At 55.6% G+C, this 71,393-nt stretch overlaps 2 protein-coding genes across 5 annotated transcripts; one reads left to right on the forward strand and one right to left on the reverse strand.

Moving 5' to 3' along the window:
- Positions 1-677: 677 nt before the first annotated feature.
- Positions 678-30,862, forward strand: FipoQ (F-box/LRR-repeat protein FipoQ). Of its 4 annotated transcripts, none has more exons than XM_037232547.1 (11): positions 678-731; positions 3,560-3,764; positions 20,004-20,203; positions 21,922-22,078; positions 23,589-23,706; positions 24,097-24,257; positions 25,374-25,479; positions 26,655-26,781; positions 27,577-27,819; positions 28,259-28,468; positions 28,771-30,862. In XM_037232547.1, exons 2-11 carry the CDS (start codon positions 3,564-3,566, stop codon positions 28,904-28,906), a joined length of 1,659 nt encoding a protein of 552 aa, XP_037088442.1. In that variant the 5' UTR covers positions 678-731; positions 3,560-3,563; the 3' UTR covers positions 28,907-30,862. The 4 variants fall into 4 exon arrangements, with proteins under 4 accessions (XP_037088442.1, XP_037088441.1, XP_037088443.1 ...); XM_037232546.1 differs by lacking the exon at positions 678-731 and adding an exon at positions 756-811 and having other exon boundaries at positions 28,771-28,906; XM_037232548.1 differs by lacking the exons at positions 678-731; positions 3,560-3,764 and adding exons at positions 10,008-10,223; positions 10,330-10,383 and having other exon boundaries at positions 28,771-28,906.
- On the reverse strand, positions 30,552-54,888 carry LOC119109000 (phospholipase DDHD2-like). Its single transcript, XM_037232545.1, is given in 15 exon segments — positions 30,552-30,590; positions 31,040-31,292; positions 31,634-31,740; positions 32,878-33,059; positions 33,835-34,029; positions 34,720-34,837; positions 34,993-35,217; positions 35,512-35,676; positions 36,118-36,222; positions 36,224-36,363; positions 37,015-37,174; positions 37,493-37,636; positions 38,076-38,266; positions 39,448-39,598; positions 54,735-54,888. Coding segments are annotated over 15 exon segments (2,265 nt in total). The 5' UTR covers positions 54,825-54,888.
- Between the last annotated feature and the right edge of the window lie 16,505 nt (positions 54,889-71,393).

Here is a 71,393-nt window from a genome sequence, read left to right on the forward strand (position 1 = left end):
ATGAGTGACGTGTGGCGACCGCTGTGGATGCGGGAGTGGTGATGAGTGACGTGTGGCGACCGCTGTGGATGCGGGAGTGGTGATGAGTGACGTGTGGCGACCGGTGTGGGTGCGGGAGTGGTGATGAGTGACGTGTAGTGACCGGCGTGAGTGTCGTAGGGGTGTTTGTGTCAACCCGGCCGATCCTTACGCACCGACAACACAGCAGTTCTTTCAGAGCTGCCCTAACCTGAGAGACAAGCTCAAATACTCCATTACACATGATAGATGATCTGCTACACACCGACACGAAATGTTTGGCTCTAACATTGCTAGCACTGAGGTGCTGTGAATACACAATGGAAACTCTCCAACGCAGGGCAGGACACGTTTCGTGATCACGTGCCGGCTCATCGACCCTCCGCAGCTACCGCTCCGTCACCGGCTATCTCTTGCCTACCGTTTCGGTCATCTCCACACCGAGTGTGGACACCGCTCCGCGCGACGGCCAGATCCGATGACATTAGGGCGGCCCGTCATCGCGTCGGATTCGCCGCGAACGGTCGGTGTGACGCAGCCGGGATGCCCGATCAGCGCGCATACGGGGGCCGGACGGTCGCGTGCATGCCATTCCTGCGGCGGCGGTGGGGCGGGCGGCGCCGAAATAAGACGGGCCGCTGTCACAACAGCCGGGGAGAGGGTGGCCAGAGCTGAGCGGTGGAGCAGGGAGGACGCACGGATCGAGGCCACAGGTGAGGCGACACCGGGGCCAGAACAGGACCTGGACCGCGCTGCAGGCGACACCGTGGTCCAGACAGGACCAGGACCACAGGTGAGACACCGGGGCCAGAGCAGGACCTGGACCGCAGGTGAGGCGACACCGGGGCCAGGGCAGGACCTGAACCGCAGGTGAGACACCGGGGCCAGAACAGGACCTGAACCGCGCTGCAGGCGACATCGGGGTCCGGACAGGACCTGAACCAGAGGTGAGACGATGACGATGCCGAGTCAGTGGAGGAGGAGCTGAAGTGTGGAAGGCGCACGAAACGGCTTGTCAGATGATTGGACTTGGACATAGAGCCCAGGGAAAGCACCGTGACCGGCTCAAGTGACGGCAACGCCAGGAGAGTGTGGTGACCGTTGTCGGTGCGTGTGTGGTGATGGGTGACGAGTGATGACCAGTGTGAGTGTCTGAGCGGTGATGGGTGACTCGTGTGACGTGTGGTGCCTGAGCGTGCGGGGCTAGGGCGAGATGTCGTTACGGATGTCGGCGATGGTGTATGCTGAGGGTGCGGAATTAGTGACGATCACGGACCACCACAGGAGGCGGTAAAACTTCACATATGACCCCCCCCCCCCCCCCTCCAATGGAGTGATATTTTGCCCACGGTGCAAGGTGGCAGGAGAGGCATTATCATGGCCTGGTCTCGGTGACAAGATGCTGGGAAAATATGGCATCCATATCGTCAACACACATAACCAAGGGCCTAGACAAGGAGGGAGAGAGCGGTACTGATCCATCCCTTGAGGAGCTGGTACCCTGGCAGAGTGACTTGGGTGCGCCGGAAGCTCGACCATATTGGTACGTTGGTATATCTTGAGAAAATAACATGCAGCAATGACGGTTGAGCTTTTACGAAATTTCCGGCAGTGTCTAGGGCCCTTGAGGTTAATACCGACAGAAAGGGCGGCTTCGGGAAGCTCTGAGCCGGCCGTGTGGCCCCCTCAGGCTACAGGGCCCCTCTGATAGCCCCCACCCCCTCCCCCTCCGCTTCCTTCCCTGACGAAGTCCGCGCGATACGCCGAGAGGTAACTCGATGCCAGCGCGATATGAACCGACCAATAAGGCACTGGTATCAATGCAGGATGACGTGGGGTATGAACACCGGACACTTGAAAAGCTCGAATGTGAGAACTGCTCCGGAGGTTCGTGGCTTTATTGGCTGCCATGCCAGACGTGGTGTCCTCTTGATCCTCCTGACTTCCACAGCGTGTTTTCAGAATACTGTGCGTAGTAGACCTATCCAACTGATGGCTGTAGTATTACATGTAAATGCTGTGTCATGTGAAATGCTCAGGAACACTCGTCTTGTAAATATGCTCTCATGACATGGCAGTTCTTTACCATCAGTTAAGTAGTTGAGGCTCGAACGAATGAAGTGCTGAGCACTCAATGTTACAGAGATTTTGTCATGCCATCAAACACGCAATTACTGCGAAGATGGCACCGCACTCATTCCAGTCCCAAAGATGGCATGCGTAATGGAATGTCAGGGCATACGCTCGGAACAGGCGCCTTGCGCATGTTTCTGTCACGTCTCCCTGTGACTTATTGGTGCCCCACGCGGCAGCGTTGGTGCGCTGCGCCATTGGTGTTCCACGCGGCAGCGTTGGTGCGCTGCGCCATTGGTGCTCCACGCGGCAGCGTTGGTGCGCTGCACCATTGGTGTCCCACGCGGCAGTGTTGGTGCGCTGCGCCATTGGTGCCCCACGCAACAGCGTTGTTGCGTTGCGGCTTATTAGGAGATGTTGCATGCGGTTCTACTGGTGGCACTCCGCATGGGCCTTTGGCGACGGATATTGCGTGTGCCCGTCACTGCGTGGGGAGCTATGGCCGAGTGGTTGACGCCGTCGGCGCTCACATAGGGGGGGGGGGGGGGGTGGTCTTGAATTTCGGTTGCGGCATTGCTTTTGAACGTTGAATAGAGCGCATGTGTTTCTTTCCTGAGCTGTAGTACAGTCTTGCTTTTATTTTAAATGCAAGCAAGTCAGAGCGCTCTTAGAGCACTCTTATAATTGTTCACGAAATACACCATCTGTACGCTAATGTTGATACTTGTCGAAGGAAATGGAAACTTAATTATGGCTTTTATTCAATACTGCAGCATGAGCCACCTAGCATATCATCACTTAGAAAGCAAAATACGAAGCTAATCTGTATGCCAAGCAGTCTACTGGCGTAGGAGCATGCATTAGGGACATGATGGCAAAAACTCTTATGTTTACACGTTAGATGCGATAGATGAGCTATCTGTGCTGACGTCCTAGAGATAGATACACTGCGTCAGCTGGCTCTGCCGAAATCACGCAGTGGCTTCATCAGCACGCCGTGGCTTCATCTCCATCTTGGAACGTCATGTCGTGCGGACCGAGTCCTTTCCGGAAAAAATACTTCTGCTGACGTTGGACCTCCTCCGCCATGATCTCCCTGTTGCCGGAACAGCCTCAGTCTTTTATAGAAATCGTACTAGTCTCATGGATATGTAGAGCACGGTCGCTGGTGCTCCGCAAAGAGCGCGAGGCAGCACGCTCTGTCTTTCAGTAACAAGGTGTCCAGCGCTGCGCCCCCGTTGGGCCAGCAGTGTGGGGTGCTGAACGCGTCGCGCGGCGTAGTGTGTGCCAGGGGCGTCCGCTGAATAACTTCGGCGGCTGGGCAGCGAAAATATGGCTAAGGCTACACCCAAAACATAACATGGATGGATTAATTTAGGATTTGACCTACTTTCCTATTACAGTTGGGGACGGGGCGGGAGTTTCTCGTGGTGAGCCGATAACTTTACAACTGCCGTGTGCCCTGCAGCAGTATGCCGCAGTGGATGGGGGAGGGCGACGTCTCGCCGACACCCACGCCGACGCCGACGCCGACGCCGACACCCACGCCGACGCCGACGCCGGCCGAGACGGCCCGGCAGCAGCGACTCTCGGCCATGCTGGACACACTGCCGCCCGAGCTGGAGCGCAAGCTGTCCGTCCACCACGGCATCAAGCTGAGGCGCTTCGACACGGTCAGTGTCCGGCGGAGTGTGGATGCTGGTGGGGGCGAGGGAGGGAGGGAGGAGAAAGGCGAGGGAGCGGAGGCGGAGCGAAAGAGAGAGGCGGGAAGATAGGGCGTGATGATGGTTAGGAGAAACAAAAGCTTCCCTGTTTGTACGGGCAGCTCAAATTTGAATCAAGCTGGCACGTGGCCTCGATTCGCATCATCGGGCCCCTGTAAACACCCGCGCGCCATCCAGCAAATCTGAATCACGCGCCGGCTGAAATTCTTTTTTGGGAAAGGACTGTCTGTTCGGAAAGGGATGCCGAGAACAATAGTGACGAGCGGGTCAAGGGGAATAGTGACCGCCACAAAGCCATTTCTTGGGCAGTGAAACCACCAAAAATTATACCGGTTTTAGCAACTTGACAGAGAACACCAGGAAAACACGTGCATGATTTGAACTTAAAGCACCGTGGATTCTAACAGCTCGATTCCAGTTTACTTATGCCTATCTTAAAGCCCTTGCGGCTGGTATCTGTGCGGCGTTTGCACGGAAAAAGTACAGTATTGTCGCCTGCTGTGGCCCTGCCTCTTGACCTATCGTCGAGTATCTGATAGCCGTCACTGATACCAATCTAACGAACGTGATGCCCGTTGCCAAGCAAGGCCACTGCTAGACCCGGTGGCAGCGCTGGGGGATCGGCCGTGGCCCCGCGTCAATTGTTGCTATGCTCGTGTTGTTCCCCTTCAAACCTTTGCTCGGTGTTCGTTCGTTGAGCATCGAAACTATTTTTAATGTGAAATTTGCAGTATACATGCATATATATATATATATATATATATATATATATATATATATATATATATACCTGTCTATAATGCCCCTAATGCTTCCCTGCGAAAGAACCGTCTATGCCCAGACAGACACATACGCATGCAAACCCGAAAAAGAAAGGTACAGCGATATTCACTTTGCACTGCCCACATGCTGTCGCGCCTGTTTAGCTGCGTGCCTGGCAGCAGTTCACTCAGCCCTAGCATGATAAAGCCATTTGAGGCGCAGATGTATGTGCGTCGTCATCCGCTTCTGTGCGATCCACTTGTTCAGTGCCTGACCTGAGCCCCTTCTGACCCCCTCCCCTCCCCTCTTGGCCGCACTCCTGGCCATTACCAGGGATCTGTCTGGGTGGCCCCGTTTCATGGTCCCATTACAGTTCATGGGCTGCCTCAGGGGGCCGACGTTGTTTCCCGACGCAAAAATACTCGGTAACAAAGCACGGACCTCTAAGGCTCGTAAGGCCTCTCGCGACTCTCCCCCTTCATATTAGGTTCAAGGCCTGGTTTAAAGACACAGTGGGCACGGTTTTTACGCGACATTATTGTATGTCATTCCGAAATGTGGCGATCAGTAGAACTAATTTGGTGGGAAACATCTGGCACTACCATGGGAACGAAGAGTCCAACAGCAGTTATTAAAGGGAATGTTTCACATTTGAAGATATTGAAGTAAGCATGAGATAAGATGAAACAAGCTCACTTACAACTGTTGGTATGTCTTTAAGTAGAAAAGAGTGCTCTTTACAGCGCAATTTCTCTGTTTAGTAGATATGCTCCTAAATACGTCATTGTTTCATTACGGCACCATACCTTGCACAACATTCATTAAGAGCCAATTGACGGTCATCATATCTGAAAATTGTGCTGACGAACGTCAGACATGAATGACTTGACCATTATATTTTTATTGGCCTTGGTCACCGCATGGCTTATCAAACGGCACGATTTGAATGACGTTATTATGACGTCATGAATCCCAAGGTCAGCTTCAGATACCCTCCTAAATTTCTTTCTCACATCTTTGTGGTCTTCAAGCTCACGAACCAGAGGGTTTTAGGTCTTAAAAGGGGCATGGCCGTGGACTGCATCAAATGTACGGTACGCAGCTGAACGGATTGTTTACGGCACCAGAGCAAATCATCATCGCTAGCTCATTGATGCATTCGGTACCAATGAAAAAAGAAAAAAATGCCCCCCTGCCCTCCGTCGCAAATCGTGGTAGCTCGCTCCCGTCGCGAATTATGGGTGCACCTCTGAGACCCCCCCCCCCTTCGCCAGTGCAGCATGGATAGTTCTTCCACCTGTGTGGAAGTCAGGTCGCAGGCGTGGTTTCTTATTGGGCACGAGACTGGCCTTAACAAGATCATCGTGAAAATGGTCAGAACAGATCACCGCATTCTCCACATTTATAGCGTCAGACCTAGAGCAACGGCACGCTCATGTTCTCAGAACAGGTGAATCGTTTTTTGGAAACGTGAAAAACAAGATGCATTTTGTGCCGTTTAAAGTTCTTGCACGAAGCCGCTGCACAGGATGACATCTTGATGTCAAAAAGCGGCCTCCGATGCTGACTCGGGCTCAACGCTCACACACTACTTCGAATTTCTTCCATCCGCGGCGTATTGTGAACGCACCGAGTCCATATAACAGTACAAATTTGATGCTACAAGACAAGACCAAGCACGATATTTCTGCTTGGCTACTGCCTCTCTAGCGACGCAGTCCACGTTGCCATGTAATGCCGCCGCGTGGGTCCGTACGGCTTTGTGACGTCATAGTCTAACGCTAGCGGCCCGCCCGCCCGACCAATTTCTCACGCAGTGGCGATGGTCCCGTGGGTTTCCTTCAGTTGGTCTTAGTCTTGCTGCACGTCGTTGTGCGTGTGAGGATTGCTGATCTTTTGTTGCCAAAGGGGATGTTCACATTTGAATATATAGAAGCAAACATCGGATCATCGGTTATGATGAAACATGACTATTGGTCTACTTCAAGTTCAAGAGAAAGAGACTGCTCTAGACTACACGATTTCTCTGTCTAGCGAATAAGCCCCTCGATACGTCATTGTTTGATTACGTCATCGTACCTTGAACCACATTGATTGAGAGCCAGTTTAAATGACTCACGGCCGGTATATCTGGAAGTCATAAGGTCAAGATCGCTAGATATAAGCGACTCGACAATTGAATTTCTCGGCCCTGATCACCGCACGGCTTATGGAATGGCAGGATTTGATGGACGTCATTATGACGTCATGAATGGCAAGGTGATATTGAAATATTCTCCCCGAAACACTTCCCCTTTTTCGCGGGCGTATAGCTCAGAAAGAGGAGGGCTTTAGGTCTTAAGAAGGGCAGGGACGTGAACTGCACTTAAAGGTTTTCAATATGGACTTTTTAGTTCAAACCGCATATGAATATGGAACATTCACTTTAAGATATAAATCATCATCGTGACACTTTAACATTATAGGGATAATAAAAAACAGGAGAATAGCTTCCTGTTTTGTTTAAAGGGGTAACTGCTCCGGACACAGCTGCTATTTCTCTTGTCGTGTCATGTGTTATCGTGAATCACCAGGGCGAGTGGAAAGGCGGCACGCGTTTGTGTGTTTTGACCTGCATCCATTACGCGTGATGTGTTGCCAGTCGTTTTCTGTACTTCTTCGAGGAGGTAATAACTTTTCCAAACCGTCTCGTGGGAATACATGACAAGGAATTACGGTAACTCGACCTGTAACCCGCCGAACAAAGTTCAACAAACATCGATCGAGCATAACCAGAGAAAGCTCATTACAGCTTGATATGCCCTGTTCTTCAAGGATGTTCATATATATATATATATATATATATATATATATATATATATATATATATATATATATAGGTATGCGTGCTATGGACGAGCTAGTGCATGCTATACTGGAGCAATAAACATGTATTGATTGGTAAAACAACATGCATGATTCAAAGCGCATGGTACGAATGGCACAAGTCACTGCACCGTTTAGTCACATGGAACAGGGAAACGTTATAAACCAGTGTTATCTGAATACGCCATATCGGTGTATCACAAGCATCAGGCCACTCCGAACACCGGTTATTTTAAATGGAGTGCCCCATCTTTGGGGCATATTTCAAAAACATGTTCTAGGGAAACCTCAGGACAAGTTAATCTAAAAATAGCACAATAGGAATATAATAGCACTGGGTAGTGCCCCTGCAGCACCGTCAATATATAATAAGGATATCAACGCTGACAGTTTTCTAGTCCAAATTACGTTGTCAGCGCTTTTTAACAGCACTTTCCTTCTTCCCTGTAGTCGCGACCTCCGCCGTTATGACAGCCACCGTGCGCACCTCCACTAGCGCAAATAAACCAAGTTTGTAATTGGCCTAGGGGGCAAGGGCGTGTTACCGAGAAGTTGGTTGGTTGAAGTTTGAGCCAATACGTCACATGGATCACGTGGTGCTGCCATTTCCAAAGCTAAAGTACGCCTCGAAACGGGTTACTGTGGTGAACGCGATAGGGAAGCAATCAAGGCCATAGTATTAGGTTTCGTTCAATTCGAGGCATAATAGTGGCGCGTTTGGATATATTTCTGTTTAAATAGAGTATTCGAAGTTTTTGTGGCATTTATGACATAAAACTTTGACACATTAGTGTATTGCAAACATTACAGAACACGCACGTTGGGAAGAGCAAGGCAATTGAAGCGTATTTCTTTAAAAGTTGCGAGCAAGATCCAAAATGAGCTTTCTCGCGTAGGGTTGGCTCCTTCAAATAAAAAATTCTGAGCTTTTCAGAGGGATTTCGAGACAACTGGTATCTTGGATGAGACCATGTATGTCGGATACAACAATAAGTGAAAAGCACAAGAAGGTGGGATGCTCCCTTTGTATGACTTGATGCTTGGTCTTCCGCCAATGGAATCAGCGACAGCCTCAACTCGATGACTTCGCTGCCGAAACATAAGCGCAGGCCTCAATGATGAACTTCTGGCACCTCGAGATTTCATGTCGTCCGCTCTGATGACTCCGCTGCTCGCCTCGTGCAGACCTCGTAGTCTGCCTCGCAGGCCTCATTGATGAACTTCTGGCACCTCGAGATTTCATGTCGTCCGCTCTGATGACTCCGCTGCTCGCCTCGTGCAGACCTCGTAGTCTGCCTCGCAGGCCCCATTGATGAACTTCTGGCACCTCGAGATTTCATGTCGTCCGCTCTGATGACTCCGCTGCATGTCTCGTGCAGACTTCGTAGTCTGCCTCGCAGGCCCCATTGATGAACTTCTGGCACCTCGAGATTTCATGTCGTCCGCTCTGATGACTCCGCTGCATGTCTCGTGCAGACTTCGTAGTCTGCCTCGCAGGCCCCATTGATGAACTTCTGGCACCTCGAGATTTCATGTCGTCCGCTCTGATGACTCCGCTGCATGTCTCGTGCAGACCTCGTAGTCTGCCTCGTGAATTATGCTGCCTTCTTGAGGACTCCTCTTCTTGTCGACTTAAGAGCTTCCAATCTATGCATGTTATATGCACATACGTATGAGTCTGAGCTAGTGGCTCCGTCACGGCCAAAGGCTGGAGGACATCGAGGGTTTTACGGTGTTTTAACGCGCACAACGCCATGTGTGTAATTCAACATCGTGCAAATGCTTGGGGAACATCCCACCTCCGCCGGCAGCGGCGTCGGGGCTCGTATCTGCTCCCTCTAATATATGTCGGCATACTGGTTGCCTTGCCGTTGTATCAGCGGCGGTTTGTATGCACTGTCGTCTTCGGTGATAACTTCCATGATCACGACTCGGAGATCGTTTCCGCATATATGCGGCATGGCAACTACACCAGGGCGATCTATACACGAACGCTATTTAGACGTCCCTCAACTCCTGTGGAGCATTATGTCTGTGGTTGGCACATGAAAGAACCGCATTTAAAAGGAAGTCTAAAAAAGCGCCCAGCATTTCATTCGTGACACAACCTCTGACGGAAACGAAGGCCAAGAAGATTTATTAGAGGGGACTAAAGCCCTCAAAGGGGTGCAGAGTTTCGCTCTCGGATTCCGGAAGGAAGAAACTTGCCGCCTCCTTCCGAGTACCATTTGCCTGTGCGATACGTGCGGTACCGCGGACTGACTGCGTCCGCTGCAGCACGTGCAGTACCTCGGACCGACCGCGCTCGCCGCGGTACGTGCGGTACCTCGGACCGACTACGTCCGCTGCGGTACGTGCGGTACCTCGGACCGACTACGCCCGCTGCGGTACGTGCGGTACCGCGGACTGACTGCGCCCGCCCGTGGCCGCCAGCTGCTTTCTGGCGTTCCAAACGGCCAAGTACACCGTCGGCCGTCGGTGCCAGTTGGGCCGGTATTTTTAGCGTTAACCCAGCGACAGTATTGTGGCGTTCCGGCGCGGCCGGCGCGTCTAGGTGGGCTCGGCGGAGGGCGGCGGGGCGGCGGCTGCTGGACGGACCGGACGTGCTGGGGCCGCTGTGCAGTGTGCCAGTGGGGCAGCGGTGCTGGGTCAGGGTTCGGTGTCGCGTCCGGTCACGGCATGGAGATCGCCTGGGGCGCCGTGCTGCAGGAGGTCCACGAACAGGACGGCATCCTCAACGATGAGGTCTCGGGCAAGGGCAAAGTAAAGCGGATCAAGACGGTACGTCGGGTCGGTCCGGCCATATCGATGTTGTGTGGTGGTCATGGTCCGGAAGGCGTTTGGCACCGTATATAACTATGTGAAACTATGTTGGGTGTTTTTTCAGAACTCCGAAAATGATTACAGAGGAGATAAGGCTGTACGCCATTATCGTAGAACGGTATGTGTTTTAGAAAGCGCTCGCTTCAAAAGACTGGTGGCCGCCTGCATTTGACAGAAATTTTTGGATGCTTTTAACATTTTGCTCCCCGAACCGCACCGCAATGCAGAGCATCTTTGCAGACTAAGCAGGTTTACGCCTAAGAGGAAATCTTGTGAATATCCTTCACAGCCATCTTGCTTCATCTGCTTGCCATTTGACGTCCCGCACTGAAGGCAGATTTGCCCCACGCAGGCGGGCAAATCCGTCAGCTGCTGGTTCTGGGAGGAGTAGCACACTTCGTCTTACTCTCCAGCCGTGGGTGCAGTTACCTCTCCGCCAGGAGTCGAGTACTTCGCCTTGCTCTCCAGCCATGGGTGCAGCTACCTCTCCGCCAGGAGTCGAATGCTCTTCTCTCAGGTGTTCACCGATCCACGTAACTGCCGTCATGGAGGCTTGCCTATTCTATTTACGCTGACTCCAGCAGTTACTGTTGGCATTGATCATTACTTGGAGGGAAACCCGTTTGATATACTCTCTACGTAGGGTAAATTTTCTTGTTTAAATTTAGGTGGGGAGAGAACTTTACTCCCAGCATACGGATAGACCAATCACGCGTTCTCCCCGGACCCCGGCTCCCGGCGTCTCCCCGGCCCCCGGCTAAGCAAGGATGATCCAATCCTGAAACGCTATTCTTCCAGTCGGTTTTAACTTCTGCTGCGGGGCCCTCGTCTGGCTCCATCGGCTTGATAGTGTAAGACGGTACAACCCCATTTATAAAATTTCCAGCTGGAAGTAATATGCTTACAAATGGGCCATTGGCGAGTTTGTTTTCTTTGCTTCTTTTTTGGGCTATTTCTATTTACGGCTCTTCGTTGCAGCAAACGGCAAACGAAATTATTTACCGCAAACTACGGTTCCCAAATGGCATTGTTGTAGATGTCGACACACCAGCTTATGTCCTGTCACTTTTTTGCGCACGAATATGCAAAAAATGTCCGTTTGCACACAGGAAAAGTTGCATTTTTAATGCCTACGTTTCATTTCAACATACGCCAAGCTCCGTACGACTGAGAAAAACTGTTGCGTGAGTCAATGAAATGGCATGTCATCCTTCAGTATTTCGGAATAATCCACTAGCATTCACTTGTTATGTCAACATCCATCACAAAAAGAACGCTTATTAGTGAACTTCGTTTCCAACGCCAAAGCAATGCCTTAGACACTGAAATTGCGTGAGGGGCATGGAACCATGACAACGATAGCAAAGTTTTTTTCATGGATTTTCCTTTGAAAATGGCTGACAGCTTTAACATGATCCAAAATACGAGTGTTCATAACTGAGCCGCCCACAGATCACTGCTGAGAGTTCACGTGTATCAGACCGTGAACCGTGACCATTCTTATCCAACGTTTGTTAGCGAGGAGCACCAAGTAAGCACCCGCATATTCATTTCACCACCGAGGAATTTCGGGGAGCCTTAGGTATGGCCACAACGCAGTCAGATCTGAGCATAACCATATTGATTCGACGGGCAGCGTCTATTAATTTCTCATGAGACAGTTTCTATGCGAACACCGAATGCAACACTCCCCACGAGAGGAGCTGGTCCCACTCGCTGATCAGCTTGAAGAACATTAGATCTTTTCCTCATGGGTGATGAGCTTTCCGTCCGTCAGACTCAGCAGTTGCCTAGATGAGGGTGGGCTGGACACCGCTCGAATTGTCGCAACTCATGCAGGAGATGATCCAGAGGTTCGTCCGCTGAGCATCAGGAGTAGCACGTTAATTACAAACCAGCCACTTGCATTGGTGCGTTTGGCAAGCATTTTCATCATGGACATGCATCGGGTAACAAATGGCCTTGGTTTGCACATATGTCTACTAAAAATGTTTCGCTGTTTATTGAGTATGGTGCATGGTGAGGGGTCTACCAAGTTGGGAGGGGAAGAGGGTAGGCTTCAAGTTCGGAGGCAGGAGAGATGGTGTCCATCCAACTTGCACCAACTTTAGATTACAAACGCATAGTGCTTATTGCGGCTGTCATGTAAGTCAGGTTGTCTACACATCCTAGACTATCATCGCAGCGTACTTGTGATAACCATATATATATATATATATATATATATATATATATATATATATATATATATATATATATATATATCGTTATCACCACCCGTTGGCACTTGGGTACTCAGCCTTAACACACCAAAATGTTATCGATAGAACGCATGCCTTTCAGTTAACGTCAAACAAAACAGCACTAATCCCCGCGCATCATTTCAGCGCATGATCCTCAACCTGTTTCCAAATACGTTCAGGCAGATGCCTTCGATTCATCGGCAGATGCCGATGCCTGGTCACAGCCGGGCCGTCTGCCCACGGCCTAGCTGGGCACCAGCTGGGCGCATGCTGGTAAAACATCAGGGTATCGGTGGCCTGGGCAGGTGCTGGACTCCGAGTGGGGCCCTGTCTCTCCCCATTTGGTACACGCGCTGGAAACCAGCTGGGTACAAGTCTGTGCCAGGGATGGACCCAGCAAGAAACCTCGCGCAGCAGAGCGGAGTACTTGGAGTGCGCAGCGCATCCTACGCGGTGGAATGGTTGTCTTAACATTTTTTAGCATTGGTAAGACCCAAATTTAGGGTAATATATTTTAAACTCAAGATTTGGGTTCAAACGCCTGGTCGAAGCACAGATCCCTCAATGTCAGAAGTTAGCTTCTGGTATCGTACTATTTCAGTTTGTACGTATCGCCTTCGCTAAAGATGTTTATTAAACGGTCTGAATTCTAATAACCCATGTGTTTATCTAAAAATGGCGTACAATTCAGAAAAGATACCTTATATCTGTAACTTTGGAAAACACTCCGCTTTGACCAAGGTCAGATCGTATTGTATGAACTTGACCAGCTATTTTCACATATTTTAAGGAGTAAACCTGATGTGCTGCTTTTTTCTTCCGAAAATGAAGTTTAGTGATACCCGCTTCCGAATAATTATCATGACGTTTTGGACTGCGCTGCCAGCAATCCCATCGTTTGGTAGTGTCCACAGGCGCTTAGCTGGTCTTGCAATCTGGTTCCCAACAACATTTGGTGATAAATAGGACCCCAAAGGCGCAGGAGCTCAAATCTGTAGGATTTTGGCCATGCGAAAAATGCCGTGACCCTCTGTGTCACTCCTTATCTCACCCCACTCCACGCTCAGAAGTCATGCCAAGCTGCGGTTAAGGCTTCGTGGCGTTTTATCTTAGCGAATATGCCATTTTCTTTTAGAGTTTACGATGTACATCTAACAGCTTTTCCTATTAAACAGTTTACAGGTTAGTAAGGTTCAGGTTTTTTAGAAATACTTGAGCTTTGAAGGCAGATAACGTAAGGTTATTAACGGCATGATCTATGGTTTGCCACTGGCAGCTGATTGCAACATATGGCTTCAAGTCTCAAGGTCTTACCCTTGCATCAAGATCAATGCCAGCCGAAGTATGGGATCGAGGATGTGTCGAGAGTGCGATGGGCAAAAACTGGTTCCGCGGTGGTGCCCGACATATCCCGAGTTCCTTAGGTGAACGCCACGCTATGAAATGACATTCTGTATCTGAACTTTTACGATGAACGATGGATCACAGGATCCAGCTTTGTCCGCAGCTAATCAGGGTATTGGAGGCCCTACGGCTCGGTGAAGGCCAGCTCCCCTGACGCAGCATAAAACCCCCTCGCTTTATGGTCTTCAGCACGACCTGATGTTAATGGAGGGGTGCCATGCAGTCCCGTCACACGGAGGAGGCACCACCCTCCCCGGTCCCGTGACTCCTGGAGACATTTGGAGATGGCTGCGTCGATCTCTTTTGCCATCGCCGCCAGAGTTGCTGGTTCTTTTTAACGGCGACAGAAAAATGACAAATCAGTAGCCTATGGTGAGGGATGTCTACTCGCTACATGATTGCCCTTCTGAACCGTGCCTGAAACTGAGTACTTTTTTATCCTACTGCTTTTAACCGAGAAACCTTGCTTTAAACTTTAAATTCTTAACCGAGAAACCGATTTTACTTTCGCCTGGTTGTTGACAATAAACGAGTGGGGCAAAAGTAACTTAACTCAACGGTAACACGTGTTGGGTAGCCTAACGAGAAGGTGCAGGTTGGGAGCTCTGCCAAAACACCGACAAAACACCGACAGGAGGGATAAATTACATTCATAACATTATCAAAAATAAAGATAGTACAATCCCTTTGTTATACTGCATTGCAAGCACAAAAGGAAGTGAACAAAGAAAAATACAGGCGACATATTTAATTATGCATGCTAAAAGTAGTAATCAGTGCGTCGACTACAAATGTTATAGTGCGATTTTTGATCCTTCCGAGCAGCACGCCCGTCAACAATCGGTCATAAATGGAACAAGGATTGCTCGCCGCAAATCCGGACAGAGCCGTTTCACGAACAGCTTGAATGCCTGGCAGCAGATGTTGTCTTCGGAGTCGGGATGCCTTGTTAATTAGACCTGTCTGCCTAGCTATATGAACTGAAAATCATTGCATCGGAAAATAAGTAGTCGCCAAAAGTGAACGATGGAGCTAAACGGACACTTTCAAAATTGAAATAACGCTCCATGACGCATAAAACACGCCATGAGACGCACAACCCATGCCTTTGTTGCTTGGCATCCACCGCCGCTGCAAAACACCGACGCCCAGCCGGATGTAATGTCACCAAAGGACGGTCCTCGACCGACGACACTGTCTGAAAAAGCCACGGCCGGCGCCTTATCACTAAACACGTCACCCCAGAGACAGCTCCGGCCGCGTGATGAGAGGCGCGTGATCTGGTTTTGCCCGCAGACCGTTTATGGATAGCGTCCAGTAATGTAGCGTTGCAATGGGGGCAACTGTTGGTAACATCGATTGCAACTTTTGCATCGTTTTCAATGTGGCATTGGTAGTCTGTTCTATAGACCTGACGGCAAACGATTGGTTTCGCTCCTGCTCATCCCGGATTCCGTGCATTTTAGATTTGATACCAAATTATACCCCTGTGTGTAATATATACCCAATATATACCCTGATGCTAGTGTGAAAAGAGCTTATCTTTCCGTGCCGTGTCAACTCGTTCATATACTACTCCAGTTTGCAAGTGCTGGGAGACCTTTCAAAGCATGGCACTTAGATCTGGACAGTAAATCGACTGCAGCATTTCGCAGCTTTTTAACGTTGTAGACACATCTCGCAGCTTTCTAACATTGTACACAAAGCTGTAAAGTAAAACTCTGCTTCCATCCAGCAGCAGAGAGTGCGGGTCCATGGCTCAAACTCTGACTGGACCGACGTCGCCAGCGGTAGACTCTAAGGATTGGTGCTCTTACCAATCCTGCTCATTATTCTCATCCACGACTTACCAGAAGTGCGAGGCGCGGTCTAAACACTCGCGGAGGATACTACGATGATTGTCGTGTTCGAAGGCCCCTGGCCGCCTTTCCTCTTCATGTTGTCCTCAATGACCTAGTCAAATGGTCGGAGTACGACTGCTTGCATTCAAAGCATCTACGTGTAAACTAGCGCACATAAGCACTTGCAATCCGCAACCGGCCTACTTCCTGAACGGCGCCACAATGGCAGTCATGCCCGCTGGAAACTGCGCTGGAATGTTCGTGTGGGCTCGTGTAGGTTCATCCCCCCTTGCAGACGGCGGGGGAGGGGGCTCTAAGGTAACCAGATGCGGGCAGTCGTAAGGCTGTCATTCACCAACAGTGACGTTTTCACGCTGCCAATCTTGTTAGGACCACGGCATTCCCGTTTTAACGCAACTATTCAAGGGTATGACGTCATCTCCTGGGATCCCTCTGGCAAGCTGGATCAGGAGCGGCTGGAACACGTCCAATGACGCGCTACGCGTTTAAGGCACCGGCCATATTCTGAGGGGCTCAGACTCCAGCTACCTTCGCTGTACTACAAACGACACGAGCGAGACATGGTTGCAGTGTTCCTGACGTGTCACGGAGGCGTGCCTTTGCCTGTGGGCGAGCTACCTAAAAGACACGACTCACAGCAGTGACATGACGACACCCTTTTAAGCTGAGAAGCCCTCAAGCCAGGATCTTCGTTCGTAGGAACTCATTCAGCTCCTGGGTCGTGAGTGATTGGAACGCTCCTCCAACAGCAATACTGTCGTCATCCGCAGTTAAGTAGTTTAACACTAGGCTCGGTTCATGCTAGCCTGGCACCATGTACGATAGCCCGCACTGACCATGTCGCGAAAATGGGGTTGTTCGGCTAACTGAACGGGATCGCGAAAAACTGGGATTCACAGGCCAAGAAGTCTTTTAATTCTTGTTCATCGTCATTGGATAATGCAAGTAATTTGATAATATATAGAGTAGAACTTGTCGGATAACTGATAACGTAAACTTAATGTTTTTGGACACACGATTCAGATATAATTTCTGATCTTTTTCACCTGGTCATGCCGCATGTTGCCAACGAGTGTCCTGGCAAGCATGCCGTCAGCCTACCTGGATGTTTGTACGGCTTAACACATCTTGACTTCGCTTCCAGCTACGCACGACGCACAGTAGAAATGCCGCGCAGGACGACACATGGCACTCACACCATCGCCCGTAAAAATACAACTATGGCGGCCGCTGGCAAATGCTGCGCAGGAATTTGAATACTGCTGCGAAACCGGCCCGCGCCCGGCCAGATCACATTTTGCAACGGAATTCGCGAAAAAACGCGATGCATGCCTATCCGGGCAGAAGTTTGGTTCTTGCTGGGCAATACCGCAGCTTAGTTCATTTTATAAAGGAACTGGGTCCTGGCAAGGCGCAGGCCGCGCCGCGCTGCTATGTGATCTGCCCAGCAGAGGCCTCGACAGATTGCTGGATGGGGGGGCGGGGGGGGGGGGGCAGCCTGAGCAGTGGTAAAGGGATGGGTGGGACGTTGGGCTCACAAAGGGCCCACTTCTTCAAAAGGTAATCAGATATCGCCAACCTGATTTTGAGGAGCACGATTTTCTTTGCTTTATTTGTACATTCTTTACTGAGGCAGGAGGCAGCGGAAGATGCAATTCTGTTCGCACTCTGAAGTAAATAAACTGCAGGCACCTCACAATAAATCATTGGGTGAAGTGAGTTTTCACGGCTATTGAAATGACTATAGTCCAGTCAATTTTTTTTCTAAGCAAGGAACACTCAGGGGCCGTCCCGACTTGTTCTGGGTTGTACAAAGATTTGTGAACGTAAATGATAGTGAAAGCAGGTTGTAGATCGAAATGAGGTCACAAAAGTGCATTCAAATGGTCAACCCATATTCGTCTGAGACTGTTCAACCTTTGTCCAGGATTGATAAATGAAAAAAATTCATAACAGTTTTGAACGTAGATGAAAGTTATATATAGATAGATAAATAGATGTTGATAGCTAAATCGACATTGGTTATAACATCGTATTGAAATGGCCAGCCCATGTCCGTCTGGAAATGCTCAACCATTGTCCAGAATTGAGTAGTAGAAAAATTGCGGAACAGTTGTGACTATGCGTGCCCACCAGTCTTCGAGCAAACTCCCCCCCCCCCCCCCCCCGACGTCAGACGTTGCAGTCTCCGTACGCCGCGCGGCGTGGACTCGTGGCTAACACCAGACGGTGGCCAGCGGGCGGGCGAAAAAGATAACATCTCTGGGAGAACTACGTTTGTACGTTTCAGAACGTCAATGCGTGCTTTAAGATCATCTGGGGGTGTGCTTTAACTGTGCAATTTTGAAATGCTTACAAGAGGAACGGATAGGCATACACAGCAACGCGAACCTGTCTGGCCTTTGCTGGTGGAATCAGACAAGTAAAAGTGGAGTTTCTATTTTCGTTCGTTTCGCCGTCGTTGGTTATCTGTTCGGAGGAATATATCAAATTTGTACAGCTGAGGTTCGACAAATTTCAAGGTTTCTTTCCAGCGTGGAAAGACGCCTTGGAATTTACACAATAATAGCACCCAAATCACGTTTTTTGGGTGCTAATCTTCGACCGGTTTGTTTTCAATTTCCGATAAGATTTTGTGCCCTTATAATGTGACTTGCTGTTGTATGTAGAAACTGAAACATTGCTGAAAATGCCAAAACTCAGATAATAGCATAAAACTAGGCTAGAATAACAAGACGCACTAATCGTGTAATTAAAAACATGCCGCATACAGGGAAAGCAGAAAATATTCAATTCAACGGAGCGCGAATGTGGAGTTTTCAAAGAATAATTAGCTGAGTCAGCTGCACTAAGATGAACATGACATCGTGAATTGCATTTTCTTTGTTGCTTTTACCTGTGAAACAGCTGGTAGGACCCTTCCTTGAAATAAAGATAGTTTTAGCTACCATTTCTAATTTCCTGCTTGTATTTAGCTTCCAGAAATGTGGGGGCCAAACTCACTGTTGGGCGGGGGGGGAGCAGACTGGGCATTTGGGGGGAGGTAGTGTCCCACCCAAAAGAATACAAATCGACAATCGTGATGCTCACGGTTCTTTAAGGTGCACACATACCTTGGAAACAATTTTGAAGGTTCTTCTGAGCTTCCACCAACCATCAAGGTGGTACATACATGAGGTATTGCGATCAGTGTCTGACAGTCAAACCAAGAAAAATGGCGCAGACGTGCGCTAAGTGTCTCCAAGGCGAGAATATCACAAGACGCAGATTGTGTGCGGCTTTTCCGGGCTTGCCGATATTACTTGGGGCGCCACTTCTCACACACTTCAGACTCTGCGCTACGTATAACGATTACAGTTTCAGTAACCCACGGAGCATGCTCTCAAAGCACGTGCTCCGTCTACGAGCCACTCGCACAACGTACTAAATGGCGACCTAACGTAGGACGTCGCAATTTTTACGCGAGAAACTTGCCCTTGAGCCACGGGTAGGCTTAAGAGAACGCGGGGAATAGGCCGGGTGGCTATGGGTAAATGCGACAGACTTAACGTTGCGCATTGTATTTTACTCATGGTTTGACACAGATATTCTTCCGATAGGGGGGGGGGGGGGGGGGGGGAAGCAAAGACGTGCCCGCGGTCCACGAGTAATGCAGCGGTGAAACGGCTTCACTGAAAGAAACAAGCGCCTCACTCTCTTAAAATAAAACTGACGTGCCCGACGGGTGAATAAAGTTTTACTCTCGAAAAGATCCATTATCGTTCTTGAATTACCGTGACCGGGTAGTAAACTATGATGAAGTTCAACGTGGGCCTGTAAATAACGTACTGCCCATTAGCGATGAGGAAATTTGCGGACGTAGGAGTAAATCTGCCTTCAGTGCGGACGAACCGGCTCCCTGCGGCGTGTTATCTCTTTTATCCTTCTGGCCCATAACCGATGCGTTCCTGCATGCAAATGTCATTGATAACTTGCTTTTGCATCAATTGTCACCGCATTGGTCTGAATGAATCGCTAGTTTAATTAAGAGTACTCATGTAGTTCTTCAGCATCACTCACCCTCCGCTGTTCTTTGCCCGACGAAGCCAATGCAAAAGTGCCTTCTGCTTATATCACGGCACGTGCGTGGAGCTGTTCGCTACCGTGTTCGGCGCTGCGGTGACCGGATAGTGTGCGCAGTGAAGTCCCGCAGTGGCTGCTCTGTTTGAACGGCTCCACGTCGCCGGCAGACCATCGACAAGCTACCGGACAAGGTGCTGCTGCGCATCTTCTCCTTCCTCACCCACCGCGAGGTGTCCACGTACGCGCACGTGTGCAGGAAGTGGCGTCAGATCGCGTACGACTCGTCGCTGTGGTCGGTCGTGTCCATGAGGCCCGAGGTGTCGGGCCTCTACGTCCAGAACTCGGAGTCCCTGCAGGCGCTGATCAGGTGAGTGGGGTCACATCACTCACCCACATCACACAGTCACCACGTGGGGTTCCCGTTCTCTGACCTGGGGGACGTTCCCACTCCCCGCGTCCGGTCAGAACGCAGGCCTCCTGTGTTCTGATCAAGTGACTGTGTTCGCGACACACCTCCAATGAGATTGCTTGGCTCCTGTGCTTTGATCAGGTGACATTGTTCCATCACATGAGGAATATTCCATCACATGAGGAACATTCCATCACATGAGGAATATTCCATCACATGAGGAATATTCCATCACATGAGGAATATTCCATCAGGACACCCTCGTGCTGTGAACAGCCGAGTGTTCTCCGACCACAGCCAGGATGCATAATCCCCCACAAGGCAGCTGTTCTATCCAGCGTGACACCAGAGCAAAGGAAATGTCATTCTGGTCCGGGCCCACACCATCCCCTGGCAGACGTTCCAATAAGCGCAATGTCGGGATCTCATCTGTCCAGGGGCAGCGCCATCGGGGAGGGGGAGTAAAGGGCCTCCGCCATACTTGCCACTTGCCAAGGAGGCTAATTTTGGCTCCCTAATAATTTCAGAAGGCCCATTACGTTGACAGCAGACCCAAGTTGACCGACACAGCATTCCGTTAAATCAAAAGGACCACAGGGGGATTTCTGGGGGGGGGGGATAACAGAGGGGAGAAGAGGCACAAGACAATACAATAGGGGCTCTCGGTGCCCGACATTATGCCCGACCTGGGTACCCGACATATTCGTCGGCAGGAGGCCTCAAGTGACCCGAAAGGGACTCATCAAAACCCTTAAAAAGGACGCCTTGCCAGCCCAATTGGAGGCCCCAATTAGAAGGACTGGTAGCCCCATGAGGTCAAGAGCTTTTATTCGATTATCTATGCATAATTAGGAGGTCTTTTGTAAAAAAAGAGAGAGAAAAATAACAGAACACATCGCAGATAGAGGAAGGAATAAGGACCCCAGCATCTGCTATCTACCAGATACTGCCCCAGATCTACCGGGCTGCTGGGCCCATGGACTGGCTCGCCAAAGGAAAAATCTCTGCGTCGCCGCACCTGGACCTGGACCTCACAAGCGATCCACGTTTTGAGGCTTCTTGCCGTCATGGAACAGTGGCGCTCTGCTTCAGTTGTCATTTAATCGTACCCGTTTGCTGCAACGGTTTCTGGATTACCATCGTCGACTTATACTCTGCGTGGAAAGGTTTCCCTCGTACCCAGTGAGCAGGTTGTGTTTACTTGGCTCCATTGCTTGTTTGGTTGCCACCTACCTGCTGTCGTTACTTTTTTTTCATTGAATCCGAATCTTTTGAGTGAATGGATTTCTGGGACCAGAGCTCCCGCGCAAGTCTGGTCCCGAAATGCTTGCCTTCACCAGCGACTATTTACCATCTCTATTCGTAATCCAGTGTTCGTTTTTCCCATCACCATCGCCTATCACGTCTGAATCAGTGGCCCGTTATTGTATTCGAACTTTAGCCCGTGTGCAGTGCTCGCCGCTGCCCCCTCGCCAGTGTCAGACTCTCACACCGGTCCCTGCCCCCTCGCCAGCGTCAGGCTCTCACACCGGTGTCAGTGTCAGGCCCTCACACCAGTGTCAGGCTCTCACACCGGTCCCTACCCCTTCACCAGCCCCTTCGCCAGTGTCAGGCTCTCACACCGGTCCCTGCCCCTTCGCCGGCGTCTGACTCTCACACCCGTCACTGCCCCGCAGCGTTCGGTTCGGGCCTTCGCTGCGCTACATCGAGCTGCCCATCGAGCTGACCACCAACGCCGTCCTGCACGAGCTGGCCAGCAAGTGCCCCAACCTGACGTACATGCTGCTGGACTTCTCGACGGCCATGCAGCTGCACGACTTCAGCGACATGCAGGTCAGCTTCGGCTGCCGGAGGCCGGCCAGGGCGTGGCCGCTCGCGGTCTAGCTGCTGGCCGTGAAATTGTCCACGTGCATTGCAAGGACGACTACATTTGGACTGTCCGAGATCGTCACCATTGTGATGCAGCGGTCAGAAAACCCGTCCTCTGTCGATGCGTGCGGCAGAAGCGGTCGGGCCAGGGCAGGGGCAGGGTCTGGCCAAGGCAGGGGAAGAGTCAGGCAAGGGCGGGGGCAAGGTTAGGCCAGGGCAGGGTGGGGTCATGCCAGGGCAGGCCAGAGCAGGGTCGGGCCTGGACGGAGTCAGGGGAGGGCCAGGGGAGGGCCGGGGCAGGGCGGGGTCAGGGTCGGGCCAGGACAGGCCAGGGCAGGGTCGGATCAGGGTAGGAGTGGCTTCAGACCAGGGCGGGGGCACACCACAATGTGCTGATGATGCCCGACAGGCGTCGCGTTCCCCCGATCAGGGAAAGCCTTTGACAGAGCCGACCGCCGCATGCAGCTGCATGACACTTTTTGAGGACTCTCATACGCAAGAATATCACCCAACGATTCATTCGACCAGATTGATGGCAATGCACAAGTTTCAAAGCAGGCGACAGGACGACGCGTCTGAGGAGATAAACGTGCGGGTTCGATTCCTCGCAGTGTCCGCCCTTTTTACCGGGTTGAGAGGCCGGCAAAGCCACATAGCCTCAACAAGCTGAGTGCGTCGTAGAGCCCCAATGTCCAGCAAGATGACAGGGCGCGGGCGGCTGTGGTCTTACAGCCACTTCGCTGAAGCGCTCGTCCATCCCTAGGGCGATTCAGGGAGACAGCAGCGACGCTGGACATGTTTGACTGGAGTGTGATGCTGTCAGCCCTTGATGAGCAACAAATGTGACGACTGCTGTTTTGGCGATGCTTTTTATTTTACCGCCAATCGGATACGACCTTATCGTTTCATTGAATTTGCAGACGTGATCCGATTAACAAAAACAAGAAGGCCTTCATACTTTATCCACTGGTTATCCTTGTCTCCGCACCATCCAAGAATACGCTTTCTCGCTGGACTGGCTGACGCAACGAACTGGCTTCGGCTGGTCAAGCGCTCAGTGAGCCATCCATGCGTGCACTGCGGTGACGGTCTGGCCGGCTCCCTGGCGGTCGTCGGTCCGTCGGCCACAGCCGTCCTCGGGCGGACGTGCCGCTTCCCACCCACCTCTCCACCTGTCTCGTGTTGTCGCGAGATGAGCGGACAATGAGTGACGCATACGTCCGCACGTCCGCACGTTCCGCACGTCCGCACAGCGTTTCAAAGCCGGGTTCTGTTTGGCAGGTTTTACTCGTGTGTCGACCCTTGCATACACATCAAAGTCCTCATCCCATGTCATGTGCTCTCTCCCAAACTCGCACGCCTTCACCGGCATGCGTGAACTTCACTTTGTAAAGAAGTTTAGGCGGAACGGAAACCGACTAATGGTTGCGAAGTGGGTCTGCGGCCTGACGCTAGCGTTTCTACCCTGCTGCAGTCGTTCCCCACACGTCTGAGGTACCTCTGCATCTGTCTCTCCGAGGTCATATTCATGGAAGGCTTCATGCGAAAAATCTATAACTTCATCAACGGCTTGGAAGTATTACATCTTATCGGTACGTATTACATTCTTGAGAACGAGGCCGGTTTGTTTGTAGTTGCGACATGGGAGCCGCTGGTTTTAGTGTGGATCTAGTTGAGCTCGAGCAGAGAACATCGGTGAGGACCTTGGATGGGCTGAATGCTTACTGCTAGTTTTCAACGAAATGCTAGCTTCAAGTTTAAAACATAATGATATGCATGATATAAAATAAATGCACGTACAGACCTGATGATGTGCCACATATCTGAAGCATTCAGCTCATTTTAATTCGCATTTTTTTCATAACGATCCGCTGCACTGCAACTTCGCACCTGTCAGCTGCATACCGGGATAAACGCCACGGTTCAGCCACATGTTATTACCAGTGCTGAAGACTTCCTTGATGTTTTAATCAATCCCGCAGGCACCTACGAGAAGATTGAAGAGGAGGAGGAGGAGATCTACGAAGTGGTAAACGTGCACAAGCTCAAGTCGGCCACGCCTAACCTGCGAGTGGTGAACCTGTACGGCATCAACTTCGTGGACGACACGCACGTGGAGGCGTTCAGCTCCAACTGCATCCAGGTGAGTCACGTGTCCACCACCGCGTTTGGTTCTGTCTCACCGGGGTCGTCATCAATACCGTCGCGTCGCGGGCTCTGTCCCACCGGGGCGCTGTGTCCACCGCCGCGTCCCAGGCTCTGCGCCAGCGGGAGCATTGTGTTCGTCGCCGCGTGCCGGGCTCTGTCCCACCGGGGCGCTGTTTCCACCGCCGCGTCCCAGGCTCTGCGCCAGCGGGAGCATTGTGTTCGTCGCCGCGTGCCGGGCTCCGTCCCACCGGCAGCGAAGCCCTCTCACGGCTCAGAGATAATTGCATTGGTGGTTCATGTTTCGTAGCACCGTGAATGAGCCAAAAGGGCACTCCAAGACCCGATACTTTAGTACATTTACATCGATCGGCCTCGCAAACGATGTGGAATCAGATTGTTGCACATCACGATTGACAAGTGGCTGGGGGACGAGCGTGATGCGCGATAACCCACTGTTTCTCAATGAACTATCCAGACGGTGATGTGAAGCATGACGCTCTCTATCGCTCTAAGCTGGCTACTGGAGCATTTTAGAGCTGAAGGGTATATTTTCATAAACATCACTGGAGCAGTGTAAACTGTGATGGCCTGAATGCTTATAAATTAGCCGTCGGAGCATTTTGAGCCCGAACGTCTATATCCCGCATAGGGGTACGAGTGAGCAGTGCAGAGCCGGATGTACATTAGGTTCGCTTGGAGGGCAACACGGAGACCAGTGGTATTACTCCTTAACTTGACTGGTGGAGCTCTGTATGAGCTGTTATATTTGTCCATTTGAATCAAACGGGTGGGCGGTGTCGTGTTCATTATATGCATTCTGCGTGAACTCATACCCTTAAGCCATACCGTCCAACTGGCTGGCAGCTGACAGGCAGTGTGTATATTTTATTTACCCGTGAGCCTTCCGGACAATCAAAACAATCCGAGCATTGAATGACCCCCAATACACATATTCTTTAGGAATTGGTGCTGTAATACGTACATAAACGAACATCCTGCGCGGAGACGGACGTGACGCGCTTAGATCGGCGAAAATGTGTTTACGAGCTAGGCGGTCACAGAGCACGCGCTAGCAGGGTTCTGCTCAGTGCCATCCCCCACTTTTTTCCAGATGGAGTGTTTGGCTATCAACTTCTGTGCCAAGGTGACCGGCTCGTCCTTCCGGATCCTGTTTCAACGCTGCAGAAAGCTGAGGTCACTGCAGTGTCAGCAGACGAGTAAGCGGAAATACTGCGCGGGATCACAGCTGGGCGATATGTCACACATCCCCGCCGCTTCGCACATTCCTGGCGCACGAGAAAGGGTGCCTGCAGAGGCATATCTGCCCCTGGAAACCTGTGAAATGAGAGTAGAAGCCTATGTGAGTTCTTTGGGACGGAGTCAAATGGTCCTGTGCTCTTCAATGTTACCACGAACTGTATCCTAAACACCATGTTCTCAGGCCAAGGTCAGATTGTCACACTTGCCTTCATCGAAAGCAAAAACATTGGGCGCGCGTCCGGTCAAGAGCGGCTCATGCAGCACAAAAACCGAATAGTCCTTGATTCGTACTCGCAGAGTGTAGTGTGCTCAAAGGCAAAAGCATCGGCAAGCACGCTTCGGAGAGGATCAAAAAGCGCGAGGACAGACAGGCTTTTCCGCCTCCCATCGTGCTACTGTGCAGCCCCTCCCCTCCCCCTTCCCCCGGAATTGAGTGTGATCTTTTGCTCTGCTGAGGCCGTTTTCGTCCGTTTTTACACGGAACTGCAACCCCCGTGGCTTTCGCACACCAGCTCGGCCGTCATGGAAAAGACATCCCATGCAAATATTACCGTTATACAAGGCATGCCGAGTGCCCGGAATGACATTGGAGCTATGCTCAGGCGCCTGCCCTGGTAGTAGTCCGACATGTCCTGACATAGGGGAGACGAGCGCCGATAGCTTGCCCAGAGGCCGACTAGAACGGCCTTGATGGAGCGGTCGCGTGAGCGGGCGTTGGTCATGACAGACACTGCACTCTGAACAGCGCGGCCCACGACTCTTGTGACAGCGAGCAGCTGTCGTCACTCGCACTCCCCTAGTAATGAGCAGCGTATGGTCAACTCCTGCAGCGTGGTACTGAGCTCACCGATGTCCAGTTTACGACGAATTCGTCTCCAGCATACATCCACCCTCACTACTATTGTACTTCCTTTGCAAACATGTAGCCTGTGCCTACTTTGTGTAATGATTTCGCCATTGATGGTACCCTCCGATGACATGTGATGGCTAGTCCCTGTTCCCATCACACATCGCCCCGCCTGCTCATCTCCGATGACATGCGACGGCTGACCCCCGTTCCCACCACTCACTGCCCCGCCTGCTCATGACCCGGTGCGGCCGTGCTGAGCGACGCCTCTGCCGGTGTGTCCAGGTCTGAGCAGCGAGCACATGATGGCCGTGGAGTGGGAGAAGACGGCGCTGCAAGAACTGGACATCACGGCCACTGACCTCAGCACCGAGTGTCTGATCGACCTGCTCACCAGGACGCCGGCGCTGCGGTCAGTATAGGACCGAGGCAGCGATCGCCGAGTCTCGGCCCGCCTGGCCACCTTCTGTTCTGGTTGACCACCCTCTGTTCTGGTTGGCCACCCTCTGTTCTGGTCTGGCTGTTCTGCCAGGCTGGTTGGAGGTGCCGTAATGAGGGGAAGGGATGTATGCATGGGTGCTGCTGTGTTGTGCCGCCAGGCTGGTTGGAGAGATCGCACAGAGGGCAGAGGATGTATGGGTGTTGCTGTGTTGTGCTGCAAGGCTGGTTGGAGATGGTACATTAAGGGGAGGGATGTATGCATGTAGCTGTGAGCATCGAATATGGAAGCGGTGGCTGCATGGGAGAGAGTGACAGCTACAGGGGCTGAACTCACGACACGCCAGCAACCAGACATGGGCCTGGAGCCCCAAAAAGAGCCCGGGATCCGGTCTCTGGATATCATAAGTACGGAACCTCATGGGATCCGTGATCGACATTGTGGATCCGGGTACATGTCTGTCAGCAGCACAGGGCGTATCGCCCCGAGAGAGTAGGTATAAACTGTGCTGGAAACCAAACCTCGCGGAGCTCAACAGGCATCAGAACATTCTCGCAATCATCACTGAGAACACGTTGATGTCGCAAACATCGCGACAGCTCTCTCATCCCATCCACGAAGGCGCTGTCCGCAGCGGCATTGGAGCCGCCGGATAGCGGCAGTGCAGCTGTGTCCGGCGGCTACCGGTGGACACCAGCTGTGAAGCCGCTGGAGCCGAGTCAGCTGCGCCTTCCGCACGGCTTGGCACTGGCGCTCCTCTGCCGCCAGGTGGCTGAGCGCCGGCCAGCAGGACGGCTTCACAGACCAGGTGCTCAAGGCCTACATCGAGAAGGGCAACCCGCGCAGCCTGGTGGCGCTGGACCTGGACCTATGCGACAGCCTCTCGGAGGAGGGCCTCTTCGCCTTCCTCTACAAGTACGGCTTCCAGCTGCAGGGTCTGGTGCTCTCCGGCATCCCGCATGTCAGCGATTCCCTCTGGCTGAAGGTCATGCCGTCACTGAAGAATGTCAGGTGAGATGGTGTCCCAGAGAACGCCCGCGGCGCGGCCGGCGAGTCGGCGCAGTCCGGGACAGCCGGCAGAGCGGCCGGAACGCAAAGCTCTCGGTGGGGCACAGACTCTGATAGGAATCTGTAATCACGTTAATTGCAATCCCGTAATCATTCTACCATCCTTTAAAAGGTCTGGTAACTTTCGCTGTGGCTTATGCTTAAGCTCGTATGCTTGCCGTCGGCACCACCGATCTGGCCGATCCATTCGCGTTATTGCTTTCATCTGCATTGCCTGCAGCTGTCTGTGGATAGTAATGAGCGCGATCGTTTGTGATAAGTTTGGTACGGTCAAGCTGGTCCGAAGGGCTTCTGCCCTCTCCCTCAACTGCGTGAAGACGTAGCCCGTCCACGACTCGAAGTACTGGGAAGAGCGTGCCCCTGACGTCGGTCCATTGGTCAGGATCCTTAAGATGGGCACCTTCACTCTGGAGGGGCTAAGTAAGAAGATCCCGGTGGACCAGATTATGGACGCGATCGCCACCAGCTGCGGCCAGCTGGAGCGGCTCGAGATCTGCTGGGACCCAGAGACCGTCCGCTTCTCCGACAAGAGTCAGAAGGCTATCGACGCCGTCCGAGTGCGTTGTCTGAGGCTGTGCTGTCTGGTGCTCAGGTCAGTATGCTGTCTGAGGCTGTGCTGTCTGGTGCTCAGGTCAGTACGCTGTCTGAGGCTGTGCTGTCTGGTGCTCAGGTCAGTACGCTGTCTGAGGCTGTGCTGTCTGGTGCTCAGGTCAGTGCGCTATCTGAGGCTGTGCTGTCTGGTGCTCAGGTCAGTACGCTGTCTGAGGCTGTGCTGTCTGTCTGGTACTCAGGTCAGTATGCTCTTCGTATCCGCTATGAAGCTTCCACGTCATGAACTAATGACGTTTCACACCCACCAGTGTAGTGCGGTCTGACACCAGCGTGCCGTTGCAGTGACGGCAAGTACTACGAGGTCGTCAAGTCGAACTTCGAGCGGGCCGACCGATCGACGGTGGTGCGGACCTCCACCACGTGCAAGGTGACCAACGCTTACCTGCTTAGCCACTACAACGACCTGCTGTTCAACTAGTGCCGTCGGATCGTCTGGACAGGTGGCAGCACCGGACGCCGCCCTTCTCACCACGGCGTCTCCCGCGTTGGCCGGCGTCACAGTGACGTCACGGCACCACTCCAGGAAATGGCCGGAAGGGCATGTGACGACGCAGCGCCCCGTAAGTCGTCCGCCAAGCATTCGCCGCCCAAGTGGAGGCCGTGTGACGTCACAGCGACATCACAGCGTGATGTCCCCCCACCTCAGCGGCCGACGGCTCCGCTCCGGCTGTCCGTGACGTCACGCTGGCGTCACAGCATGGCGTTCACGAGAGCAGCTGCTCCTCCGGCGTCCCGGTGAAGGTGGAACCGATCCTAGAGCGTTCGAGCCGACGCCGCAGCCGGCCCGAGACCGGTACGGCCAGCCTCCAGCGCCCCGACCCCCGTGCCGAGCGACCCGCCGCCTTCTCCGCCCTCAGAGGCTGCTCCACGCTGGGGGCGTCACTGAAGAGTGCGACGCGGCAGACCCAGCCGCGGAGCCGCACCGGCGGGCGCTCGCCAGTGATGTCGCCCTGACCTGCCGTCGACTCGCCCGGCCGCCGTCCCCGCGGCGAATGCGTGCGCAGCTGTGTCGTCTGCCACCCGGCGTGTCCCCAGACTCCAGTCGGCATGAGCCATTGTCGGCACAAACGACGGTCACCCCACACCCGCCGGTCGATCAGCACGTCGTAGTGGTAATTGGTTACGCATCGCTCTGGCAGGACGCAGCGAGTGCCTTCGTAAGATGACGTAGACAGTACCACCCTTCCAACGGTCATGTATTGCCCCAAAGCAATGGCAGTCACATGGAACATTAATGTTCTTTACGGACCCCTAACTGTACAGGTTTTGCGATATAACACTGAATACACGAGCAGACGCCCTTCGCAGTGTTCGCCGGTGTGCCGGGCCTCCCCGCCTCCCCCGTCTGTGCCGCTACCAGTCACCGCATCACAACCGATCAGCGGGAACGAGCCCACAGCGCAGCGCCGTAAGACCGGCACCGAAAACGCCCCGTCCACGCCACGGCGCACGGCGCCAGAGCGCCGCGCCGCGGCGGGCGAGGTTCTGGCGGCCCGCGGCCGCGCAGGGCCGCCTGGCGTACCCTGCGCCAGCCCCTACTCAGAAGTGGTCGCACACGCCGGTGCGTGCGCGTCACGCACGGGACAGATGGGTACGGCAGCCACCTGCCTGCGCGTCTGCATTGAAATCACAACCGAGGAAGCAGGGTCCACAGGCCCTTCCGGACGGGTACCGGGACGCCCCAAGCGTGTACAGGGATATAGAGGTTCCTCGCCCCAGTAGGCCGGTTGTACCATTGAGGCCACGGGGCGCCCCCAGAACACCTTAAGGCATGGCAACGCAGACGTGTAAAACCCGTTACATCACGCACCGAAGCGTTGGCACTTGCCTATACGATCCGCTCTCGATAACTAAGATGCGACCATTGAGAAGCAGCCCTTTCGTAATGGCGGGCACACAGCACACTTTGAGACACATACCATGCGCCGGCAGCTAGGCCCGGCACGCAGCACGCGCACAGCACGTGTACATGGTCCGGGCGCGCTGCGCTCCTCTCCCGTGCCGCACTCGCCGCCGGCGCTCCGCCACCTCCCATTCCCAGAGCAGCGTCCGCCGGACACCGCTCACACGCGCACGCCGGGCACGCGTTTGACACCAGCTACCTGAAGCGCCCACAGATCGTCCTGACCGTCCACCGGCAGCGTTCTGCACTGTTTCGCCGTCGGAGCCGCGGCTTGGTCCCGCCCGCTGGCGCCGGCGCCGGCGAGGTTCACGACAGAGGGGATGGGTGCGAGGCGGGGGAGCAAAGGCGCGAGCAGGTCCGCTGTCAGGGTGCAGGCGGCGCCGCGGGCCGGGCCAGGGCGGGGCGGGGCGAGAGAACCGGTTAACTGCGCCGGAAGCCGGCCATGGGCGGCGGCGGCAGCGGGCCGGCTCCGGCGTCGCTCGGCGCCACCGTCGGGTCCATGCCGACCGGGCCGCCGGCCGCTGACGGCACCTGCAGCGGCCGGCCGCCCACGGCCCGCACCGGCCCCGGCCCCGGCCCCGGCCCCAGCCCGCCGGCGCCCGCCGCCGCAGGCACGCACGCCGGCGCCGGCGCCGGCCCGCTGGCCACGTCGCCGGACGCAGCTGCGCCGTCCGATGCCGCCGCCACAGCGACGAGACAAACTGGGGCGGCGGTCGCAGCAGTAGGCGCAGGCATGACGTCGGCAGCGGAAGACATAAGGACAGGCTCGGCGGCGGTGGCGGCGGTACCGGTGGCGGCGGTCGCCTCGGGTGGCGGCGGCCGCTGAGAGGGAGACTCCAACTCGATGCCGGAGCCCCGCAGCACCTCCTTCAGCAGCAGCAACAGCGTGTCCTCAGACTCCCTGGCGACGGCCACAGACCGGCCCAAGTCAGTCAACATGCGGCCGGATATGGAAACGATCTAGTCCAACCAAACAAAGCAAAAACCATGTCCTCCATTCCGCTCCGCGTCCGTTTTTATTAATCCCTGCCCGCACGTACTTCCGGCTTGTAAGCCACCATTGATTTACCCCTGCCGACCCCGTTTCCCAACTCTAAACCCCAGTTAAAATCACGGCAGTCAATAAAGTAACACCCATACACCGCTATTCTGATATCCTCGGCACACACCCCACCCGCTTCCACCGACCCTCCGCGCGGGGGTGGCCGTGGCCCGCACACTGCTGCCCTGCGCCCGTCTCACCAGTAACACAGGTGGCTTTGGAAGGCGAACACGTATTCGTTGAGCGACTCGAACGGCTTCTCCTGCAGAACGTAATCGACGCGCCGGCCGCCATTCAGCGAGCCCACCTGCGCAGGGCGAGGGGGTGAGTCAGGGGGGGGGGGGGCTGCAGCGACACCATGGAATAAGTAAGGGAGCTGGAGCGACGTCAGGGGAGAGTCCGGGAGCTGGAGCAACACCATGGGACGAGTCAGGGGCTGGAGCAACACCATGGGACGAGTCAGGGACTGGAGCGACGTCACGGGACGTGCCAGGAGAGCTGGGGCAACACGAGGGGGGAGGGGGTACGAAGCCTGGCCACTGGGAGGGCCAACACACAGAGACAGCCCGCAGATCCACAGCCAGGGTGACAAGACTGGGGTACAGAACGTCCTGTACCACACCTCCGCAGGTGTGGCAGGAGCAACGCACCAACTCAGGGCACAAACCTCCTGACGAGCGGACCCGGCCCAGCTCAAACCCTTCGGAGCTGACCGGAGCAGCACAAGACGCTCTATCCTCCCACCGACAACCACGCGTCGCCGCACACTCTTCTGGTCGCACCGGTCACTAGCATCACATCGACGTGGGTGGAGAGGGGACGTCGACGCTCGGCGCGGCCTGGAGCACCACGCGTGGCCTCCGCAGGACGAGAGGGGCCACCCGAAGCCGGCTCCTCCCCGACCAGCCACTCACCGCAGGACGAGAGGGGCCACCCGAAGCCGGCTCCTCCCCGACCGGCCACTCACCGCAGGACGGGGGGGCCCACCCGAAGCCGACTCCTCCCCGACCAGCCACTCACCGCAGGACGAGAGGGGCCACCCGAAGCCGGCCCCTCCCCGACCAGCCACTCACCGCGGGACGAGAGGGCCCACCCGAAGCCGGCTCCTCCCCGACCGGCCACTCACCGCAGGACGAGAGGGCCCACCCGAAGCCAGCTCCTCCCCGACCAGCCACTCACCGCAGGACGAGAGGGGCCACCCGAAGCCGGCTCCTCCCCGACCGGCCACTCACCGCAGGACGAGAGGGGCCACCCGAAGCCGGCTCCTCCCCGACCAGCCACTCACCGCAGGACGAGAGGGGCCACCCGAAGCCGGCTCCTCCCCGACCGGCCACTCACCGCAGGACGAGAGGGGCCACCCGAAGCCGGCTCCTCCCCGACCGGCCACTCACCGCAGGACGAGAGGGGCCACCCGAAGCCGGCTCCTCCCCGACCAGCCACTCACCGGGAGGCTGAGCGCATCGTCCTCGTCGCCCTCGTCGCCGGCCGCGGCTGTGCTCTCTTCCGCGGCGTCGTCGTCGGCCGCCGTCCAGCCCATTTTGTAGACGGAGCCCAGCGTCATCTGCAGCGACGACAGCAGCTTCTGCTTCAGCTCGGTGCCCATGCGCACCATCTGGTCCTTGATCTCTGGAGGAGAGACAGAGCCGCGTCAGCGCGTCACACAGCCGGGCTGGCTGCGACATACATGTGTGGGCCTTGCACGCGTAGTAGGTCTCACAGAGCATGGAAAGCTGATGCGCTCGAACACGGCTGGCGCAGGCGCCCTTCCACAATGCCCACCTCACCCCCCCCCTGCCCCTCCACCATTCATAGGCGGAGAAGCGCGCGCTAGCCAATGCCCGGACCGCTTGGTGGTCGCCCGTCAGCCCCGGCGACAGCAGCGACTCTGCCCGGCCTGGCAGACGGCTGTCGGGAGCGACGGTCGACAGCCCGGTGGCCCAAGGCCCAAGACCCACGATCCATGACCCGTGACCTATGGTACATGACCAGTGATCCATGACCCATGACCCATGACCCATGACCCATGATCCATGATCCAAGATCTAACACCCAAGACCCATGATCCAAGACGCAAGACGCAAGACCCAAGACCCAAGATCCCAGACCCAAAACCCAAGACCCAAGACCAAAGATGCCAGACCCGTGATCCAAGATCCAAGATCCAAGACCCATGATCCAAGCCCCAAGACCCAACATCCCAGACCCATGATCCAAGACCCAAGACCCATGATCCATGATATATGATCCACGATCCAGGACCCCAGACCCATGATTCACGATTCATGACTCATGATCCATGATCCATGAACCGGGACTCAAGACCCGGGACTCGGGACTCGGGACTCGGGACTCGGGACTCGGGACTCGGGACTCGGTCGGCTCGGCGCGTCTTCGTCCTCACCCAGGTGCATCCGCTTGCGTCCCTTGTGGTGCGGCACGAGCACGGGCCGGCGGCGCACCATCTCCGGCTGGATGAGCGGCTCCATGCGGTACGACACCGGGTCGTACGGGTGATAGATGTTGAACACGCGCCGGCACGTGGGCAGCCGGTAGTCGGGCCCCAGCTGGCTCACACCTCGGATGCGCAGGAACACGGCTGCCCGGCACAGAGGCGCGCACGCTACAACCGCGCATCTCAGGTGGCACGCCGCACGGCCGGCCAGAGCAAGCCCGGCAGCGATGGTGTATGGAGCACCGGCCCGAGCACGCCCGAGAGCGATGGCGCGTGGAGCACCGGCCCGAGCAGGCCCGAGAGCGATGGCGCGTGGAGCACCGGCCCGAGCAGGCCCGAGAGCGATGGCGCGTGGAGCACCGGCCCGAGCAGGCCCGAGAGCGATGGCGCGTGGAGCACCGGCCCGAGCAGGCCCGAGAGCGATGGCGCGTGGAGCACCGGCCCGAGCAGGCCCGAGAGCGATGGCGCGTGGAGCACCGCGCGGCTCATGGTCGCGGCCGTCACAGTGGCGGCAAAAGCGATAGCACAGCGCGAACGGTGCAGTGGGCACGTTTTGACGCGCGACATGGTACGGCGGACAGCGAGAGACTTACTTAAACCGGGTTTAAGTTTGTCTGTTAATTTGTCAGCCGCTTCTAGGAAACAATCTTGCATACATATTCAGTGACATATAAGTCCTATTGCTCCACTCACAGCAAACCATTGAAGCCTCAGTGCCCTCTCAGTGATCGCACAACTGGTGCTTTAGTCCCAAAAGGTTTATTTCCGCGTCATAGATCAGTCAGCCTGTTTAAGACTTGCCCACACACAAAAAGCACGCACGGGCTCACCGACCTATGGGGCTTCCCATGCCGAAGAAGCAGTCTGGCTTGAAGGCCAGCTGAGGGTATTCCATGGCCGGCTGGCCAGTGCCAGAGTTGTACGACACCGTCACCATCTTGTCGGCCGGAACCTGAAGCACAGCACGCGGTTACCACACGGGCGACGGGCTGCACCGTGCCCGGTCACCAGCAGGCGCTGGCTTGGACCTGCTATATCACACACACGGCCACCCTACTGGTACCACCCCGAGACGGGCGGGCGGGGGCTGCCGCCGTCCGCACTCACGCTGCCGCTGACCTCCTCCTGCCAGCAGAGGAGCGCACGACGGGCGCCGACCGGCAGACCCAGCGCGTCCACGTCCTGCGGCGTCATCCGGCGCAGCGCCGTCAGGTCGGCGATCTCGGCGCGGCGCAGCGTCTCCGCGTGGTGGCTGAGCTTCAACGAGTCGAGCACGCCGGCGAACCGGTCGTCCTCGGAGGCGGGCGCCTCCTGCTGGGTTGCGGCCGCCGCCTGACGACGTCCAACCACAGCCGTCAGCGGACGGCCTCCGACCCCGGCTCAGACTACGACGCCAACACCGACGTCATTGCTGATTCTCTGCTGATTCTCTAAATACCAGAACTACTAAAACTACTGCCACTTTTACTTATACTACTAAAACTGACTACGGCACAGGTGGCCCATACGCGCACAGACACGCGCGGAGGCAGGCTGAATACCCCAGCCATGACAACGACGCGCGCTAGCACCCCACATGGACAGGATTCGGATCGGACGCAGAACGTGCGCCGAGCGGCCACTGACCGCGGTCTCCGGCTGCTCGCCGGTCTGGTTCGAAAGCAGGTCGAACAGAATGAGCGAGCCCAGGCTGTGTCCCGCCACGGAGACGGCGCCAGAGAACTCCGGCTGGCGCTGGCAGAACTTGGCGTAGATGGAGTTGATGTCGTTGCCGACGGTGCGGAGTATGAGCTGCGAAAAAGGACGTCGGTCAGCCGCGACGGCCGCGGATGGACGGGACCGGCGCCCGTCCGCGCCGCCAGACAAGGTCAGCCGCGGCGGCGACAGACGGACCGACGGCCTCCCGCGCCGCCAGACACGGCTGACCTGCGGCGGCGACAGACGGACCGACGGCCTCTCGCGCCGCCAGACACGGCTGACCTGCGGCGGCGACAGACGGACCGACGGCCTCTCGCGCCGCCAGACACGGCTGACCTGCGGCGGCGACAGACGGACCGATGGCCTCCCGCGCCGCCAGACACGGCTGACCTGCGGCGGCGACGGATGCACAGCGCGGGCTCGGCTGGTGGCGTCCCGCATCCCTCATTATCCACGCAAGCTTCTGACCCCAAACGGTGCCGCTAACGATCGCAGACGTCACGTGCGTCGACAAGCAGCCGCGCGCGCTCTCACCTGGCAGAACATGGGGCTGGTGTAGTAGAGCACGTCCACGATCGTGTCGTTTGTGAACTCGCGTAGCAGAGGGATGCTGGGGAGCGTGATGAGCCGGAGGGCCCTCGTCCAGGCCGTTGGCGGCGCCGTGCAGCGCGTCATGCCAGCTGATCGGCAGGAACTCGACCCGGCCCAGCTGGCCGGACTGCAGCGCGCCGCCGAAGTGCGACGAGGCCATCTCGGCCGCCATCAGGCGCATGTCATCCACTGGAGGCGCGGGAGCGGCGCGTCAGGCGGGGCGGGGCAGCCGGTACCGAGCAGGGCAGGGGAGGCAGCGCAGGCGGTGCGTGGCGGTCGGCGCTGAGCAGGGTAGGGGAGGCGGCGTGGGCGGGGCGGGGTAGCCGGCACCGAGCAGGGCAGGGGAGGCGCGTCAGGTGGGGCGGGGCAGCCGGCACCGAGCAGGGCGGGGGAGGCAGGCAGGCGGTGCGTGGCGGTCGGCGCTGAGCAGGGCAGGGGAGGCGTGGCGCGACACGCCGGAGTCGACCACCACGATCACGTCAGTCAAGCACGGTCCCCACCGGATCAGGTCATCGGCCACCGATGGCTGTCACAGCAGAAGACGCCTCGCGAACTGGCACGGAAGGTGACCAGGAGAGCAGGACTCATCGCCCAGCACATCCTTTTCGGACGCATGAGTTTTCGTTTCGCGGACGCTTATGACGCAAGAAGTACGGCAGCCAGCGCAGACGGCAGTTGGCTCCCCGTCGGGAGCACCATCCTACGCACACTGTGCTACCCACTGGCTATGAAACCAATACCGAACCACGTCACAAAGCTCTCCCAGCACCGCCTAACACGCTCGTCACCACAGCAGCCAGGGCGTCCGATCAACCACCCCCTGCCCGGCCGGACACTCACCGCACTCGGTAACCCGCCGAAACCTGAGGTCACACCACGGCCCGATGCCGTGCACCACGAACACCAGATGGTTCACCAGCTCCGGCTCGTCGGCCGGCGTCACGGCGCCCTCCACCGTGTCCCAGCCGCGGCGCAGCTGGCGTGGTCGGCTCGGGTCGTCCTGCCGGCGCGCCACAAACGTCACGGCGCGCTCCAGCTGCATCTGCATCTGGCGTGGTCTCCCCGGATTATCCCACCCACGTAGGAACATGGGTATGCTTCCCTTCGTGTGCGAATGTGTGCGCGCGTTAATGCGTGCGCAACAGCCTGCGCGCGGGCGCGGCGTCCGTGCGCGATCGCGTGCGCTCGCACGGGCGCCGGCGGCCGGACACCGCACAGCGCGGCGGCGGCGGCCGGACACCGCACAGCGCGGCGGCGGCGGCGGCGGCGGCGACTTGGGCGCCGGAGCGTCCGCCAGCCGGAGCGGGCGGCACCTCACCGGCAGGTTGACGTGCTCCCAGGCGGCGGTGATGCCCGGGTGGTGGACCAGGCAGCCGGGCGAGTGCAGGATGGCGTAGCCGTCCTCGCCCAGCTGCAGGTCGCGGTGCCAGCGGCCCGTGCGCGACGACTCCTCGTAGAGCTCCTGCGGCGGCGGCGGGGCCCAGCGTCAGCCGGTGGTAGCCCGCCGGCATCGGCCGGGACCGTGCGCTAGGCGTGCAGTCGTGGCGGTCGTGAGAGGCGCCGACACGAGTCCACCGTGCGGAGCCGACGACAGAGCGCAGGCGGTGGGAGACAACACTTCGGTACCGGAGATCAGGGGTGTCACGGCCCCCGCACAGCAACAGCAGAGGGCGCGCCGCATCAGACAAGCGCTCACAAAACGTCGCCACGTACCCAACGTACGTCAACATGAGGGTAAATAGCATCAGGAACGACCGCAACTTTCGATTACACAACCCATAAAAGCAAAAGGAACAAGTTAGCCAGCAAAGTCAGCACTGTGGCATGACAGCGGCCTGACGGAGGCGTGGCGGTGCCAGCGGCCAGCGGCCAGGAGCGGCGGCCGACGGGCGGCGACCCACCTCCAGCCGGGCGGCCACCTCCTCCTCGTAAGGCACGAACTTGGTCTCGTGCGCGCCGCGGGAGAACCAGGAGCAGCGGCGCACGGCGACCGGGGCGCACTCCCAGTAGACGGGCGTCATCAGACGCAGAGCCACGTCCACGTCATGACGGCGCCCCAGCACGGGCACCAGCTGCCCGAGGCCGGCCTCACCTGGTCGGCAGCGCGCCGCCGAGGTCAGCGGCAGTGGCACGGCACCCTCTGCGCGACACGCGCCTCGTCCGAAACTCCAAGCATCGGCTTAACTGTATTGCATGCCGTCCATAGAATGTGCAAGGCACCTGCGACTCATGTGCTTTCGAAAGCATGTAAACTAACATACCTGGAGCTTCTCAGTCACCTTTCTCACACTTACACAAGTAAGGGACTGAGTACACAGCATCGCCCGGAGCTAGGCGGCAGATTCAGACCACACCCGGAGCCTGTCACAGCCGGGCAACACCCAGGACTTACGACAACCGGACGCCATCCCCGGACCCACGACACCCGGACGCCATCTCCGGACCCACGACACCCGGACGCCATCCCCGGACACACATCTCCGGACCCACTACTCCCGGACGCCATCCCCAGACCCACAACATCCCAGACCCACAGCACCTGGACGCCATCCCCGGAGACACAACATCCCCTGACCCACGACACCCGGACGCCATCCCCGGACCCACGGCACATGGACATCATCTCCGGACCCACGACACCCGGACAACACCCCGGACCCACTGCTCCCGGACGCCACCCCCCGGACCCACGGCACCTGGACGTCATCTCCGGACCCACGACACCCGGACAACACCCCCGGACTCACTGCTCCCGGACGCCATCCCCGGATCCACGGCACCTGGACGTCATCTCCGGACCCACGACACCCGGACAACATCCCCGGACCCACTGCTCCCGGACGCCATCCCCGGACCCACGGCACATGGACATCATCTCCGGACCCACGACACCCGGACAACACCCCCGGACCCACTGCTCCCGGACGCCATCCCCGGACCCACGGTACATGGACATCATCTCCGGACCCACGACACCCGGACAACACCCCCACTGCTTCCGGACGCCATCCCCGGACCCACGGCACCTGGACGTCATCTCCGGACCCACGACACCCGGACAACACCCCCGGACTCACTGCTCCCGGACGCCATCCCCGGATCCACGGCACCTGGACGTCATCTCCGGACCCATGACGCCCGGACGCCATCCCCGGACCCACGACACCCGGACATCCCCGGCCCCACGACACCCGGACATCCCCGGCCCCACGACACCCGGACGACATCCCCGGATCCGCCGTGGCCGGGGGCACGGACCCGCGTCCCACTTACCAGACTGGTACACCTTCTCTAGGGCATCACAGTCGGCCCGAGAGAAGGGCAGCCAGTCGGTCTCGCTCGAGTCCGACGACCGGGCCTTGGCGTAGAACCAGTGGAAGACGAGGGGGGAGACTGGAGTGGGCCCCGCCGTCATCTCGTGGCCCTGCAACAGCCAAGGCTGGGGTCACCTCGCTGGACGAGCCGGACCAAGCGGCACGGTGCCGCTCAGTGAAGACCCATCGGGATTAACAGTCATCGGTCCCCACTGACCTGCATCAGTGGAAGACGCTTCGAGCCGTCCCACGGGGACAAGGTTGGTTAGGGCTCAACGAGCCACAACTGCGCACCGCACGTGGACGCGTTTTGAGCAAGAAGGCACGCACAAGAAATACACACAAAAAATGCGTTTCACTTGGGTAGCTCACGGAAGGGAACGTTACACATGCACATGAGGAAACTCGCAGGGGCACGCCAAGTGGGCATCAAAACGAAAAAATGAATCAATCGCGCATACTTATTGACCGTCCTAGGCCAACTGAACGCCAAAGCCTGCTGTTAAGACCAGTGATGTGGCATGACACAGTGATCGTGACGAAACCAACCACGTCTCACCACCACCATCTCCGTCTCTGCTCACGACTGGGCTGAGGGAAACCGCCTCCGCTCGCAAATGAACGGCTGTACGGCGGTACATCCACAACATTCAATCCACACGGAATCGAAACTGGCGGCAGACACGAAGTTTGCAGATACTGATGGTGCCACAGGATCAAAACCAGTGGCGGCCCGAGACCAGCGTGACTTCTTCTCTCACTCCCATTGCCCGACGCTCACCGTTTTGGTGACGGATGTCATGTTCGGCACCGCTCTGCACCGCCCACTGCTTAACGCAGAGGCCCCGCTCAGACGTCGCACGCGCCAAGGGACTCCGCGTACACCCGCGGATCAAACGCGATCAGATGCACTTAAAAGTCACCGAAAATCGTCACGAAACAATTGTTAAAACTCGCGCACGCAGGACGGGTTGGTGCCTCGCCGGCCTCGCGCGCGCTCCCTGGCACTGAGTGACCGCCAGCCGGCAGTCTGCCCCCGGGCGTGCTGCGGGGCCACCGCCGGTAGAGGGCGCCGCCGCAGACCACGTGACCCGTCCGACCTCGCCCGGCCGGTCAGCTGACACCGCACACGACAGCCCGCCGCGCGCCTTTGGCGACGCTCGCTTCGCTGCTTTTGAGGTGCCGCGCGGACGGGGGGACGAGCGGGAGGGGACGGAAGCTCCGCGTTGAACATTGAACCACGCTTACGGCCATGTTTGCCATAGACTGTGGACTTGACGCCGCTGATAGCCAGCCCTGACGGACGCGTTGCTCAACCCGCAACGGCGAGACGAGCACTGGCGCTCTTCACACGCGAGGCCGCGCCTCTGCCTGCCGGTGAACCGCGGCCCGCACACATGCGCAACTACTTCTGACGCTAGTGATGCACTCGACGCGTGTATTGCTTTGTATTTGTTAAAGGTGCACCCTTGCCTCCGCATTTGATTGGTACGTCTTGATATTCAGGATTGGCGTGATATTTTACCGGGCTGCGGACCGAGCGCCGGCCCCCGACCCGTTCGTTCCCCGGGCCGACGCCGTCGGGCCGCGCATGTTCATCGATTCTTACCGGAGATTTTCGCCAAAGGAAGTCACCCATTGGTAATAAAAGGCATTGATTCGAACAAGAAATTATCCAGCCATCCCACTCGAGGACGACAAAATAGTCAAGCCGTCCAAGCAGCGATTGCTAGGCCCCGTTTTGCCTGTTTTGTTCTAATCTGTGTGCAATTCCTCGCAAATTTTGCCGGACTCAACACGAATAAATCCAAGGTATCTGCGCACGAATATGCACGGCTACGACGGCAGTTTCAAAACACAGTCATTGCACTCCAGACGTTTAGCATAGTTAGCGTGCTTTATTATTTGAAACGCAGGGCAGACGAGCTGCTGAGTGACGTCGCAGATCGCTGACCGCACGCGCTCAAAAAACAGCGCTGTCTCTGACAGCCAACAGAACTGTCAAACGGTGCTGTCGCTGACCCGAGGAGATGATGTTGTATGACTGATAACGAGCCGAGTGTCTTACGGGCCGCATACCATAGCTGCACTGAGTCACCGCGCCCATGCTGGACCGACTCGTCACTGAGCACTCGAAGCCAACACACAAGGCCGCCTCGACGCATTTGAGACAAGCGCAGCGACCTCGCCACACTGCCAATAACCTCCAGACAGTGTAACGGATCCCAGCCTCTCGGGTGCAAACCTGACCACACGGAGCGCAAAAGACACCCAGCTATCGTACACAAGGGGGGGGGGGGTGCGGCTGGTGTCCAAGTTGCGCGGAGGAGCACCGTCCCCTCTACTCCAACTGAATACGAAACTGCACCCCCTGGACAACAGTAGTGAGAAGGCGACCCCCTGCCATACGCGTGGCGACACAAAATATCTTATGAAACGGTGCTTCATGTGACAAATCGTGAGGCTGATAAAGATAAGCGTACTCTGAGACTGAAGCCTTCTGCATTCTCCGCCCAGCCAAAACGAAACCTGGCTCGATATCCAAACGCTGGCATATACATGTCGGGACCAGCGAAGAGATGTGCAAGGTGATTGGACGACCACTGCGTGACGTCACCATGACGTCCACTGTGATGGCCAGCGCGTCAACATCGCCAACTGTGACGCATGTCATGGCGAACACGGGGGCCGGGACTGGCTGGAACAGAACCTCAAAACACCATTTTCATCCCTGTAAGCCCTACTTAGGACTTTTCATCCCAATTAGCCCTGCTTAGAAATTCTCATCGGGAAATGTGTGACGAAATGTTGATTTTTTCACCCAAAATACAACGGATAGTACCTACCACCTTGCTTTCTTTTTCACAATAGGTGAACAATCACGACCGCCCTAAGCTTTAACCTAACTTCGAAGGCTCCCTTCCGTCGTCTGAGCGGCTAGTCGGACTTCCCTCTTCCCACAATACCAAAACCGAACCAAACAGCTGGTCAGCGCCCCGTCACCTGGTGTCGACCAATCGTTCCACATGCAACCCGGCGTTTGGTTTGTACCCGTTTCCACCCCATGTTACGGGCGTTCAGCGGGCCCCGCTGTCTCGTGCCACGCCATCCCGTGCATTGGGACAGCGCGCCCGCTGGCGCAGGCCATGTGTTAGCCTGCCCTCAGTGGCACTAGTGGCGCGCGCTGTGGGTTCCAGTGGGCAGCTGGCATACTGATGGCCAGCGGTATACATACTGACAGCTGATATACATACTGACAGCTGACGTCGATAGCAGACCACGACCATTCCACCCGTATGCCACAGTGGTGTTGGACAAAATAAGCAGCAACCATGTGCCACTAAGACCAGTATAGCAGACCGGGTAGCTAGGGCGAGGACCTCGTGCAGTTTGGCCCCCTTTGTGGCGGTCATGGGTTGACGCTAATAGATCAGTATAGTACCCTGGGTAGCTAGGGCGAGGACCTCGTGCCGTTTGGCCCCTTTTGTGGCCGTCATGGGTTGACGCTAATAGATCAGTATAGTACCCTGGGTAGCTAGGGCGAGGACCTCGTGCCGTTTGGCCCCTTTTGTGGCGGTCATGGGTTGACGCTTATAGATCAGTATAGCAGACTGGGTAGCTAGGGCGAGGACCTCGTGCCGTTTGGCCCCTTTTGTGGCCGTCATGGGTTGACGCCCATAGAAAAGAAAATGTTACAGTGTGCAAATACCAAAAACAGTTATTCCGCAGTAGTTGCTAAAGCCAATATCACCATCGGAATCTACTAGCGTTGATGTTTTCACGACACTCTTTGCAGTTAGTAACATTCCTGCTAATTTCTGCATCTCGTGAAGCCAGAATCGTGATTTATGCCTTCTAAATAAGCAACCTGCGGTGGCTTCGAAATCGCTGCAAACAAAGTGGATTGGTTGTGGCAATACAAAAAATGTTTTTTTCACCCAACATTTCACAGATAGCCTCAGAAGTCTTTCTGAAATGTTGTAATGAGCCAATGGTTATTTTCTCATTTTGTGTTCGCAATGACAACGCGAATAAATATACTCAACTCCTCAAATACAAGGCGTTCATAATGAATCTTACAATGCTACCGCACGGCACGACACGCAGGTCGCGGCACCTGGCCGAATGATTCCCAACGTGAGCCGTGGCAACTGGCTAAATGACTCCCAACGTGAGCCGCGGCACCTGGCTGAACGACTTCCAACATAGGCCGCGCCATCTGGCTGGATGACTCCTAGCGTGGGCCGTGGCACCTGGCTGAATGACTTCCAACATAGGCCGCGGCACCTGGCTGAATGACTCCCAACGTGGGCCGTGGCATCTGGCTGAATAACTCCCAGCGTGGGCCGTGACACCTGGCTGAATGACTACCAACGTGTGCCGTGGCACCTGGCTGAATAACTCCCAGCTTGGGCCGTGGCAACTGGCTGAATGACTCCCAGCGTGGGCCGTGGCACCTGGCTGAATAACTCCTAGCTTGGGCCGTGGCAACTGGCTGAATGACACCCAGCGTGAGCCGTGGCACCTGGCTGAACGACTCCTAACGAATGGCACCCATATTTTGTGACCGTGTGTGAGGACAGCGCGATGTTTCACATCCTCCCCAGATGCCACGGGCGCGCGACTGCGTCAGGTGTCCCCTCTAGCGCCGATTCACGTGCGAGGGGGACGGCCAGCCCGCCCAGCAGTCTCGGCTTCGGTCGCCTTCCCCGGCTGCCGGGTCAACACAGGCTTTGGCTTTCCTCGGCTGCCGGGTCAACACAGCGGGACACGTCCCAGTGAATACACCAGCGCGGTCCCGGCGCCGACTATGTAGGCTACAATAATAAATCAGACTGTCAGAGGCCTCAGACAGCGCGCCCGCGTACAGCAGGACAGGGTCTTGTCTGCTCACTTCCGCTGTCAGAAGCAAGACGGCGGATGTTGCATGGTTGCTTGATACTGGCGTACAAGAAAATATATGGCGCTCAGTTGGCTCAGTAGTTTTAGCATCGTAAACGTAGTTCAGTTGGCTCAGAAGTTTTCGGCACCCTGGTTACTCGGAAGATCGCATCCCTTTCCTGACAAGTGCGAACGGGCAATTTCAAAAATAGATGCCAAGAGAATATGAAAGTGTATATTTGTAGAAACAAACATTTCGTCAGTTGTTATTTCTTTGCGGACACACCGCTGTACAAAGATTTCGAGAGACAAAGATCAGCAGCTGTCTACATTTCATACTGAGCCTCAGACTCACTGCCTTAGAGTCTGAGAATTTAGACCCTCTTAAATTTGCGATCAGCTGAAAGGATAAAATATGAAAATAGTTTTCGAAGCTCCGGACGCGTGCCTTGAGGCGGATTACGTGGAGCCTAGCACACAACGGTCCAACCAAAGGTATCTTTAAAATACCGTTGAGTGCGATTGAAAAAGACTGAGTAACCGTGAATTGAACGCAAGCAGTAGCAGCATCTTGTTGGTATTCATTAGACCTACATTCTCGTGTCACACTAGTCGGTATACCCCACGTCTTTCTCGTGCCACGGGAAACAGCAGCTCTGCAACCCATCACAGCATTCGTTCGTGCGTGTAAGTTCAAGTAAGTGCTTGCAGCAGTTGATACACGGCGCGGTAAATCAAACCCGGAGTATGCACGTGAAGGTCATATAACCGTCATTAACAAGGCGGTAGTAATAGTCCCAGGAGCAAATATTCACCCCTAGGAGCAAATATTCACTCCTGCTACTGTTTCCATAAAGGCATGTTGCCAAAATATCAACAGATGTATACCTCCATTCTCCTGGTTTCTCCGAGAGGGATGAGTCTGTTATTCCTGTTTTTCTATGTTAATGATACTCCTGGCAAATGCACTTCACAATTTACGTAAACGTCATTAACACAATACACCAAGAGGAAGATGGGATAATTCTTTACTGGCATAGCACGCAACGCACCACGACACGACACGTGGGCGGCGACAGGACACGGCAGCCAAGACCTGCGGGTCGCGACAGGGCACGACAGCCAAGACCTGCGGGCCGCGGCAGGGCACGACAGCCAAGACCTGCGGGCCGCGGCAGGGCACGACAGCCAAGACCTGCGGGCCGCGACCAGACCTGGCCGGAGACGACACGTACCGCGCCGGGTATGATAACCTTCAGGTACACCAGGAAGTTTCCCATGACAGACGCTGCTGCGGCCACACTCTAGTCGACACCGGGACACGTTCGACACTACTGCGGGCGCCGCAGGCGGGCTCTCCCCTCCCCCCCCCCCCCCCCGCCATAAGGTCCGCCGTTATCTCGGCGTCCAGCATGCGAACCAGGCGTCCCCCTCCGTCTGTCGCAAGTGCGACCACCAACCGGCGCCCGTCCAGAAGGGGCCAGGGCCCGGCTTCCGTAGCCGATCTCAGGCTAAATTGACACTTAATGGTAAGTGTTGCCCCACGCATCGATAACGGTCGAAAACAGGCATAGCGGCGTGGGAGGTTGCCGAACTAGGCCGTGAGATTAGAGCACTGTCCAATGACATGCCGTCTCTCAATCATCCCCACCGTTGCCCCACCTCAGAAGTTTCGCGAGGACGAACCCAGGACCCCACGGCGCGGCCTGACGCCTCCGGGAACGAGAGCAGGGCACGGTGGCGCGCCGGCGGCAGTTGATGGCGCGCCGGCGCAGATGATGGCGCGCCGGCGAAAGCTGACCGCTTCACCGTTCACTGGGAGGCCGCCTGGCCGTCAGACCTACAGCACTCAGCGTGGCCACAGATATGCCCGACCGGTTCCCGGTCTGGCACGCGATAGTGCAGTGGCAGAGTTGCAAATGATGCATGACAACCATGACGCCCGCATGGTCGCACCTTGGCCTACCTGTTGCTTAGGCTCGGCTAGCTTACCTACATGGTGACGATCCGGTCCAGACACCAGCCGTTCTATGGGCAGTCCAAAAATGCCTGTACAAGAATGTGGCACGAGACGCCTCGGCCGATGGAGTAAGCTATGCCGTTCTAGGAGCAACTTTCAGAATGACTCTGGCTCGGCTATGACGTACTATATGGGCAGGCTTTCATCCCATCTCGCTGTCCAAGGGCAACAAACAAACCTAGGGTGGCAGAACCACCCCACTGCTTTCGCATTCCAGAGGTAAGACAAGATTGCAGATATTAACAGCATCGAAATGGACTGCATTAAGGCAATAACAATACTGGCATGTATCACATTGGTTCAGAGCGTCTAGCGCTTAGAATCTAGGGCATTGCTAGTGAGTTCGAAATAACCACCCAGTACCTATTCCTCCACGCTCTATTAGTGCTTACTATCCTCCGTCTTACCTACTTTTTGGCGTCCAGACACGCCTTTCCGGGCAGAAACAAGCGGGCAAAGACCCAGAACGCAATTGGAAAAAACAACGAAACAGACTAGCAATTGGTCTGAAGTCATGTCAGCAGCTTCAAGCAGAATACACGAAGAATCATTCGCCCACCTTCAATGACATCTACGTTTATCACGCCACAACGGGAAGAAGGCACGCACAAAAAGGGCCTAATGCCCTTTTCCATGTGCTATATTTTGGTACGCCCACGTCGTGACGTACGCAACATCCAGAATGATATCCAGGATGATGTTAATAGCACAATCAATATACTTCAAATCCGACGATAAATGGTTTTATGACCTGACCCTGCTCTCATTTTCGAGCCTACGCACAGTGGGATCAACTCCGTGAGTGAAGATGCATTGTTAAAAACGATCGCACCACATAAGTTTGCTATGCTGAATCGGAACCTGCGCTCTATTTGTATCGTAAATGTCACCTTACTGACGTTGTTGAGGTCAACGTGAGGTTATTAAACTGAGACGAGATATCTGCTAAAGATTCTTGAATTCAGTCGGAGTAAAAGGCATTTTCACGCACTGAATTCGAATGTAACGCTTCTTTCAAACTACAGGTGATCAGAACAATCGCACGGGACATGTGCACTGCGCGTAACAACCCAATCAACTATGTTCGTAGGTTCCTGTTGCAGACGGGTGATCGCCGCTCCCGAAAGTGTCGATCATCTGTGGCAGTTCCCTGACACCGCACACTGATCGCCGACACGCTGATCAAGAGCCCACTAGTGACCAGCGGATTCCCAGTCTGGTCGGCGATGCTATGCGGGCGACAGTTCTTTCTCGCGCGTCCCGCGCCAGAAAGGACTGTCGCCGCGCGGCACGCTCGCAGGTCCTTTCTGTCTGCTCACTGAAGAGCCCTAGGGGCAGTGGATGCTTGTCCACAGCTGCTGCACGGCGAGATACTCGGGGTGGCAGTGGATGCTTGTCCACAGATGCTGCATGGCGGGGTACTCAGGGTGGCAGTGGATGCTTGTCCACAGATGCTGCATGGCGGGGTACTCAGGGTGGCAGTGGATGCTTGTCCACAGCTGCTGCATGGCGGGGTACTCAGGGTGGCAGTGAACGCTTGTCCACAGCTGCTGCATGGCGGGGTACTCGAGGTGGTAGTGGATGCTTGTCCACAGATGCTGCATGGCGGGGTACTCAGGGTGGCAGTGGATGCTTGTCCACATCTGCTGCATGGCGGGGTACTCGGGGTGGCAGTGGATGCTTGTCCACAGATGCTGCATGGCGGGGTACTCGGGGTGGCAGTGGATGCTTGTCCACAGATGCTGCATGGCGGGGTACTCAGGGTGGCAGTGAACGCTCGTCCACAGCTGCTGCATGGCGGGGTGCTCGGGGTGGCAGTGGATGCTTGTCCACAGCTGCTGCATGGCGGAGTGCTCGGGGTGGCAGTGGATGCATGTCCACAGCTGCTGCATGGCGGAGTGCTTGGGCCGCAGATAAAGTCACCAGGCACCACGGGTGAGAGACTCACATGATTACACGTAAATCCCAGGTTAAAATACCGTTATTATGGCGTCACGGGCGCCTGGCTGACTTTGAAATAGTCTGCGCGAGTTAGTCTACACATCTTCGCAGGCGTGAAGCTTAGAAGTTAGAACGGTTTAGGCCTTAAGAGGGGCAGCGTCATACAAGAAGACAGCTCGTACCATTCCAGCTGAACCAGTCTGGGCCAATATTGAACCTGATAAAAAATGAACCTCCCATGACGGCCGAATCGCGACCCGTCTAAATTTACGTCGATCCGTCGCTATCTACGGTCGATAGCTCCCATCTGGCGCTGGCTGCGGTGGTCCGGGCCCCATGCGGCAAAGCCGCCAACCTACTCACTCCTAAATATTGCCATAACCGCGCGCACTGTTAAGCTCAGAAGCGGGGTGATCATAGATCTATCCAGAACATTGCGCCAGGAATTCACATGCCTTTCATGTGTGTTCAGTCCTGGGCCAATACCATGAGCCCGTTCACGGTCCAGTGATAAACATTTCGGCAACATGGGGATCAGTCTACACATACGCTGTGGCATTCATTACGTCGTCCGTCACAACGGTCACAATTAGCGTAATGGTGTTCTGCACAAGAGAAAACATGCAATCTCATGAGCCGACTGAAATGACTGAAACATCACGAAAGGCTGTTTCGATTTGTTCACCAGTGGCGTCACGTGACGCCCGAAGCAACACCACCACCGATCCAACGCAATCGCTGAAACTGACTCTAGGATAGGGAAATTTGGAAGCAGCACCACAATCGATCCACGGCAATGGCGGAAAATGACTCTCGAACAGGGAGTCACTGGTATTGGTGACAATGGAAAACCAAGCGGTTGATGCGCCCTACATCCTCAATGATAGAAATCCTTAACAGCCGCTTTAATAATGCTGCGCTTGCCTCTGACGCTGTCAAGAGAATCTTGTGCTTGGGAGACACTTCGGCGCACCCGTAGCTTGGACAGCTACTCTGTTGCTGCTGGATTGCATTCCTGACCACAGCTGTTCACCGCATCACCACTTGCCACCCCGGGCCACACACTAGGCATGCGCATCGCCACACGCGCTCTGCACCCGGAGGCGGGTCACTCGGGCGGCATGAGGACACGGCTGACGTAACGCCGCTGCGGGCCGGACACCGGTGTCCTGCCCTCAGGTGAGCAGGCTCCTTCGCCCCGATCACGTCTCTGCCGTTGACCTCACGCACCGGTCACCGCGGCTGCCCTCAGACGGCGGGACACCACCGCCGCCTCTGGAGCAGCCGCTGTCGCCGTCGTCAGAGGACAGGCCGCCGCGCCGCGCCCAGTGGGCCTACACGCCGCCGAACGACGCGTCGCGTCTGATGTCGATACCGCGTCGGCGTCGCCCGACAGCTGGTGCCGGCGTCGACGCGCGGCCGCCGGCTGCAGGCACTGATGTGCTGTGGCGGCGGCCACAGTCGGGGCCAAATCAATACCTCAGTGGCGAGCTGGCCGCCAGAGCCCACGTGCCGCGGCCGGCGCGACGCGCGCCCGTCCCCGCGCGAGAGGACGGCGCACGTGCAGGCGCCCAGCCCGGCGGGGCACCCGTGCCCGTCGGCTCCAGCTGCCCGCGCGCGGCGCTCGGGCGAAGGAATCACGGCGAGCCGGCGGTCGACACTCGCCGCTCCGCCTCCCAGCCGGGCCGGGCCTGAACGCCGGCCACACGGCCATCAGCTGAGCCCGCGCGGCACGGCACAGCCGGCGGGTCGCGCCGCCACACCTGCCTCAGGTGCGCCGGCCGGCTCCGCTCGACGGCGGCGGCGGCGGCGGCGGCGAAGTCACGGACGACCGAGCTTCATCCCACGCCACATCGGAGGGAAACACTCAGCGGACGCCACGGAAGGTCACCTCAACCACAGTAAAAAGCACCAGCGGGAAGCCGGCAGCCCTCAAGCCCGGAGAAGCAAAGGCGCCATTCGAGTGCGGCAGCTGGAGTGGGACATCGTCTTGAACGTCGCTTCACATGCCCATGTGTTCACGCCGGCTTCCCAGACCAGCACGCATGTACATTCGGGCACGCTCTTCCGCCCCAGAACGCCTCAAACAGGTCAGCTGCACACTTGAAGCGGGAGAATCTATGGCCAATGACTCAACGATACACGTCAGAAACCGGTCTTTGCAAGAGTGCACAGACGCGGTCGAAGACCACCCTAACAATCGCATTTTTGCGCTGAAATGTATGTTGAGTCGGATGTGGTTGCCTTGTCATAGATAATCCTATACTACTGATATCTACCATCGGGGGCCAGCCCGTTTATCCTACTCAACCCGTTATCTGATTCCCCTGGCTTCCACAGGGCAAGACGACATCGCTGAGACAGCATGGTGAAGAAAGTATGCCGGTTATGACTTTCATTCTGCCAGACTATTATCAGACTATCTGACAAGTGTGCGGCTTGTGGCTTCAGGAACCGGCTGGGCTTGGCCTTGAGACGGCAGGCTTTGGGTGCTCAGACGGCAGGCTTTGGGCGGCCAAAAACCTCATTCATGGAACGGGACACACATTCCTTCCAACCAAAGCGTAAATACTTTAACATCCGGCAGGTTCTAAACCATTGTCCGCAATGGTTACGCCTCCAGTGCGATGCAACACGGGCCGAACCACGTGGTGTTGACGCGCAGCACACGGGTATATCCAGCGTGCACGCAGCGCTGACAGTAGCGCTAACTCGGTGAGCGCTGTCTCGAATCAGTCCGGGCAGGCGCCATCGCAGAGCGTCAGAGTGTTGGACTGTCGATGTCACGAGTATGGGGAGAGCAGGAAAGGGTGCCAGTGACCGAAGTGATGTAGTCATCCCTGTCGGTATCAAGTACGAGAACATTCTGCCGACAGAGAGGCAGACGGTGAGACCGGACCAAGCACAGTTCCGTGCCGACTGCACAGTGGGGGGATCCGTTCCGGACAGCCGTGCGACCCAACCCCGGGACAGACCACAGAGCACGAGGATCCGTCCCGAACAGCTGTGCGGCCCGGGACAGATCACAGAGTGTGGGGACCCGTCCCGACAGCAGTGAGGCCCTACCCCCGGGACAGATCACAGAGTACGAGGATCCGTTCCGGACAGCCGTGCGACCCAACCCCGGGACAGACCACAGAGTATGGGGGCCCGTCCCGGACAGCAGTGAGGCCCTACCCCCCGGGCCGACCACAGAGTGAGGGGATCCGTCCCGGGCATCCGTAAGGCCCTGCCCCGGGACAGACCACAGAGTGAGGGGATCCGTCTCGGACAGCCGTGAGGCCCTGCCCCAGGGACGAATCGCAGCGGTAATTCTGGCGGCAGCGGCGGAGGAGGGCCGTGGCGGCCGGCGCCGTCACCATTCGTGTCAACACTGCGCGCGCAGAGGGCCCGCCTGGACGCAACAGTTAAGATCAACCGCAATGCCGTCAATCAATTCCGGCGGACAAAGCGGGCAGCGGCGCGCCTGCAGACGCGACCGCCGGCGACGGCGCGTGGCCGGGCGGGCGGGCATCACCGGCCTGTCAGCCGAGGTCCGGGGCGCGACCGAGACGGTCGACAGACCCGTCAACACTCCGACGCCGCAGACGTGGTGACACGAGCCCGGGCCTCGTTAGACACGGTCACGCACCACGCACCGCGCGGCAGTGCTCACTCTGAGTCATCTCTGGCCAACTTACGGCTGTTTCTGCGGCGCTATCAACACAACGCTGCACCACCGGCGACGTTGCTTGGCCGTCCTGACTGACAGAGGTGACAATAGCCGACCAAGGGTCGTCAGACGGCCTCCTTTGATTGGCTGACGGTACTGGCAGGTCTCGGTTTATGTTGATGCCTGAGATGGTATCCCTTCGTCGGTTCAGGTATGGTTTACGATCTGAGTGGACCACAGCCATCATGACTATCAAACACAGCGCGGCATTTTGAAAGGTCTCGATTTAAATGGACAAAAACTGGCGCGCTTCGGACTGAATCGACAAGACCAATGCCAGGCCCGGGTTCCAGTTTCGATGTAAAGCGGCAGGGACAGCATCTTGTTCCATGGGACGGCGGCAGCGATGGTGTTATTAATATATATATATATATATATATATATATATATATATATATATATATATATATATGGCTTATGGTGTTAATGTGGATGCATGCATATTTAGCACCGGAACCTTTGCACAGGTGACTGTGATCCGGGGCCAAGCATCATTTGTCACGAAGACTCCGACCCCACCAACGCAGCCCGATAATTACCGCACAACGGACAATTTCGGCGCATTCACACGTCAATCAGACAGCCTGCAGTGCAGCTTCAGCACGCCGGCCCAGCTCGGCCCAGCGAGCCACAAATTTAATAGACTCGTATCGTTGACACCACTCATCTTCCTGTGAAGCGCCAACAAACGAAAGCGTGACTCCTTAAAGCTTGTGCTCCAATATCTTTCACATTTTCAGGTTACTTGCAAACAAGCTGTCGGAGCGCGCGGACGGACACCGGGCCCACCTTCTGGCAGCCCATGATCGCGGCGACACGCCACAGCACTGTCTGGCGGAGGAGGAGGGGGGGGGGGGGGGGGTGGCAATGGTCAGAGCTTGGGTCGAACTGGGCAGTCGGTCACCCGCGCCGCGGCGCGCCAAGCATGGCCCAGCCGGCTCTGCGGCGCTCCAGCGGCTGATGTTGGACATCGGCTACAGCAGCGGCTGAGCACCCGAAGCCGGTCGTACGGTGCAGGCGAATGTAGCGCCCCGAGGTCATTATACAATCCCGACACTGTTTGACCCATGGCTGCGCCAGTGATCTACAGGGGCGCTGACGTCAGTTTTTTTCAAACCCGCTCTCCAACGGAACATGAACGAGGCTTATCGAGCTATACACTCATGACGCAACTGACTTGGACCACGCCGTGAAGCCTGATTCACTGTCACCAGTAAGCATCCAAAATACTCGCGTTTTCGAGAAGAACTTTGCCAAAATCAAAGAAAAACACCAATCAATCAGACCTCATCGGTTTCCTCTGACGTCATCGCCGCATCTAGCCATGCCCGCCAGCCAGCTTTCAAGCCAAGCTATTTGTGAATAAGCGCGTAAATCTTGCTCGTTAAACCCATCTGCATCAAACTAAGATATTAGGGACGGGCCTTCTAGTGCAATGACAAGGCCCATCTACAAGGGTTATCAAAGCGAGCATAGTTCTGAGCGTTGAAGCTTCCGTATCATTGACAAGGCCCATTTACAAGGGTTATCAAAGCGAGCATAGTTCTGAACGTTGAGGCTTCCGTATCATTGATGTGGTGATAGCACGTCCGTTATCATCCTGCTCGTCCCACTCCGCACGCGACGGCACACTTATTTCAGGACTAAATAAACACAGCTGACTCCTACAAAGCACCAGACAATGACATGCACATCGCATAGTTAATGGCAGCTTGAATAGGTCCTCATTCGTGGAAGGAAAACGTCAGCCAGTTAAATTTGATCGCAACCCGAGCCTATTATTATCTCGAGCACGCAAGTCCATGTCCTCTTGAAACACGAGACCTTGCCTTCACACGCCAAAATATCACGCAAACACCTCGCCATCCTCTAAAACGGCGAGGGCTCAAATAGATGCAGACCGCGTGGTTTCTTGACCACAAACTCATTGTGACATACCAGGATTCGGCGGTCATAAACCGACCAGTCCGCGTCTCGGTTAGCTTTCCAGGTCATTCCCCTGACGTGAGGTGACATGGCAGCCCGTTTCCGAGCCGGCCAGCGGCATGGAACGGCGCAGGCATCTGTGCGATACACGCCAGACCACCAACGCCTAGACCAGCTTTGCAGTGCCCCCCCCCCCCCCCCCCCCCCACTCTTTCCTACGGACTATTATGCAGTCATCGAGCCGTTTCAACGAGGACCTGCGAGCGAAATGAATGCAGTTCCACAGATGGCGGCTAAAGATTGCAAATATGCAACTCGTTTGACTGGTGAAGCTGATCGCCGGCTAATGACTCACTCAGTTGATAAAAATCGCATCTGAGCGAAGACCCGTATACTATCACGGGCCTGCCGTGGGTCACAACGCATCGTTTTGCTTTAACTGTGGTGGTCCCGTCGGGGACAAACAACACTAGCACTCACCTGTGAAGCCACGGCAGTTCCAGCGGCCAGAATCCGCTCCATTTTCGTACTGTGGTACCGCGATGGCCCTGAAGACTCACCCCTCATGTACACTGAGCCATGGACCAGTATCACAGTTACCTGTGTCAGTCGCACCCTGCCAGCCCCGGCCACCCATCCTGTGGTCTGCCTCCACCCCGGAGATCCAACTGTGCCCAGTGTTGGTCGGCTCCGTACCTGAGCTTTCGGGAGCTACGGCTACGAGGTCACACAGGCCAAGGCGGCCTGGCCAGCGGCCGTGACCCACCTGTTCGGGGAGTGGTGCGAAGTCGAGCAGGGGCCGGCCGACGGGCCCCGGCTCGGCGATGGAGCCGCGCGGGGTGGCGAACGGCGTCATGTCGGCGGTGGCCGTCGCCAGCCCCGGCGGCGGCGCGTACTGGTAGCGCGAGCCGCCGCGCCGCATCCCTCTGGCCGCCGGCGCCGCTGCCGGGCGAACGGGACCGTCAGTGGCGGGGCGCGCGCGCCGACCCGCGCCGCGTCGCCCGCCGCCGGTCACTGCGCCGCGACCGGCCGCGACCGACGACCCGGCCGAGAAGGCGGCGCGGCCGCACCGCCGCCGGCCGCCGCCGTCCTGACGAGCAAAGGTCACCGCTGCCACGGCCAGAGACGCCGCCTGTTTATGCTGCGGCTGCTGGAAGCCGGTCACGCAGCCGCCGCTGGCTGCAGCCCAGGTCCGGCCGGCGCCACACACGGCAGCGGCACGAGCGCGCCCATCCAGGGCAACGCCGGCCGAAACGACAACAGTGGCGCTTCTGGTCCCGCCAAAACAAACTCACAACGCAGGAGCTAGTGAGACCGTCGGGGCTTCTCTCTCCTGGCATACACAGCTTCCAAAAAATATAAAATACCTAAGAGCATCAACATAACAAAAGGGCACAACAAGACAACATTCGCCGTTCACACACACTACACATTTTTGAATACTTTGCGTTGCTTGCCACCAACAAAATAATTATCATTGATGTTTCTAAATTTCCACGGCCGTCGATTTTCCGGACGTCTATTTATACCGCTGTGTGCGTCAGCCCAGGAAAAAGACAGGTCGTCCCGCGCTGCTGCCGTGCCCAGCACTGGAGCGTTCGATCCACGCCGGGGGCGGGGGAGAGGGGCGGGGGCGGGGGAGGGGGGTGGGGCACCATCCGCTGACGTGGCTTCTCATCAGCCCCGGCACCGACTCACGCGGCCCGGTCACCTCAGCGACACGCCGGTCGCCGTCAGCCGCGACCCTCGCACCCGGACCTGCGTCAGGACTGGGAGCACGCGCGGGAGGAGGGGGAGAACCGCGGGGCGTGTCACGGCCCGGTGAGTCACGCGCCAGTGGGCGGACTCTCTCTCGACTGAGGCTCTCACGTATGTCATGACGGCGCTCGGCGCGCTGTGGAGCGGAGCGCGGCAGCGTGGTCGTGACGTGCAGATCAGTACCGAAACTCCATAATGTTTCTGTTCACGCTCGCGCCCAGCCAATGTCACGTATCGTGCGAGGAGACGCCGCAATGGCTCGACTGTTGACCAGTGAGTTTTGATCTATAAGCTGCTGAAGTCCGAATGCGGCAAGTCGTGAAGTGCTTTCACATTGCAGCACATGTGTGAGATTGAAAAGGTAACAGTGGCATGCAGTATTACGTCCAAGGATGTCATGTCATCGAGTATCCACTTAAAACAAAGACCCATCGCAGCAAACATGCAACACAAAGTAGCACAGCCGTGTTTGAGCAGTGCAGACCATGTTGTCACCCGACCACACCTAAGGACACTTGGCTATCACAACACGCACCAAAGGCAATGATCTTGGGCGGAGACAGCCATCGCTACCCAGAAAGCCTCCTCATTGATTGATTTTACTGGGGATGCATGTAAATGACAATATATGCACATGCTAATCCTGCACCTACATTACTTTATGGTAAGGCTGAAGGTCGACCATTCACTTACTAATGAAATGAATAATTCTGATATCCTATATGTGGGTCCAGCTGGTCAGTAAAAACGCAAAATAGTGCCCAAATAGCAGACGCATCGGAGTGTCTCAACAAAGGGCACTCACACTGACAAAGGCTTGCTCACCTCTCGACGTCGGTGGATGAGAGGAGCCAGGGCGAGGCGGCCGCGACGGTGGCGCCGCCCCCGGCAGCGACGCGCACTGTGACGCCACGCTCGCCGCCACGGCCGGCGTAGATGTCGCTGGTGGCAGCGGCGTGGTCGTCGGCGCCGCCACGGACGGTGCTTGAGCTTGTGCAGCCGACCACGCCGCCATAGCTTCGAGCCCCAACGGCGCAGCTGGCACGGGTACGGACGGTGCTAATGGCAACCCCACCACAGGCGCCAGCACAGAAGCTGCCGTCGGAGGAAACGGTACCGGCGCCGGCGCTGATGGCGTTGCCACCAGGGGCGCCACTGCCGGCCTCAGGTGCGGCGTCGGAGCAAACGGTACCGGCGCCGGTGCTGATGGCGCTGCCACCAGGGGCGCCACTGCCGGCCTCAGGTGCGGCGTTGGAGCAAACGGTACCGACGACGGTGCTGATGGCGCTGCCACCAGGGGCGCCACCGCCGGCGCCGCGGCCGCCGCCCGCCTCAGGTGCGGCTGCAGGTCATCCAAGACGGCCGGCGCTGCTGCTCTGGGCTCTGACCACTGCGGCGTCGGCACCATAGGTGTGAAGACAGCCGGCGGCGCCGCAGATCCGACGCCAGCTGGGCCCGGTACCAGCGGCTTGAACATGGAGGCGGGCGGGGCGACTCCGGCCACCGCGGAGGGGCTGTACGGCGCGCGCGCCCGCCCCACCGCGCGGTAAACGTTGGCCGCCCCTGGGCCCACAGCCCGCGGTGGTCCGGCGAGGGGTGGTCCGGTCGGAGGAGGTCCTGCTGGAGGAGGTCCGGTCGGAGGGGGTCCGGCGAGCAGTGGTCCGGCAGCCACCATCGTCTGGTCCCCGGATGCAGTCGCCACCGTGGTTGGAGCATCATGCACAGGTGGCTCTGTAAAAGAACAATACAGCATGTAACAATCATGACTGGTATCAAAAATGACAGGTAATGAGCAATGCATTCACTTTTTCCATTAGCATTCTACCTATTCCATTTCCCTAATTCATAAAAAAATTGCTAAATTTAGTGCTAAACAGGCTGCATTAAATGACTGAGAAACATCTCACCCCTGACGGATTTAAGGAGTTCATAATCCACACTCATGGTTGATGGTTCAATCAGTTAGAGAACTGCACCTTGACATCCTGGCACAAACTGAACTATGTGATACTGAACATGCAACAAGACCTTAAAGTGACACCAGATGTAGTACTGGCAGCAAGTTTCAAAGATATGGTTGCTTTTAAACTTGAATGGAAATTGGTCCTACACATGATATAGGCCTTGTTAAGGCATTATGGTTCATTGATTGTATGGTAATGCTTGTTTTCATGTATTGCTCACTTGTAACATGTGGCAACTTAGTCCATGATCATTTAATATAATGTCAACAAATTATGATGCATGGCCAAAAAAAGGAAATGGTAGTTCCAATCAATGTTTCCTCTATATTGCAAGCCAAAACAAAATGCTAAAAAATCATGAACAATCACATTAATTCATAAAACACAAGTTTATAACATGGATTACAGCTGAATTTGTCAGCATAAAGATAGATTCACCATCCCCATTAAGACCAGTCTTAAGACACTTCATGCCAGTGAACAAATGGATTTACTTAACATGCCCTGCATGACAATAATATCCCCAAAGCAATTTGAGCACATGTACACTTCAGTGTACATGTGCTTAAATTCTGTCGAACCCCTGGTTTGATCCATGGTCTCACTAATTTCAGTGCATAGAGATGCTATTTTGAAACAAATTATAATGTTGCAGAGGTAACTTCAGGCAAACATGTTCAGATTAGCTTTTAATCACAAACCATTTGACCAAAAAGTTTAGGGCAATTTGGCCTAACCTGATTTTGGCTGATACAAGAGCAAGATTCAGCACACCAACATTCTGCAGGCATCAGGTGCAGAATTTTTCCAAATCGAGCTTGAGGCATTTATACCGTGATATACCAGTCAATGACACTGAAAGCAAGAACTCATATATGATGCAAGCTCACCCTTGGACTCAGCCGGCTTGGGAGATGGAGCCGCAAGCAAGGGGGATGCAATGTCATCAAAAGGAGAGCCGATACTAGCAGAGAATAGCAGCGGGTTTGTGTTGCGCTGCGAAGGACCTCCTCCACTTGGCGCCGCCATGGCTAACAGGTCGCTGAAGTGATATTTATAGATAAAGGCAGGCTGGAAGCAAGGCCGTTCAAGGATGGAAGCCTGGCAATGACTAATTATTGCAAAACATTCTGCTGAAAACTAGTCGAGACCACGAACAGCTTTTCAGTCGCATCAAACTAGTGTGTACAGCGAATCGGCAAACTTTCTCCGCGTCTCACAACTCGACACATGATATGTTCGTAATGGCGCATTAGCTGAGAACTGTTTGGTCTTTGTGCCACATGATTGGTGTAATTGAGCCAAACCATATATTTTGAGAACTGATTGGCCAAATACAGCATATGTTGCAAACATTGTACACAAGGGCAAAATAAGACCATACGTGACGCATACGAGACAGATATGAAGCAAATAGCTGGTATATTGACATTGAAGTACTGCACTAAAAAGTACATTTTATTGTCCGTAAATGTGCTGCAGAAAAACAGTAGTAATAACATCATTCGTCAGACAAAAAGCAGGAGAATGGAGATATAGATGCGCTGATACTTTGGCAGCATACTTTTATCAAAAGGTGGCTTATTTCTTTCGACAAAGGCATGTTGCAGAAATATCGAGGCATCTTTATCTCCATTTTCTTGGTTTTTCCCCGAGGGATAAGGATATTACTACTGTCTTAGCTATGTACATTATGCTCCTCGCAAATGCACTTAACAACTTGCCTCCCAGATAGATGTTTATTGCAAATTGACAACAGGTACATTGTAACTACTAAACGTAAGCAATATTTTGCAGGCAATACGTATATTTTTAGTGGTATAAAACATTATCCATCCCAACAAGTGATCACGATGCTGTTCCCCCATCAAACTCATGGCACCACAAAGAGCCCCTGTTGCTCGCATTTTTAAAACACTTCCTGATGTAAATCATGGATTACAAGGTATTTAACCAATCACAAATCTGTTCACCTAACCGCCAATACACTAGGTATCACAGCAGGAAAAAATTAACCATTCTAAAACACTGTCATAGTGAAGACACCACTTGCGTACTCGATGCTTACTTACATATTGCCAAAGTCAGACTTTGCGTTTTGGCAGCGGAGGAAGAAGACTGCCGATTAAATGAAGACAGCATATAAATCGGTATAGTATATTTAAAACCCTCCATCTGCTTGCTTAAAGATATTTCGTGGGGAGGTGAGACTCGTTTAATGCATCGAGGCCTGGATTTTGGTCCCAGTTTAGAGCGAACACTTGTGGCCTTTAAATGATTGCATTCGGGACCTCTGTGACCTGAAGACTATGGTGCCTCGAAAGGAAATTTTTGGCCAGTCTCGCCTAATGGTCCGATCCAGGATTTCGTCAGGGTGTGCTCCTGGAATTTGGTGCCCATTGAGAATGATGTGCCCCCTGAAAGCAACGGTCATGGCGTTCCCAAATCAAAGCTTTGGTGTTCATTCGCCAAATGGATCGATCTAGGATTTAATGAAAGTACACGCCGTGGTCAAGGTAGTGCCCCTGGAATTAGACATGTCTTGAAAATAAAGATGTGGAGATATTTGCGATGCCCTGGAATTTGGTGCCGCTTGACACTCACGATTATGTGGTTCCGAAAAAAGGTTGTGGTCGTTCACCAGAGATTTTTGCATTCCTTCGGGGCACGAACGTGCCATGGGGTTCATAGCCCCTTGGACCGCTCTGGATCCGTCCCTGGATATGCGTGGATGATTGCACGATGATGATGTGATTTATTTTGAGACTGGGATCAGGGTGAACAAAGGATCGTGAGTCGAACAGTGAACAGTGCATTAAATTTATTCAGTTCGGCTCAGTTGTCCAATAAACCAACGAAGAGATAGCCTACGTTGGCACCGCGTGCATTCGACAGTAAAAGAAGAGAGCATCAAACAGCTCTGGGTATTGATTTTCTGCACGGTCGCGGCTGCAATGTCTTAAAGGTTGACCGGTGTGCTGCACAGACCTAGCAGCACATCCCCGATGGCATCCAAGAATCAGCATGCTATTTAGCATTCAACACAGGTGCGCAGACAGTGTCAGCCGTCCGAACCCTGGCTTTCGGAAGAGGCACGTGATAGCGTCTGCTGATTTGGGTTACACTCGCAGCGCACCAAGAATGCTCTATTCTACGTAATGTCACGCGGAATATTTGGCGAGTGTGTTCGCAGCGCGGCTCGTTTTTTGTCCACATCTTCGTAACAGTTGTGATAATGACTGCGCGCAAATGCACAAGATTTTCGTTTGCAGGCATTTTGAGTGCTCTGAAGAATGGAAAATGCAAATTATGCTCTTTGCAACGCATAAAATAGCTTTCATCACTCGTGGTCTTTCCTAGGCACGCATGATGACCTATATATGATTAAATCTGTTGCGCCATTTCCGCCTCATGTGTATCGAGTCATAGGAAAAGATTCGCTCTACGTGATGTTATGTATATTTTTTCTGTCGTCCGGGACGCTGTGAACACCAAACGGCGCAGAATCCATGGGCATGACGCCATGAGTGACGTCGACAGCATAGATTCTGTGTCTTCCGGGTCGCTGCAAGCACACCCTTGGTAAGCAGTGGACAAAGTTCGTCCTGTCACACAAGCTGGGGAAGGCGTAGTTGCGTGCAGGCAGGGCGGGATGACAGACGGAAACGACTGTGCGTCTCGCTGGCCGGATCCTGAATCCTTTCCAATGTTAACACTGGAGATCGGCGATTACCCACCTGGACGGTTGGTGGTCACTACCACACTCGAGGAAAACGATGACGGTGCTAGAAGGCAGCTTTGTTTGACAAAGCGCTGGTTGTTTGCAAAGTGCCTTCTTGTGGTTTTACCAACCACATGTTGCATTTGCCGGTGCAACGTTTAAAGGGAATGTTCCACATTTGAAGATATTGCAGCAAGCATCAGATACGATGAAACGAACTCACGTACACGCTTGGTATACTTCTTAAGTGGAAAAGACTGCTCTAGACAGCAAAATTGTCTGTTTAGTAAATATACTCCTCAATGCGTCATGGTTTGATTACGTAATTGTATCTTCCGCACCATTGATTGAGAGCTAGTTGACTCCCGTTATGTCTGGAAACCGCGCTCACGAACGCTAGATATGGACGCCTCGACAATTACCTTTTTCTTGGCCTTGGTCGCCGCATGGCCCATGGAATAGCAGGATTTGAATAGCGTTATTAGGACTCAGAAATGCCAAGGTGACCTTGAAATACTCTCCCGATAAACCTCTCCCCAGTTTTCCGGGCGTCTGGTTCAAAGACTAGAAAGGCTTGAGTCTTACGAAGGCCAGGTTTGTGGACAGTACCAGAAGGTCTTCAAGATGGCTATTTCAGTTCAAAGTCCCATCCAAATGTGGAACACCCTGTAATACCAACGCTACCGTCTTTTACAATTGGATATACCACCACCAGGACTCCTTAGTCTGTACATACAGCAAGTTATTCCTCATCAACTCTCTTTAGCTGGTCTCTTCTTCCTGCGAAGACAAAGTATGAAATATGAAATTAGGAAAACCTTTTCCAACAACGCTGCACGCCGCTGTGCAACATGTTCAGATTTTTTAGAGGTGCAAGATTGCGCATACCTCGATTTCATCAACCGGTACTGCAGCAGCACCAGCGACGTTAAAGCGGAACCTGGGATGACGTGCGGTGGCACTCCGCCAGCGCAGGGAATCGGCATGTCCATAATGTATCCGCATACATGTGTCCACGGAAATGCCCGCATACAGATGTGTGGGCTACAGCTCCGTTACTAACCAGATGTTACTAGCTGTAAGCTGTGACTCATGCGTCTACGCTGTTGATGGGGGCTGGTAAGTGCCAGGCTTCCAGGGCTCCACATCTCTAACATGCACCGTCGGATTCGAGACGGTCGACGAGGGCCCTCAATCAAAACTCCGGTCCGCTTCCCACCCAATGTGACCTTGTTCCGGGCCGGCGCGTGCGGTCCGCGCCGCTTCCGTCGGCCAATCGCCGCGTCGTGCCCGGGCCGCGGCGGGCGTCTGGCCGTTCTGGAGCGGCGCGGCCGGCGCGCCGCGTCGCAGCCCGGCTCGCCGTCGGGAGCCCCGCCACTCAGGGCCGTCAGGTCCGCGGATGCCGTCGGCGGAGCGGGCGCCGCGGACCCGCCGATCGGCGCGGGTTCGCGGCCGGCCGGGAACGATCCAGCTTGACCGGCGGCGGCGTCCAAGCGGACGGCGGAGCTGCTGGCACCAGGCACGCGAGGGCAAACCGCGCCGGCGTCGGCTCGTTAGACCCGCTCCATGCCTGAGTCGACGCTCGCACGGAGGGCCAATTTGGCCGGGCTAATGGCTGAAACTGACGACAGGTGCGTAGGGACTATCGAGCGCGCGGGGTCGTATAAGGACCGTACCACGGCCCGCCGCTGACGTCCGGCGAGTGGCTCGACGATCCCTGTCCGCGTGCCTTGCGCGCCGCCCACATGCGCGCGCCGCCGGCTGGGGAGGGGTCGCCACGACGCCGGCCGCGCTGCGGGGGGGGAGGGCAGGCAGACAGAGAGCTCGTCCGGGCTGGGCTGGGCGGGTGCGCCGGGCAGCCGCCCCCCCCCCCCCCCGAGTCCGGCCTACGACGATCGATGATCTTCCGCGGGCAGGTGGGGCCACGTGCCTCGTCGGGGCGATCGGCAAAGCTGGTCGGCTCGCTCGTCGCCAGCTGTCGCCGGCCGTCGGGCGACGGCGACGGCCGGCGGCGCGGTGCCGGGACGAAAGCGGCGACCGGCGAACGCGGTCGATGAGTTCGCGGCCGGCTCCCACCTCCGCCTCTCACATCTCGGCAAAGGTCACGGCTGGGCCGGCGCCGCGGCCGTCCCCGCCGCCCACAGAGCCGATCAATACCCGGCTCTTCTGTAGAGGCCGCTGCCCGGGCGCACTCCTCCCCGCGCGCAGCTCTCGCCGACGCCGCGCCGGAAGTGGAACAGCTGACGGCGCGCGCGGTCACAGGGCCGCAGGTCACGGGGGCTGGCTGCGCCGGCCGGTCTGGCTGCGAGGCAGTCAGGTCAGCGAGAGGAGCTGCGCGCTGGGGCGCGGGGGATCTCGTGTCCCGGGCGACTCATTCAGACAGGTCAGCTCTGGGGTCGGGGGGGGGGGGGAGGAGGAGGCGTGGTAGGGGTAACGTGGCGCCATCGCGGTATCGAGTCGCGCGCTGTTCGATTACATCACCACCAACAGCAAGCAAACGCCACGGCGTTATCTTTTGAGCCAGAAGCACCCGGTCTCGCCTCCTTCCCTCCCCCTCCCTTGTTTCCGTTCACGTGACCTGTTCGTGATTCCTCGCTTTACCAGAACCAACCCTCTCTGACCGATCCTTCACCCACCTTGGAATACAGCGTAGTACCAGCGGTACACGCCACGCGTCTTAGAGAACCCAAGATATTGTAAGTTTGAGCTTTTCTTCAGCCAGAGACAACGTTATGGAATATGAATTAAGACATTAAATAACGGAAGTGCCAATTTGTGGTAAACGCAGGCAAGACACAGGCAAGGGAAAAATCATGAGGCTGTAGACCCCGCCTCACCAGGAATGAGCGCAGTATTTTCAGCATGAAGCATTGAATATTTTTCCGAAACCTATAGCGATCACAAAAGTATTTTGGCATTTTCGTTTTACACGCCGATAACTTCCATGGGCAGTGGCATTGCGCGCCTCAAAACAGCAATTTTGAGTTCAGGTCAGGGGACAGGCGAGTTGGCACGTGCGGGGGACAGCTCAGACAAAGCCGTTCACCTTCTCAGGCAGTTCTCTTTGCCTCAAGGCCAAACTCTATTAATAGCCCATTGACACAATTCGTGTTGTACTCATTAGCGGTTGTGGCGTCTGTGGCCCGTTGGCTGTGCGTAGGTAAAGTCAATGGAACTGGGATTCTGTCGTACAAAAGCCACAGCTTTCTCGTCTCGAGTGCCTTATTCCTGCCGCAAATCCCGGTAGCCTTCCCCCGTTATAAATCCTGTTGTGCTCTTGGGTACACACCTCCCATTGGACCCGAGTTAAGGCTTGAACTTTGCAGAGTTAGTACCGAGTAAAAAAGCAAACTCCCAGGAGGTTGTGTCGTAAGCTTCAACACATTTGTTCCGTACCCGATTTTGCTAAAGACTCAGTCTCAAGGTGCAGAAAGTTACGACTACTGCACTGAATTCTTAAACACATTTATTTTTGCTGAATTTGTTCGACATAATGCAATCCATTAGCGAATTTTTGGTCTACGCGAGGACCCAATTGCTATTGCAAATTCCGTGAGAATACTTTCAAAACAGGATCGTTTTAGCCCACAGCGCCACGTTCCAAGACAGCGCAAAGGCAGTATTTTAAACGTTTGGAATTGGTGTGGCTGTAAACTGCTTTTTTAGAATCAAACTTGATGTTTCTTTTGTTAAAAAATGAAACTACAGTCAGTTTGGAAGGCTTCAATTACTCAGTCAGCAATCGAACCCGACTAGCTTCTCTAAGCTAATGAACTCAACGTGACGGACGACGCTCCGGAGAACACGACACGCTGAAGACTGGGCGGCGCGCACGCCCGCGCGCGGTCATGCGTCCGTGCGTCCGTGTTCCGGTGTGACTGACGACCGCCTTATTATCCGCAATTCTCCACGCCATAGCTGTCCCGTCCGCGTCGGCCAGTCGTGCGCTTGTGTCTTTGTGTCGGCAGCGCCGGACGGTGGAGCCGTCAGTCAAGGCTGCCGTGCTGGATAGACCACGATGGTGACCCGATGTTTCGGGAAGCGCTGGACGGACGACGGGTACCCACCACCGCTGGCGTTGGGGGAGGGGGGGGGGGCGCAGACCCCATCACCCGCCACAGCCGGGACATGCTCCGCGTCGCGCCAGCCCCGCCGACGCCGGAGGACGGGCGTCCACATCTGCCCGGCCCCTGCCTGGGGACGGCGCGCTACGTGAGGGGGCTCGGCCCGCCTGGCACAGGACGGCCGTCCGGCCGGCGGCGGAGGCGGGCCGCTCAGTCGAGCGTGTTTTGTCTGTCCAGCCGGGCCGGCCGCGTGCGGACTTGGCCGGCTGCCGGGTCCGCCTTGACCGTGACCTCGGCTCGGGCGGGCAGCGCCGCGCGGGGGCCGCCGGGCCCGGTGCAGGCTGGCCCGTGCACCGAGCCGCGGCCGATGACCGGGCGCCGGCAGCAGGGTCACGCCACGCCGGGTGCGTGCTCAGGCCAGCCGTCGGCTCGTTTACACAGTGACAGCATTACAGAGATTGGGGGGGGGGGCACGATGCGGTTTCCGTGCTCCCCGTGGTGTAGTGGCTTATCGGTGGGCGGGGGAGGGAGGGGGCTGACCCTACCTCACCGATAATCTCTGGTGGTATGTCGGGCGAGGCTCTGCCACGGGCGGCGACCTCTGGACTCTTCACGGGAGGTGAGACCAAGTGGTGCTCTCCTCCACGGTAATGCCAGGACCGGTCCTCTGGGATTTCGGCTACTCAGCAGGTGTCGGTCCGCCTCGGAGCAGACTATATCTCTTCCCTCTCCCGTCCCTGTGCTGCAAAGAAGCTCGCCAGACGCGCTCCTGGAAGAGCGCTGCCGCGTGGCCGTCGGCCCGCCGTCCGGTCTCGCGTGCTCCCGTGCCCGGGCCAGCGGGGGTGATTTCGAATCATGCCACGGGAGGCCAGCGCGTCGCGGATGAACCCGACCCGCCCGCGGCCGTGAACCCGGCCTTATCTCCGCCGCGACGGCCGTGCAGCCCGGTGCCGGAGGCCAGCCGGTCAGCTGCGGACCAGCCTGCCCGGACGAGCGGACCAGCTTGCCCGGACGAACGGACCTGCCTGCCCGGGCGAGCGGACATGCCTGCCGGGACACGTGGACCCGCCTGCCCGGACGAGCGGACATGCCTGCCGGGACACGCGGACCCGCCTGCCCGGACGAGCGGACCTGCCTGCCCGGACGAGCGGACCTGCCTGCCCGGACGAGCGGACCTGCCTGCCAGACGAGCAGACCTGCCTGCCCGGACGAGCGGACTCGCCTGCCCGGACACGCGGACTTGCCTGCCCGGACGAGCGGAGCTGCTTACCGGGACACGGCAAGCCTGCCTGCCCGGACGAACGGGCCTGCCTGGCCCGGACGAGCGGAGCAGTGGCCCATGTCTTCAACCGATGCATCGAGCGCCAAGTACTTGTCGACAGAGAAGCGATGATGGGAACTAAACGTTGGCGCCAGCGGGCTGTCGATAAAGTCAGAGGCAGTCTGATGTCAGACAGTCCAGGCCAGTTCTGAATCGCTTTTCCAAACGGTCGTGATGATCGGACCGATTTCGCTTGCACTTTCGACGCAGTGTTGTCTGTCTGTAGCGTATCAGCGCTTCAGTGGAAAACTCTGCGAAAACACGGGGAACGGAAAACCAAATAGAACGCGCAGGCTGTGAAGCCGATGCGAACTTTGTCGAGGGAAGCCTGGCAACGGGAGGACAGGGTGCTCGGGCATGTCAGGGAGAGCCGACGCGCCTGGCAAGCACGAAAGGGATGTCATAATATTAATGTGAGGCCCCACAGAACAGGTACTGCTGTGGGCACAATTACGTAGAGGTTTGCAGCCGTGTGGACGGAGATCTACGTGGCGCAAACGGGTCTTCTGCAAAGCAGGTCTTCTCTAGGCAAATGTCTGGTTGCATCATATATTCCATGAAGCTTGAATCAGCGCCCTGGAGGTGCGCGTTGAGATGACGTGGCAATGCCATGCTGACGGCGACACGCGGTAAGGCCCAGCATCACGTGCCGCTATCGTCTCATCTGCGCAGCTAGCGGCCATGTTTCAGTCTGCACCGCCGGACAATGTTGCACCTGTCTTCGGACGTGACTGGCACAGATGATAGCGCCTCCGTGTCCGGATAGAGACAGGGGCCTGCGCTATCGCGCCTGTCTCGGGTCGGAGAACTATAGATGGCCGCTAACCAAGGCCGTCGATTTTGGTAACTCATTGGGAGGATGGATCCGGTTGTCACGACAACCTAACCTCCCCCAAATGCATGCTTCTCATGCCTCTCAGCGGATTTGCACACCTCTCGATGGGCGGCAATTTTTATAGTTAATTTTGCATCACTCACGAACTGCGATTATTTCAGCAGGATAGTGGCCAGGAACAGCAAGCAATGCCTTAAGAAACAGCAATAATATAACAGCAATAACAGCATCACAGCATTAATGTCCAAAAATCAAATATTTGTTGTGGGATTTAGTTAAAACTTTTACACAACAGGCATTAGCAAAAGCTGCGGGGGGCCAAACCAACGTTCGGGGGGGGGGGGGGGGGGATCAACATCGAGATGGTTATAGCCCTCACAAAAAAATGCCGATTGGACACCTCTGTCTTCGACCATGTTAAGGAACAAGACCTTTTATAAGAGCAAACTTCTGGAATATGACACGATGCGAAAAGTACACCACTTAAAAGTACACGCGGTGTGAAGTCTATTTGCCAGAGGCAAGCCGATGTGGAGCATTTGGATCATTAACGTCATAACCCACGATAAACAAAGTTGAAAATTTCTCATATTTGGCTGCTGACACAGCAATCGAAAAATTAAACACTGGATCACAAAATAAAGTACACTAATCGACACGCCGCAGTCGATATTACAAGAGACAGCCAAGCGAGAAGTGTGTGGAGATTGTCTCATGACACAGCCGTCGGCGAGAGTCAAAGACATTTTGTTCTGGTTATTGGCACGTTAACTCAACAGTTTTCTCCGGCCTGATGGTAACAAACATTTGATATTTGACAGACGAGTCCGTCCCTATAGCTCAGTTGGCTAGAGTGCCTGCCCTCCGATCCACCCACCCGTGGCGGGGTGGGCTCGAGGCACTTTAGGCGCCCACTTTTAGTCCTTGACAGGTACGACCTGTGGCCGGTGGCAGCATTGAGGTCAGGTGACGCCAGAGGGCAGGACGGACCGTACCGGGCATTGCGGCACGTTAAACTTGAGCTACTCAAATTATGCTGTCGACCTGAAGTTGCGCGATCAGGTGGAAGGTGCCAGGGCTCACACAGCAAGCACTACTTAGCGTGAGCTCTGATCCCAGAAATACATCCATTAAAAAGGTTCGGGTAATATCTTTAAAAAAGATTTGATACAGCCTTAACGATTTATCAGAAGCAAACGGACATGGAACATGTGAGTCATGGGCATTATGGCCTACGGAGCCACGCAAACCCATGTTCCCTGTGGTATGTTATTGATTAAAACCGCTTTTACTTACGGTCGGAGCAAAATAAAAAAAAACAGCACAAAGCTAGTTGCTGTAGTCGATCTACCGGGGTCAAACAAGCATGGAAGGTGCGAGGCTCGTACTTAGTGACTTTGGGATCAGGAAGTCAACTTTCCCCCATTTTTGCTGATGACAAGATAGAAACACCATTCTTAAGGATACGATAAAACAATGAGCATGTCATTCGGTCTGGTTAAGTCCATTCACCGGAGGCAACCAAGCATGAAACGCGTGAGTCATAAATGCTGTAATCAATGGGTCAATGAATTCATGATTACGCGTTACTGGCTGGTGACACACTAAAAATCACATTTCCTTACCCGATTCGCAATAACAAGTACGCTATTCAACGCGTAGTCCATACACTGGAAGTAAACGAACATGAGACGTTTGGGTGATGACTCGTCTTGTCATATATTGTCTTGTCATGTCGTCTTGACTCGCAGGTCAACGAGGTCAAAAATTGTCGGTTCCTCGAAATTTGGTAAGGAGCAGTTGTTCACGTGTTAACGACCAAACATAAACAATTTGGAACTTTGTCGACCCGTGCGTCATGATGTTCATGGTACGCATGCTGCATCGGCAACTACCTTCTGTAAATCTGATATGCTGCAGTGGCGTATCCAAGGAGGGGTTTGGGGTTATGGGCTACTGGAGATGGCGCCCCTCCCCTCACCTGAGCTGATAGCATCGGTCTTTTTGGGTTGCTTAGAACGCCCGTACGATTTTATAAAATATCAAAAACGGGCTCTGGAGGCACCAAAATATGGTCTCGAGATCACAAAGGCCTACCAAATCCAAAACAGAAACCCGTTTGCCGAAAGCCCTCTCCCCCCTGCCTCGATTTGGCCCCCTCCTAGGTGGCATTTTGGTCACACCACTGGTACACCGCGTCAAAAAGCATAAGTTTGTTTTGCAATCATAGCAGGGACACATGGACAGAAGGCATAGCACGGGAGGGTAGGACAGACGGACTTCTGAGCTGGTCAGCATGTCCTCTTGAGCGTGTCAAGATCTCAGCACCCGACTTCCACGTAGGCCTACCAGCCGGATTCCCCATATTTAATGCGATTGTCTGACCTCGCTTACCATCGCAGCAGCTCGTGAGAATGAACCGATCATGATGGTGCAAGGGGTGCACTACTCAGCATGATGGTTTACAACAGAATTGTCATAGACCACTTATTGGTGATACCATTGCCGTAATCTTGGCACCCATCTTTTTCGTCTGAATTCCAAACCGACGTCATCTGAAACTCGTCTGGCTTCTTGCACTCTCCCTAAAGGATGTCAAGGACCTGATTGGGCGTGAACTGCTGGCAAGGTAACATCTCCAAGAGGAGATTTTGCTGTTCACTGGGGGGGGGGGGGGATTTGGTTGGCACTGATTGCCCCCCCCCCCCCCCAGTTTACATGTATGAAATGCGCTCTGGTGAAGTACATCCGACTGTGTTCTAGATTACTCATACTGCCGTCCGTCGTACGGCCTTTTTAGCAGCTGGCATGAAGTGGGAACTTTAAAACTTGCACACAAAGGCTACATTCTTCATTTATCAAAAGTATGGTGGCAATGACAGTTCGCGCGAATGCGTTTGGATCGAATATGGAAAAGGGCACAATACATAAACTGTGTTTTTGAAGGTAGGATTGCTAAGGATATGTTTTATGTCTGTATCATCGCGGACCAAAACATGTTAAATCAGGCGTGAGTAATGACAACTCATAAGGTGGTAGGTGTGTTATCAGTGTGATATACCGTACCGTATTCATTGTCTGCGTCGATGACGTGAACTCGTGTTCGTAGGATCCTTGGAAGTCTGATCGTGCCCTTAACGTGGAGACAGCTGAGCCAGTTACTGTGCGTGGTGCGCCGAGAGTGCATGGTGACAGACCGCGAAACGATCATTGGATTAAGTGTGTAACCCCAGCTTTAGGGTAAGTATTTCATGCATGGCGCTAAGAAATTCCATCGGCAAAGTACATAACCGTGCATGTGCGTCCCTCTGATGTTCGTGCCCGCGTCTGTGGGGGTGAATAACCGTTTTCCTTTTCGTGCCCGAGCTGGCAACGCTGCGATGCTTTCAGCACAGTTTCCGAATTGGGCATGGTACCTGGGCGCTTACTTTCCTGAAACAAGTTTTGGTACCTGGCACAGCACGATTTTTGTCGGGCTTTGAGCCGGATTTTCAGCCCCTGCCGAATGTACAGACTCCGAATGCCAAGCAGCTGGCTTCCTCCGGGGGCGTCCTTGCGGCGGGCTGCAGCCAGACACTCCCGCAGACACTCCTGGGACCAGACACGACTCAGCACCGCGGCCGCTCCCGAGCACGCGCTGCTGGCGCGGGGGCCGCGCCACGTCTGCCAACTCAGCGATGACTCGTTATCCAGGACCACCCGTCCGCCGGAGGTTCTCCTGTAAATCAGCCGACGCGTGGCACCGGTGAATATTTGTAGAAG

Source organism: Pollicipes pollicipes, unplaced genomic scaffold, assembly GCF_011947565.3.
Source record: "Pollicipes pollicipes isolate AB1234 unplaced genomic scaffold, Ppol_2.1 Scaffold_7204;HRSCAF=8538_pilon_pilon_pilon, whole genome shotgun sequence".
NCBI classification, from domain to species: domain Eukaryota; kingdom Metazoa; phylum Arthropoda; class Thecostraca; order Pollicipedomorpha; family Pollicipedidae; genus Pollicipes; species Pollicipes pollicipes.

Excerpts from the sequence above, each read along its gene's own strand:
- FipoQ (XM_037232547.1), top strand. The coding sequence starts at position 3,564 with ATGCCGCAGTGGATGGGGGAGGGCGACGTCTCGCCGACACCCACGCCG. Across the intron at positions 20,204-21,921 it reads TCCCTGCAGGCGCTGATCAG|CGTTCGGTTCGGGCCTTCGC; the intron begins GTGAGTGGGGTC and ends ACTGCCCCGCAG. Across the intron at positions 24,258-25,373 it reads TCAGCTCCAACTGCATCCAG|ATGGAGTGTTTGGCTATCAA; the intron begins GTGAGTCACGTG and ends ACTTTTTTCCAG.